Source organism: Rosa chinensis, chromosome 4 (assembly GCF_002994745.2).
Source record: "Rosa chinensis cultivar Old Blush chromosome 4, RchiOBHm-V2, whole genome shotgun sequence".
Taxonomy (NCBI): Eukaryota; Viridiplantae; Streptophyta; class Magnoliopsida; order Rosales; family Rosaceae; genus Rosa; species Rosa chinensis.
Window position 1 is genome coordinate 16,020,118 of NC_037091.1, and position 72,089 is coordinate 16,092,206.

Sequence of the window (72,089 nt, forward strand, 5' to 3'; positions counted from 1 at the left end):
CTCGTATCGATGCTCTCTACAACTTTCGTGAAGAAAGTTTTCCTAGAATCCGGATGTATAAAAAGTCAAACTTCGCACGACCCCCTAAACTGTGAAATTCAAATAATTATACGTACGAAAACCATTCCACTTCACATACAACTTACGAATAAAGCACAATAACAATTATTCATACAACTGGTCCATTATTAATTACCAAAATTAAATAACGAAAATCCAGGTCATCACAGTCTACCCTCCTTAAAGGAATTTTGTCCCGAAATTCACGCTTGCTGATCAACAAACAACTGTGGGTACTTCGCTCTCATATCCGACTCCAACTCCCGAGAGGCCTCACCCTCATCATGGTGACTCCACAATAACTTGACTAAGTCAACTTCCTTCCTTCGAAGTTACTTTGTTGACCTATCCAAAATACGAACAGGTTCAACAACAAAGGTCGTATCTGCATGTACCTCAATCGTGCCATAATCGATCACATGTGACTCATCCTGGACATAGTTCATCAAGATAGACACATGGAACACATTATGCACACCAGACATACTAGGAGGTAAGGCAAGCCTATAAGCCAAATCTCCTACCTTTCCCAGAATTTCAAAAGGTCTGACAAACTTTGGTGATAACTTCCCTTTTCATTCTACTCCACCAGAATTGCCTTTTCAAATCCCGATACATCATAGAACTTCCAAGATGCACAGTATACGGCGATCGATGTCCCTCACGAAGAATCTGTCCCTTGAGGTCAACACGATCCGGAACATAGAACCTATGGTTCATCTGCAAACCACCATCCGTTCCCACCGTCCACTCCAATGGAACATCAATGGACAAATCTGCAGCTAAGTCTGCCAACTTCGCACGTGAGAACTCATCCTCTGTTTGGACCCAGAATGATCTTGGAAATCAGGGTAGGCTGTACCGTGATAGTTCCAAGGAAACTCCCATTCTCAACTCTTGCTTGTACAAGGTCAAACTCAGATGCAGTCTCCAACATAAGCCACTCCTGAACCATAACAGAAGCAACTATACCTCAGGGCTTCCTACACAAAGCATCCTCCACAACATTAGCCTTTCCGGGATGATACTCCAAGGTGAAATCATAGTCCTTTATGAGCTCCATCCACCTTCTCTGTCTCATGTTCAACTCCTTCTGAGAGAACAGATACTTCAAACTCTTATGATCCGAAAAGAGTTCAAACTTCTCCCCATACAAGTAATGCCTCTAAATTTTCAAGGCAAAAACAATCGCAGCCAACTCCAAATCATGAGTGGGGTAATTACGCTCATGCACCTTCGATTGTCTAGAGCCATAAGCGACAGCACCACCGTGCTTTCTCAACACACATCCCAGTCCCTGATGAGACGCATCACTATAGATGACTAAACCACCACTACTCGTGGGAATAGTCAACACTAGGGCTGTGGTCAATCTTCTCTTCAACTCATTGAATGCACGCTCACATTCCTCAGTCCACATAAACTGGACCTCCTTCCTAGTCAACTTGTTCAAAGCTGAAGCTATACAAGCAAACCCTTCGATGAATCTTCGATAGTAGCCCGCCAAACCCAGAAAACTTCGTACCTCAGTAACTGTAGTGGGTTGACCCCAGTTCATCATTGCTTCCACCTTAGAAGGATCCACAGAGACTCGATCCTTCGAAACTACATGACCAAGCAATTTGACCTCCTTTTGCCAAAATTCACACTTCTCGAATTTTGCAAACAACTTCTTTTCTCTCCAAATCTGCAGCACAATCTGCAGATACTTTTCATGATCCTCCAACGACTTGGAATAAATCAAAATATCATCTACGAACACTACCACAAACTTATCTAAGTACGGACTGAACATACGGTTCATCAAGTCCATAAAGACAACAGGTGCATTGGTTAGACCAAAAGGCATGACAACAAACTCAAAGTGTCCATACCTGGTCCTAAAAGCAGTTTTAGGAACATCCTGTTCCTTCACCTTCAACTAGTGATATCCATATCTCAAATCGATCTTCGAGAATACGGTAGCTTCCTTAAGCTGGTCAAACAAGTCATCAATCCTAGGTAAAGAGTACCTATTCATGATCATCACCTTGTTCAACTGCCGATAATCCACACACAACTGTAGTGAACCATCCTTCTTCCTCGCAAACACTACAGGTGTACCCTAAGGAGAAGTGCTAGGTCTAATGAACCCTTCTTCAAGTAAACCATCAATTTGATCCTTCAACTCTTTAAGATCAGCTGGTGCCATCTGAAAAGGTGCCATGGATACAGGTGCAGTACCTGGTATCACATCGATAGCAAAATCCACTACCCTCCTTGGAGGTAACCCCGGTATCACCTGAAACACATCATTATACTCGAAAACCACATCAATCTCTGCCATAACTGCAGCACAACTCACCGATTCCACATGAGCTAAAAATCCTGCCCTTAAAGCAGTATCTGACCTAAGACACCGATAACGAAACACCGGCTGTCCAGGTATATGAAATGACACTACCATTTCAAAGCAATCAATCATATCGTGATTTGGCCTCAGCCAATCAATACCCAAAATAACATCATATGTATGATCTGGTAACACAATCAAAGTGGCGGTAAACTCCCTACCACCAATCACAATCGGGCATGCATCACAAAACATACACAACTCAAGGGAAACACCAAGTGGGGAAGTAACACAAAAGGGTCTAGCAAGAGGCCTAGGAGTCAAACCTAACATATCAACCACAGAACTAGATATGAAAGAGTGGGACGCTCCCGTATCAAACAACACTCTAGCAAAGAAATCAAATAAGGATAAGGTACCTTCCACTCCAGTATTCTGCTGACCAATAGCAAACACCCTAGCCTACCCCTGAGGCAGTTACCTATGTTGGTTCCCTTATCCCCTACCTTGATGCTGGGTACAATCCCTGGAGAAATGCCCCGTCTGGCCACAAGTAAAGCAAGCCAAGTTCTTCGGTTTTCTGTAAGCCTTAGTAGTATGGCCAATCTTCTTGCAGTTGTAGCATCTTAGGGGTGCTCCTTGCCCAACATGTGCAGCTCTAGAAATCCTAGCAGGTGCAGCCCTAGCTGGCACCTGCTGATTAGTCCTCTGCCTCTTCCAGAATCCACCTCGATTCCCAGATGCCTTACTGTTCCCCGCAGTTGCCTTTCCCTTCCTTTGGAAATCCCTCTTGGTCGATTCCTGTTCCTGGAAAGTCAGGTTCTCCTGCTCAATGGCCATAGCCTTAGCAAAAATGAGCTCCACCGTCTTTAGTTCCAGAACAGCGACATTGCGCAGGATCGAATCATTCAGTCCCCACTGAAACTTCATAGCCAGACTCTACCTATCTATCTGTCTCACCAACCTATAAAGCCTTGAGAACTCCGCCTCATAATCCCTCACACTCATAGTCCCCTAGACTAATGAGATGAATTCTCTATCCAACTGCTCCCTCACTGAAGGTAGAAAGTACTTCTTCCTGAATAGTTCCACAAAACCATCCTAGGTCATGGTGGACACATCCATCACTCTTTGTGTGCCATTCCACCACACCCGTTCATTGCCCTGGAGCATAAATGTGGCAATCTTTCTCTTCTCAATCAGACGATCATCTCGAAATAGGTCTTCATGTTCTCAATCCATTGACCTGCCAACATATGATCCGTACCTCCCTGGAATAGGACTCCTCCCAGCCTCGAAATCTCCTTCAACAAACGAATGGGCTCTACAACATTTGCAACCTCCACAACAGGTGGAACAGGCAGCTCAACATTCCATGCCTCGACCTCATTCTCAAATATCTCTTCAATAGGAGGAGGAATCCTACCCCTACCTCGGGCTCTACCCCTGCCTCTGGGTCTACCTCGACCCCTAGCTCGGCCTCCTTGTGAATCCATCACCTAAGGAGCATAACAACCCGTGATTAATACTTGTACTACTCTCAACCACAAGTATAAGTCAACGTTATGACTAAATCAACCACAACACTACGTCAGAAGATACAATTCTGTCCCCTACATAAACAAGAGTTAAATCTAAAGGTCCTCATTCCTCAAAAGATTATAACTCCTAGAAGCCACTTTAAACTCCTATACATTGTTCACTGAGCCAACACTACCCTGAAGACTTACATTCCAATACTCATTGCATACCCAATGACTATATCAATACTGAAGAGTATACGATGGGGATCCACTGCAGATGGGTCATCACTCAAGGAGTACTGATTGTCACCAAATATGCACCTTACGCTCTGATACAAATCTGTCACGCCCCTGATTTTTAACACAAATAAAAATCGATATACAATCCCATAATTATACATGCGTGATCGTTCAGTCATCAATATCAAATACTTGGAAACTTTTTCCCTTTAAACTACATACATATTGATGCCCCGAAGCCACTATGTCAATATTGACCCGCTCCACAGAGTCATATATTACATAAGCTTACGAATTAAATTGTCAACAACAAAATAAAATTTAAATGCTCCTCAGAGCTTACTATAACTGAAGTCCAAATAACGGTAAAGTCACAAAATTGGCTTCCTACCGTTAAGCTGCAAAGGCGCTATCTCAGCTTCAACCCCGATTATCCTACCCTGCAAGATTAACCCCTACACCATTTGAATGGTGCACCGGGTTGCCACACTACAAACCCGGTAAGCTTTTGCAAACCCGTATGAGTAACTCAAAACAATTAACATAACTCACACAAGAATTAAGGAAAACAACTCACACTTTGATTCCTATAAAAACACGCAACTTACAAAACAACGTACTCACTCCTTGGTTTCTATCAAAGCGTAACATAGAAAGCAACTCACACCTTGAATTTTATCAATCGTACCATAGAAAGTAACTCACACCTTGATTTCTATCAAATTGTACCATAGAAAACAACTCACACCTTAGTTTCTATCAAATCGTTAACTCACACTTTATTCCCTAAAAACATGTAATCTCATGAGTTAGATATAACCTTGCCCCATTACCCCATGAATCACAAATGGCAGACAGACTAGAGCTCTAACTGAATTCGTAACTACTTGTCCGGCCAAGACGTGATTACCTGATATTCTGCCCAAAGTCATAGACCTTCATTCCTCAAACTTTTCAGTCCCTTGGAATAAAACATTAAAGAAGTCGCACATGACTCAAAATGTTACACAAATCTCAATGCTTTTCAAAACAATCAAAATCAACATTTCCATAATCATTGTATTCTGAAAAGCCATAACACAAAATAATAAATGAGCTTAATCATGCATATTGTTTTCATACACAAATCTCAATGCTTTTCAAAACAAATCAAATCAACAATTTCACAATCATTTGTTTTCCGAAAAGCCGTAACACAAAACAAATGAGCAACATTCATGCATATTGTTTTCATACACAAATCCACTAAAACACATATATTTCACGTAAATATATATATATATATATATGTAGTCATCCGCTTAGGAATGCCTACTAATACCAGCTATAGTTTGCAGTTAATAAGTAACTCTCAAAATAATAAGGGTATTCCGTTCGTAAATGAACCTTGTGAGATTACTCACCTTAAAACTCCCGCTGCATCTTCAATATAGAACAAAGCAGCCAATCCACAAAATAACCATCCAAAAATACTTCGTCAAGTACCTAAGGAAGTACAGCCTTGATTCAGTCAACGAATCACAATTTATTAAAGCTCGAATCCCCAAATCGAATTAAAATCTCAAAGTAACGCCAATTGAGGCGAAACCACTTCCGAGACCTCCCAAAGCCTCCGGAATACTTCCATGATTGATATGTCCAAACACAAGTCGATCGGATGCTCGGATCCTCACGGATAGAATAAATCAACCGGTATGAAACCGTAAAAATCATAACAAATTCATACGAACTCCAAAATTTTTGTATTATATATCGAAATGCTCGTATTGACGAGTAGAAGATATATAATTCCAGAAGCAGTCCCTTACATGGCCGGAACCCGCTGCTCAAAACTCAATATTTCACAAAACTTCCAACATCAAAGATGTTCATCTCAGCATGCTTAACAATTTTCATAACTAGCACAAAGTCAGAAACTAAGCGTAAATGGTCGAAAACTACATCTCAAGCCGTGGATTACTGTTCAATCCGAGTCGAACCAAGTTTCACGTGAATCGATCCAAACAACCACCACAGATTGATCCAGGAGACTACTGCGAGCTTCCTAAGCCTGGTTTGAAGCTTCACCGACATCGGAGATCGGAGAACCGATCGGGTCCGAATACACGAATCTTCGCCACCTTCTAGCGCCACTGTGGGTGAGAATCGCTGCTAGAGAATGCCAGAAAGACGACCAAAGTAAGGAGGCGAACTGATCTGGAGAGTTTCATCGCCGGAGACCGCTGGAGCTCACAGAAAAAGTTGGGTCGGGTCGGTCGAGTCAGACGGATATCTTCGATATTGAAGGTGCGGCCGAGAGAGAAGACAGAGAGAAAGCAACTTTCCGGAAATGGTAAATGGAAATTATGAAACAATTTTCGGATTTTCTCTATTTATACTATAATCGAAACTTCTTCCGAAAGCCATAACTTCCTCATACGAACTCCGAATGATGCGTTTCGCATGTCCACGAACTTGTATTGACGCGCTTTGCAACTTTCATGAAGAAAGTTTTCTGAGAATCCGGACGTATAAAAAGTCAAACTTCACACGACCCCCTAAACTGTGAAATTCGAATAATTATACATATGAAAACCATTCCACTTCACATACAATTTATGAATAAAGCACAATAACAATTATTCGTACAACTGGTCCATTATTAATTACCAAAATTAAATAACGAAAATCCAAGTTATCACACACACACACACACAGATATATATATATATATATATATATAAAATTCTTATTGGGTGGATATAGGGAAGGGGATAAAAATACTATACCCAATTTAGAATTAAAATATTGGGAATCCCCATCCCCGTTACCCGATTTTTCCAAAATTTATCCCCGTTAGGTTTGAATACCTGAAAAGTACCGTATCCGATAGGGATTTTTGCCATTCCTACTCCTCTCACCTGAAAAGACTTTCTCGCCACCCGACTTTTGAAAGAACTATGAAAAGGAAAAGTAACCCTAAATCCTTTGATGATGAAGAGGAAAAGGAAGATAGCCTAGCCCATCCTTAAACTTTCAATGGCTAAATGATGCACAACAAAAGGAATGAAAAACACTAAAACAAAAGGCCATGTAACAAATAAACAAAATGATTTGAAAGGTCACGCTCAATAAGAGTTCTTATTGCTGGGAAAAGAAAAAAGGAAGTTGTTTTGGATGTCTACTGTGGCATGTTGGTAAGTTATAATTAAAGCATTGTAAAGGTCATGGGTTCGATTCTCACCAGCATATGTAAGGGTGGGGTGGGCTAAGGTTAATAAAAAAAAAATTTTAAAAAAGGATGTCTGTGTGGTTGGAGTGAATAATAGTTGATTTAGGTCCTGACATAATTTTGGGCTGCAGTGTCCATCTTTTGAAACCATACATTGTTGATTAATAAGGATTGAGGAGATCTCAAACAACTCGATCGGTTCCACAACTCATTCTGTCAAATAAACTTGTTTATAAAACTCAGTTTGGCATTTGAGTTTTGTAGTAAAAATTTGATACTATTATAATTTAACAGTCATGCTCTCCTAAGGGATGGTTTTAAGGGACTTTAAGAGACAAATGCATTTCAACCACATATATTAAATTTAAAAACTGAAATTATAACAAATGATAAAGAAAATAGAGAACATCCAAGTAATAAACCAAGAAATCGACAATTTTCTCACAAATTGTTCGTGTTATGCACATTGACGATGGTCAAACCTTTTTTTTTTTTGGTTACATTGAAGGGGGATTGGCCCTCTCAAGACTAATCCTAACTTAATTTTCCATCCTCCTTTACCACTTAGACTAACTCTAAGACTATGGTCACACATCTTACTCCATAGCTTTCATGTTACTATATTTGGCCTCCTATTGATTATTATTAATAAATCAGAGCATATATAATCCATAAAAGGGTAAAATTTTAGGCTCTCAAAATGATAGTAGTAGTTTTTAGGTATCTTACACACCTTAATAAGTCATCCAAGCGAATAAAATGTGACTCTCTCGTGGAACGCGCCCCATGCACTGTAACCCTAGAACTTGGTGTTCTCCTTCTTTCATGTCCGACTGTGTCTCGGAGTTTATGCTGGCCTCTGGCCTCAATGACATATGATGAGCGTGGCTGGACGAGATGTTGTTTTCATGGGCGTGTCTAAGGCTCGGAGATTGGGATTGGGAGGTGTTGTTCATTGTTTCCCTTTATTGAAGAGGGTGGCTGCATTTGGAGCTGAGGTGTGGCTATAGGTGGGATCATAGGCAGATTGAGGTGTAGCTGGGTAGGAGCATGGGCTTGTTGCTGTCAATGGAAGGTGAGAAGAGATCGATGGCTAGACGGGTTGGATGCCGACAATGTTTGGGCATATGATCCGAAGCCCGATCTAGATCCATAGTGGCTTTGACGGAGATTTTATGCCAGTGCGCTGAGATCTTTGGCAGAGCTACTACTGGATCTAGGTCGTACGGTGGGGGCGTGATGATGGTGGGAGTCAGACACTAGTGGTGGTGGGGTGGGTTTGGCGGTAGGGTGGATGGACTGAGTGATCCTCTTGCGGCTTGGGCCTTCTGGGCCTGGATATTGCTTGTGGGCCCTGTTTGGGCTATTGTTGGTTTTATTATTAAGTTGCTTGTTTCCTTTGTGTTAATTTATTTGGTGTACTTAATAAGTTCTCATCCAAGTATGATAGGCGAATGTGGGTTTTGTCCTAGTCTACACACAGTGTGCCTTATCTAACCTAGCGAGATGGCTATCTGTTTTAAAATGGAAGCAACCTCTTAATGGCAGGATGAAATGAAGTTTCGCCGGATATGATTCCGTGCATCAACATTAGTAAGAAAGCCGTGCTATTTGTTATAATGCTTCTCCGCAGTAGAGCTATCTTTCAGTTATGTCATCGCTATGTTAAAGCAAATATAGTAGCCAGTGGAGCATTCTTTGCTAATCAGTACAATGATAGGAGCATAAAATGCGACAATTATAATGTGCAATCCTTTACATTTTTCATAGCTATTTCCTTTAAAAGTCTGCTTTAACTATGTTATCTTTTTAGGTACTTTGTGAAGCAATTCAAGAGAAATAGGAGCTTAAATGGAGCAATGAAGACATTAACCATGAAGTACTGAAATTAAGGACGAAGTTTGATCAATAGCCGGAAATTACAAAGGAAGCTCATCGAAATTGTAGTGCAAAACAGTTGCTGGAAAGCTAAAAACTGCAGTTCAGAAACAGCTTCTCGGATTGAGTTTTGGAGAGCTTTTCTTGCATTCTTCCAAGAGGACTCCGGAAGAAAGGGCTGGCATTCTAAATAGATGCTGTTTTATTGCAACATGAGCCCAAGAGCTGGCCAGAAGTATCAAGAAGGCAGCAAAAATTCAAGCTTGAAGAAGGCTTCCCGAGAAAGCAGGAATTGACGACTTTTCACGAAGTATTTTGGGAGATCTTTTCCAACGACTTACTAGGAGTTTTTCTCGAAGCTTATTGATGATTCCAATAGTAAATTCATATGTGCTTATGTTATTGACTGGACATGCTTTTTGTACTATGATGAACTTAATCAATAATCAAACTTCCATTGTTCTTAATGATCTATACACCATTGAATAAACATGTTATGTGCTTTCACTATATGTTTTGAGATCGCATGCTTATAATATTTTTAACTAGAGCGCATTCACTAACTTAGAAAATTTAAGGGGATAAGAACTTTTACATGTGTTCATTGTTTGTTCTTGATTGTTGTCTTTCACAAGCATTGTAAAGAAATTAGGAGTTAATAATCGGATTTGCAAATGATTGGTGGTGGATTTACGCGCCCTTGACTTTCCCATTCCATCGATTTTCTTCTATTTTATCTACTGTGTTTTCAACCCTAAAAACCTCCCTTTTATTGTACTTTGTTTTGGGTCTACAATTCTCTACCATCCCTAGTCCTCCCACCACCTTTCTCATCATTTTCTTTCTTTGTTTCACTTTGTTTTGCGTGAATTGTTTGGAATACCTCAATCCCCGGCCTTTAACGATACCTTACTTACTCTATTCTACAATCTTTTGCATGGTTTTAAGTTGACTACCATTTTTGGCCTATCATGCATATTAGAATACATAGCTTTAGTGGAGAGTTCTAATATTATTTCAAGATATTCTATTGATATTTATTGTAATTTGCGGTTCAGGCTCTTTGTACACCGCTTGTATTGTATGGTTTCATTAATCAAAACTTGAGGACAGTCATACCTGCCTTTTTTAAAAATTAAAATAAAATGATAGCGGCAGTAATAACGAGGTGTAATAGGTGACGATCAGTGTCTCACTATACTTTTCTGTAAATCATGTTTTGTCTACTTGAGTGCCTTAACTAAACACACAAGCATATAGGAATGAGTGAAAATAGGATACTCGAAATTTGAAAGTCGATCAATTATCTTTTTCAATAGTTTGATAGATTTTCAACCAGCATATAATTGTCTACAGTTGCATGACAATGCACTACAAGTGCACATATAGATGGTTTCTCATGGAATGTTTTCAAATAATTTTGAAGGGAAGATTCTTCTATGCATCGACATTGCAAGTGAACCAATAGATCCAGCAGATCCAGTAGATCTCAGCCGTTGATATATATAGGAAACTTTTTTTTTTATAACAAAAAAAGTATGTCATGTTATCTAACCGTCCATTAATATTGGTGCAAGTGCACGTCTGACGTGCATTGAACACCCACTCATTTCGGAGTTCGTTTTTATACTTCTTAAATTTTATTTACCAAATGATGTAATAATATTTCATTTGTTCAAATTTATAATCGATATAGTATATTAACCAACATATCAATTAGTAAACACTAGTAATGGTACCCGCAACCATTGCAAGTGGCCTAGTGGTTCTTGCCTAGTTGGGTGTGCTCCCCAACCTAGGTTCGAACCCTGAAGCTGTCAAAGTGGCCAGGCACTTGCTGCAATGCACAGTTGGAGCATTTCACATGCACCGAAGGGGCTTCTCTTGGGCCTAGGAAGCCTTTGGATTCCCCTTGACAAAGTAAAAAAAAAAAAAAAAGCAATGGTACCCGCACTTTGCTGCGGTGTTTGTGGTTAATTAATTTAGTTATAGTAGACTAAGAGAAAATGTTGTAGGTAACAAAAACAAATTGACATAGTTAACAATTTAGATTGGGTCCTATTGCCACCCTACCATTTTCTTTATTCACCCCATTTGCTCATTACACCCTACATTTTAATTTCAATTATTAAATTTACTTTTGTAACCCATTTCTATTTCAAGAATATCCTTGTATGATATATCCAATTAAAAGAGATTTTTTTTAATGAAAATCTCGCATTTAATTTATACCAATAAAAAAACTATAATATATAAGTTTCCTAACAAAATCATAATCTAATTTACTTCCTTTTTTTTTAATTTTTTCTTTCTGCTTCAATGTTCATCTATTTCAATCTATGTCAAAAGATATTGATATTTTTCTTTCGTGTTTTAAATTTTTACTTTCGGTGTTCACAAAAGAAATTGCAAAGATTTTGATGTAGTTAATACTAATGCTTTTGTGAATTAAATAACGTATTCATGATGAAGAGGTAACAAAAAGACAAAAAAATAGTAATAAATGCAAATTTGGGTGGAGAATATGAAGATTAATGCTTATCCAATGAGAAATTAAGTAATCTTTCTATTTAATTCATTGGTTATTTATTTATTTTTCCTTACAAATTTGGATTTTAGAAAATTAATGTACTTAGTAGTCATTTTACACTTTGGTAATATAGTCTTTCAATAATTCAAATATTTGTAGGGTGAACTAAGAAAATAGTATGGTGGCAATAGACGCACCCTTTAGATTTGTATTAAGCTCTCAATCAGATCTACTACAATCTCAAATCCAATAATAGATTAACCAAACTTGCAGGGTTCGCTATTAAAAAAATCAGAACCATGCTTATGGAAAACCTAATAATAATGATATATTTACAACACCAAGCAGAAAAATTGATATGACAAAACTGGAGCTGCTTTACTCTCACATGCCTAGGAGGCTAAACTGGAATCTTCAAGCCTTCAGCAAGGCACTTTCTTCTTCTTTGAGTTCTATGTCATGGTTATTGATCATATTGCTCTAAACACCAGCCAAATCTACATTTTTCATGACCAAGTCCTCATCCATTTTCTTTGGTTGATGGTGAAGAATACCTTGCTTATATTTCACCTATTTCAGCCAGTGTAATATGTCAGACTCATAAAATCCCTTTGCCGGGCCAACATAACTAAATTTGAAGTTTAGAGAACCTAAAATATTTCTTAGCATCTGGTAAAATTTTATTTCAGAAAGGCTTACAGAAGAGAACGAGAGCTTTGAACTATCACTCTAAAACCTTTTTATGAAAAAGCCAAAACAAAACAAATGACTTTGCTTCAAAGAATGTGAACCTCGGAAAAATGTATCGAGCTTAGCGGAGATCATATATGAAATGATTCAACGATCTCGATAAATGTCAAGATGCTCAAGGAAATTTTCAGAAATTTTCATAAAGTGAAATCTTCAATCTAGGAGTTGGTGAAATCCTTGATTTAGGAGTTGAATAATAAAGTACACGATACGACGAGTTCGTGGAAATTTTCGGGGAATTTTCTGGATACCCGAGCTATTTATAGCGATTTTCCGAAGTTGTGGGATTTTAGAAAATAATTTAAAGAAATAGAATTTTCTACAGTGCGATCTGGACCATTGATCAAGCACCGCTTCATCTTGGCCCTTGAATAGAATGGAAATTAGGGTCTTTATATTCCTTGATCAGATCAAGGATGAAGATCAATTCCAGAAAACACGAGAGAGAGAGAGAGCGAGCTGGGAGTTCTCTGCGTCTGACCCGAAACCCGCAAGGAGGACCCGGCCGGCGCTCTACAGTCCGGCCACCCCACGACGGCGTACATGCACCATTTCCTTTGCCTCTGCGTCGCCTACCTCCCTGTATCCTCAAATTGTCCATGCATCAACGGTGAACGGAGAAGCAACGACTGGAAGCTCTGAGACTTCTCCGGCAACCTCTGCAATTACCGGCGCCTCCGGCCACCATCTGAGCTGTCTGGGGTATGAAACCTCCTCTCCTCGTCATGTTCTTCAAGTCTGTTCAATTATTTTTTGAATTGGGTTCAGTTTTGACGATTTGAGTTTCTGGGTTCCTCTCGGTCTCCATGCCGTCACCGACGCAGGCAGCTGTCCTACCCGTCGTGGTTCGTCTTCAACAGAAATTCTGGCTCTAGAACTCAAAGGAGTAATTGTTCCATCCCAATTTGCTAGTTGGGTTGAGTTGATTAGACTGGGTAAGCTTCGATCACGATGTCACCGTTCATGGTGGCAGCTTCGATTTTCTTTAGAAATCTCTCGGTTTTGATTTGTGCAGTGAGTTGCTGTTGAAGCGTTGTTATGCTCTTGAACACAGAACTTACAGGGTTTGTAAGATAGTGAGAGAAGTGGGAGAATCATGGTTGCCGTGTTCTTCGTCAGTAGCATTGCTCCTGCGAATTATACCATTGAAGGTAAAAACTTGAAGTTCTGTTCCTAGGCACTTTTGGACAGGTTGGATGGGTTGTGGTGTTTCGATTCGAATGGATTGTGATTTCCAAGCTTGTACTATGGCAGTGTGTCAAATGGTGATTTTGTTAATTTTGTGTTCCAGATTAGTACTTGGTATTAGTTTTGAATTGAAATTAGGTGGTGGATTGAGGTTGTTTATGGTTGCCTTGCTAAGGTGGCTAGGGCAGGTTGTTCGAGATGGTTGTAAAAAGTTTAAGAATTGGTTGAGTTGATCTTGGGTGTCCTTGGTGGTTTTGGGCACACCTTGAGTGAAAATTGGAATGAACTGGGTGTCCATAGTAAAGTCCGTCGAATTACTATGCGACGAAATTTTTAAGTACTTTGAGATCTTTCGTTAGTGAAGTCGTTATTAGTTTGCTTGTGTATTTTGCGGTTTGATAATGAATTAATGAGTAAAGAAAAGAAATTATGTATATATTGGGTGGACTTAGTGAATCGGGTACACCTAATATATGGTCGATATCGTAAATTTCAAATAAATGCTCGGTAATTGGGATAATTATTGAGCCTGCCTCGATTGGTCAAACATGGGTCAAACAATGGTCAAAGTTGGTCAACTCTTGGTCAAACTAGGAAAACTTGATTGTACGATTTGTAATCGTCGAGATTTCAATTATTAGTTCAATGAGATATTAACTATCGAAATGTCAGAACTTAGGACTCTAGTTACCCGAGCAATGAAAGGTTCGCGACTCTCGAAGTACGTGAGGAACAGCATCGGAATCCAGGTAGGGATTCAGGACTCTCCTCAGTTAGTGCTTTTCTTATATATATTGTTATTAAAATGATGCATGTTAAATGGTATGATTTGGTTAAGTTAAAATGCAACGCATACTAACCAAATCGTGAGAAATGTGATGGCTTGAGGGTGAAAGGGGCACTGACTTCCTTGGGTTCGATTCCCTAAACCTCTAGAGGATTAGCTATGCCGGTCGTTTGAGTATCCGCAATCACGGACTCGGTATGTGTGTGTAACTAGGTTGTGGACGCTCTCGCTACGCTTACCTAGTGATAAATTAATTTGAGGTAAGGTCGTGTAGTGGGTCTATGGGACTGGCCGTCAGATAATACTTGGATTTGGCGCCGTATTTATTAAAGCATCATGCATCAGTTTTTAAGTTATAAAATCTTATAAAGTTTGTCGTTCTTTGAAGTCTTTGGTTTAAGAATGTTTTCATACAGGGATCCCAAATATATACTTACTGGTTTCAAACCTAGTTGTGGTAGAGTTCCTGTAGAGCAGCGAGGACGAACTTATGAGGCAGCAAAGTTCAATTCTCTGTGATTGATAACATGACCCTAATTAACACATTATATTACCATCCGACTTTCATGTCATAATCTTGAATGTCTGCATTATTATTTCTGCAAATAGAAGATAAACTAATTTAACAAAAACTCATCCAATGTTTCACTTTTTTTTTCAGCGTTCACTTATTCATCCTACCTACCCTTCTAAAATATAAAGTAAAAGTTGATCATCATTTTGGACAACAGAAGATATCCCAATATTAAATCGTCAAAAAAGTTTATGTAACCGAGAAGTTTTTGAATCAAGTAAGGTATAACACCAATCATCAACAATTATCTTCTCAATCACAATTGAATTTAAAAGTGATGAGCGCTAGTTCAGGTGTCATGCTTGAAATGTCACTTACTTTGAGAACTCGCAGTTGGTTGCTTTCGAGTCCAAAAGTAATTTTGGCAAGATCATTTAGTGGATTTAGCACAGCGGGCCGATACCTGCGGCCCAAAAATAAGCCTACTTGGGTTTGGGTTACAGCTTCGCCCATTCCGTGATCCATAAGGAAAACGAAACCTTATTAGAGTCAAGTAGCAGAGATTGAATAGCAAACTTCAATCAATAATCCTTCTATAGCAAGGAACAGTCGAAACCCTAGGTATAAATACCAGGTTTCAAGGACAATAAAAGGACCTCTCTCAAATCAATCAATCCCAGCGATTACAAAGCCTCCCCGGAGCAAACCTTCAACCTCGTTGAAACCCGGTGATCGCACGCCAGTCCTAGTCTCTCCAAGAGCCGATTGCCAGTACCACTGCCACCGAGACTCTCTTAACCAGGGAAGCAAGGGTAACGCCCTCGCAACCCGGCGAAGCTAAAGTCACGCTTTAGTAAAACCCGTGCTTTCTCCAAACTTCCCAGTGATTGCTCTGCTCAGCCTACAACGTTGAGTATCGATTCGGTGATGCGAAGAGATCACATCCAAAGTCCTTATCCGTAAGGTAAGAAGTCCTTTCTCGGAAGGCTAGAGAAGAACCTTGTGGCGAGGTTGGTGCTCTCCTCGTCCACAACGCTTGAAGAAGAAGAAGTCAGGTCAAGGGACTCCCTCGACGACTGCACCCCATGGTGCTGGCACGCCCGCGCACATGCTCAAAAGAGACAGTTTGCACGCCAACTGGTTTTGGAGCCAAACATTTTGGCGCGCCCAGTGGGACGCCAATAGTGTCTCTTCGTGAACGTAGCCATTGGGAAGTCAAGCAAAAACCCTTACCAAAAGGTTTACGCTAACTGCTCAAAGCATAAGACCTCCAGTTACAAACCGCATTCTCACGCGGACTGTCGTGGTCTTTCTGAAGAACAAGTGACTCGAAGATTTTCTCGTCATTCCCAATCACCCGATATGTCAACTGAACGGGGAGAGAATCACCCGACCACTACTGAGGGTCAGAGTGTCACTACTAATCAGGCCAGTGAGCCTGTTATCACTACTGCTGTCTCCAATACAGTGGAAAGTGGAGAAAGAGAGGCTTTCGTTGCGAAGCCTATTCCAAAGGGAGCGACCTCCGAGGTAAGGTTCGCGATCATCATGGAGAATATTGAAAATCATCGTAAGAAGACAACCGATGATTTTGAAAGGGAAACCGTAAAAAAGACCATCTCATACGCGAACTAGACCAGCGCATTACCTGACATGCGGAGGATACTAAGCAACAAATTGCACAATCAGAGAATGCAGTAAGGGCCCATGCCACAGGTATCACTAGTGAGCAGAATCAGTGCCAGAAAGAAATCATGGAGGCTATCACAAACCAAACCAAGTAGACTGCGTCAGATATGGCAGGTCTTCACAAGGATGGCGCTAACCTCGCAACCGAGGTGGCCATGCAAAGAGCCGAATTGAACCAGACAAGAGAAGTGTTGAACAAAGCTTTAGGGGATCCTAACGCTATCCTTGGCTCCCTTGGCCAGCCGTCTGGTTCGGGCAAGTACGTGCCGCCGAATCAGCGAGAGAAGGTTAGCAGCAATACCGCTACACCTTCCGCAACCGTTGCTGCTACACCACTGAAAAATAAAGAGCAAGCTCTGGTTATTGGCGGCAGCAAAGAAAATGTCACCTCGTCATCCTGACAAACCACCAGACAGAAGCATCAGACATCAAAAGTTGGTGGAACTTCGTCCGACTCTACCACATTCATTCAATACGACAGCGACGGGGCAGAAAACATATACCAAGAACTGCCAGGAAGCTATTATGGGCTTGACCAGGCTGGTAACCCGATTAAGATAACAGCCTTGGCAAAAGAGACGCCTATGCCAGCAGTGACTCTTCAGCAACCAGCTACAACTCGCGTTGTACATGTAGGAGAAGGGACAGCGATTGTAAACCAAGCAATACCTTTGCAGGCTGCTCGCCATACTGTGGCGACACCCCCTCCTCCTCCTCCGGGCCCAGAATATGTACGACGTGAAGAGGTAGAGGAGATGATCTGGCTGGCTAATCCTAGGGCCCAAATGGATGGGGTCTATGAGGGACCTTTCCCGCCGCATATAATGCTCGCGCCCTTTCCCAGGGGTTATAAAAATATCATATTTTCTACTTTTTCAGGGGAAGACACCGAGAATGCGGCAACTCATCAGGCCAGGTTTAGGGTGCAATGCGGCCAGTACCAGAATGATGATATCCTCAAATGCAAGATCTTTGACACTTCTCTTTCGGGAACTGCCTTTAGATGGTTTTCCAAACTTTGACCAGGAACAGTGGCAGATTGGCCTGCAATGGAAAAGCTTTTCCGAGAAACCTTCGGAGCCATTGAGCCTGAGGTTGACTCGGCTTCTCTCACTCAGATGGCCTAACAGCCTACAGAGTCCGCCGTGGCCTATCTTCAACGCTTCCAAATTCAGAAAGCCAAGCTGAACGACATCCTGCCTGAGAAAGAGTTAGTCAAGCTGGCGGTCAAGGGTTTGGAACCTCGTCAGCGAAAGAAGCAACATGGAAGCATGATCCAGTCAATGGGAGAACTCATCACAGAGGTAGGCAGCTTTGAACATCTCCTCAGAGAAACTGACGCAAGGAAGAATGCGTCCAAAGGGACATATGTACCAGGAAAACATCGTACCATAGCGGCCCTGAGCTACCAGCCGGCTACTTATGACCCTTACTACCATCATCACAGTGAAGAGGTGGTTCAGGCTGACGATGAGGAAGAGGAGAATGATATCGCTCCTTATGAACTAACCGGGAGGAAGAATCCAGCCCTGAAGCAACTGAAAATTTCCAAGGAACTTGTCAAGCTCAAATCGATGGCCTTCACCAAACCTGAATTCGTGACATATACATATGATGCCAATAAGGCATATGAGATTCTGGATGAGATGATCGCCGCGAAGATGGTGAAGACCGACTTTGGACCATTTCCTCGACTAGACCAGCTGAAAGGGAAGAAGTACTGCAAATTCCACAACTTGTGGAATCACAATACCGCGGACTGTGTGAAGCTCAAAGACCAAATTCAGGTATGGCTTAATAATGGCAGTTTGCAGGTGGAAGCTCCAGTAACAGCGGCAACGCTTGTAGACCTGAACCCTTTTCTTGACACTGGAATCAATATGGTCGATGTGAACTGGGCCAAGCAGAACCAGAGGAAACCAACCTTGGATTTGAGTACAAAGGGGCGAGAAGGAAAGTTTGCCGAGGATGAGACCCCTGCAAAGAAGAAAGCTGAACCAGTTGGTCAAGCCTCACCCATGGTCCTATGCTCGCGATGCAAAGAAGAGAGTGGCATCCAAGAATCACATGAAGAGGTCGAGCAGACATTTCGTTTTGGCTCTCTCCCGCCCATCAAGTGGGCCTCGCCATCGCGAAACTATCAACCTTCTAGCCCAAGAGAAAAAGAGAAAATGGAGTCACCACCATCCCCAAAGGACTCCAATTTGTTCAAGAAGCTGAGAGCGGTCGCGGTTGATCAGAAACAAGAGGAGAAGGCTACGAACAAGCACAAAGACATTCTAACCAAGCCCTATATCCCGCCTGCTCCAGCCGCCACCATCAAGGAAGGAAAGTGGTATACCAGGGAAAAGGGGAAGGCAGTGGAAATAAGCCCTTCCAAGAAGAGGAAACTGCAGCGCAGGTTTGGGGAGCCAAGAGCACGCTAGAGGCTCTGGACCAGGGCCTGATCAAGCCTTCGCAATTGGTCAAATCACCTGAGCAGTATCAGAAGGAGATGGAGGCACTAGCTGCTAAGCCATTAATGGCTCCCCGCAGCCTTCAAAAACAAGCGAGCTCAGCAACAGGGGCATCTAAGCCCAGTGTTTTTTGCAGGATCACTGAAGAGAGAACACTTCCGCTAGCTAGAAAGGAGAGTTCGCCGACTTGGCGACCACATGTCAAGCGCAGGTTGTTTCGCGAAGAACCAGAAGCTAAATCTTCAGTTTTTGAGATACTGGGGGGCAAGGACAAGACTACCGATACTTTACAGTGGAGACCAAAAAAGGTCCAGAGTGTAGTAGTCGCTCCCCTAAAGGTAAGCATAGCAAGGGAACCGAAGTCAGACTCCCCTAAGCAGGCCCTCGTGATATAGGAGCACAAGCATTGTGAGGTAAAAGGCCTTACAGAGGAGCGTTGGTAAACCGGTTGGTTAAGCAATTCAACACTGACACCCCTGTCAACGAACCTAAGCTTAACCTGGATGATGACATGGAGGAGACAGATATGACTGACACATCTTGCAACATGGTTTACATGCTCCCCGCGAGGTATGCACTACCGGTCGCCGCTCAGGACTGCGTAGAAGCTGAGGAAAGTAGTGCACAGCCCTTGCAGATCACATCGGCAGTCACGACGCCTGTGGAAGAGGCTGTCTTTCTTGAAACGGAGGATGTTCACAGCAAAGAATTCTTCATGAGCTTCACCAGGCCAACACCTGCTATGGTCCAACACATGAGACCTCTATATATCACAGCAGAAGTTGGCGGCACCAAAGTTAGCAAGATCATGGTTGATACCGGAGCTACCGTTAATGTCATCACTACCAGGACCATGCACTTGCTCGGAATCAAGAAAGAGAAAATCCAGTCTATGTCCCTCACGCTCAAGAACTTCGCGGGGACTGTAACAAAGACCTTGGGATTACTTTTCTTACGCATCAAGGTTGGCCTTGTAGAGGGAGTTTATGCTTTCTTTGTGACAGATTGTTATGCGGCCTACAGTGCTATTCTGGGTAGAGACTGGATCCACCGGAGTTACTATGTTCCGTCAACTCTCCATTAGGAACTAATTATGTGGAACAGGGAGACAGATAAAGCTGAGGTGATTAAAGCAGATCCTCATCCATTCCCAGTTTCCTCGAATTATGTATATGTCAGGTACTATTTGGAGCCTATCACTCCATTCCAGGTCAATGGCATCGATGACAAAAGCAGCCCCACAGAGTTGACGGCCTCTGAATTAGCACAATGGGGGCTTACGCTCGTAAAGGAAGGCTTGGAAAGGCCTGGCCACGCTGTGCCCAAACCCTTAAATGATTAATGGATTACAACCTCCCAGAGGAAGGGATAGAGGCCTTCCACTCACTGTACGAAAGACTATCATCGTACTTAGTGGAAAAAGAGGCCTATGATTGAGTCGCGACCTTAGAAGCCGTCAACGAAGAACTCTCTGATCAGGAACAAGATGAGGTAGATGTTCAGCTCGCTCCGGTAGCGCTGGACGATACACCTCCTAAGGTCAAAGACCCTACCAAGAAGGTCAATCTTGGAACAGCAAATGAGCCTATGCAAGTGGCTATCAGCGCTTACTTAGAGCCTAGCGAGAAACAGAGGCTCATTGACTTATTACTAGAATTCAAAGACTGCTTTGCGGAGAAGTATGAAGACATGCCCGGCCTATCACCGGACTTGGTTTGCCATCAACTGCCAACACTCCCTGACAAGAGGCCTGTGAAACAAGAGCCACGAAGAATGAATTCAGAAACCCAAGTCCTCGTCAAGGAGGAAGTCGAAAAAATGCATAAATCAGGCATTATCGAGGTGGCCAAATACAATCAGTGGCTATCTAATATAGTGCATGTTCGCAAGAAGAATGGCAAGATGAGGGTCTGCGTAGACTACAGAGACCTTAATATCACTACACCTAAAGATGTCTACCCCATGCCGGTCGCGGATATGTTAGTAGACGCCGTAGCAGGACATGAATTGTTGTCCTTCATGGACGGCACCGCAAGGTATTACCAGATTCCGGTGGCAGAAGAAGACAGACATAAAACCACGTTCCTGTGTCCTGGATTCGCGAGCGTTTTTGAATATGTGGTTATGCCTTTTGGACTGAAGAATGCTGGAGCAACGTATCAGAGAGCCATGAACCTGGTCTTCCATGACATCCTGGGGAAGATTTTAGAGGTTTACATCGATAACGTAGTTGTGAAGTCTTAGAAGAGAGGAGACCACATCACAGATCTCAGAAAGGTATTCGAGAGCATGTGGCAACACAAGCTCAAGATGAATCCCGCTAAATGCATTTTTGGAGTTCAAGCAGGAGATTTTCTGGGATTCATTGTCCATCAGAGAGGAATTGAGGTCCCTGAAGACAAGGCAAGCATAGTCATCAATGCATCCCCTCCGCAAACGAAAAAGGAATTGCAGCGTTTGCTGGGTAAGATCAACTTTCTGAGATGTTTCTTCTCTAACTCTGTAGGTAAAATCCAGCCCTTCTCTCCATTGCTGAAGCTGCAGGGTCAGAACGAGTTTGTATGGGAGCCTAAACATCAAGAGGCTTTCGACAGAATCAAGGCCTACCTAGCGAGCCCACCAGTGCTTGTTCCCCCGAGAGCTGGATTTCCATTGAAGCTATATATTTCAGCAGCTAAGGCTTCCATTGGCAGCCTACTCGCCTAGGATGATGAGGAAGGGTCGAGCATGCCATTTTCTACCTCAGTAGGACACTTACAGATTGCGAAACAAGGTATACTCCTATGGAAAACCTGTGTCTTACATTGTACTTCTCAGCATGCAAGTTGCGACACTACATGTTATCCTTTACTACTTGCATCACCGCTCAAACCGACCTGGTCAAGTACATGCTGTCGCGACCTATTCTGAGAGGCTGCATTGGCAAGTGGGTACTGGCCCTGTCCAAATTCTCGCTACAATACGTTCCCCAGAAAGTAGTAAAGGGACTAGCCATCGCAGACTTTCTGGCACATTACCCTATGTTGGATATCCCCACAGTGAAGGAGTTAGAGATAGCGACCGCAACCACAACTCGACCAGATTTGGCGCGCATTCTAGAGTACGCCATATGGTATCAAGCCACAGTCTCCTTGCAACCCTGGGTATTATTTTTTGATGGCTCAAGAACTGAAACATTAGCAGGGGCATGGATTGTTGTGGAGAACCCAACGGGCGATCGTTTCTCTTACTCTTTCCAATTGGAGTTTAAGTGTACAAACAACCAAGCAGAGTATGAAGCCCTTATTATTGGCCTAGAAGTCTTACTGGAATTGGGAGTACGAGACGTTCAGGTACGCGGCGACTCTTTGCTCGTGATAAATCAGCTTCAAGAGAAATACAGGTGTGCAAGCTGTTTGCTCGTACCATATTTGAATCGCGCCATTGAGCTTCTGGATCAATTTGATGACGCGGATTTGGAGTACATCCCTCGCGAGTGCAATTTCGCGGCCAATGAACTCGCTCAACTGGCTACAGGCATTACATTGAAGTATGGGGTTCGCGAGCGCATTTTGAAAGTCGAGTGCCACATGTTGCCTTCTTGGCTCGCGCGGCCTGACCAGCCTGATGATCCGGTCGTCGCAGTCCTAGAACCTATTGACGTCGATTGACGTACTCCGTTGATCGATTACCTCAAACAACCAGATCCAACAGCAAACAGGAAGATTCGCTTTCTTGCCTTAAATTACTTCCTCAGGGGTGATGAGCTGCGATGACATGGGGAAGATGGCATAGACTTCCGGTGTGTCTATGGCCGCGAAGCAAAGCGATTAATGCGCGAAGCACACGCAAGAGTATGTGGAGCCCATCAAGCGGGACCTAAGATGCATTGGCTCATCAGGAGACATGGGTATTATTGGCCCAGCATTTTGAAGGACTGTATCACATTCGCCAAAGGATGCTAAGACTGTCAGGCACATGGTCCAGTCCAGCACATCCCCAATATTCCCATGCAACCTATTATTAAACCTTGGCCTGCATGAGGTTGGGCATTGGACTTGATTGGGATGATTCACCCCCACTCCTCTCTCCAACATAAGTTCATCATTGTGGTTACTGATTTCTTCACCAAGTGGGTCGAAGCTGAGCCTTTGAAAGAGGCTTCAGGTGCCACCATTCGCCAATTCATTTTTCATAACATCATCTGTAGGTTTGGTATCCCTGAAGTGTTTGTTTCAGACAGGGGGGCAGCATTCATGGGAAGTGCGGTAGAGAAACTTGTCAATGAGTTGGGCATCCAGTTCATCCACAGCACTCCATATTATGCTCAGTCCAACGGTCAAGCCGAGGCCAGTAACAAGATTATTATTACCCTGCAAAAGAAGATGCTGGTTGAAAACCCTCGCCAATGGCACGACACGTTGTATGAGACACTATGGGCTTATCGCACCTCCAAGAGGAATCCCACTGCTACAACGCCCTATGCACTAATGTTTGGCCATGATGCAGTTTTACCCTTGGAACTCAACGTTCAATCCTTACGTGTACAAGATCAGCATCACTTGATCGGTGAAGATTATGTACAAGCGATGTGGCAAGAACACGAAGATCTGAACGAGCAGCGCTTAGCGGCTTTGGATAATTTAGTTATGGAAAAACAGCGTATCGCCCGCGCCTATGATAAGAGGACGCGTGGCCGTAGTTACAAAGAGGGGGACCTTGTTTGGAAAGTTGTTTTGCCCTTTGGCGAGAAATTGACCGATCGCGGTAAATGGACTCCACGATGGGAAGGTCCCTTTGTTGTTCACCGTATTATGGAGTGCGGGGTTTTTCACCTCAAAGATTTGGATGGCGGCATCCATCGCAATCCCATCAACGGGTGGTTCCTGAAGAAGTATTACCCTAGTGTTTGGGAGTTCGAGGATCCACCGGATCAACCTTCTTCCCAGGCAGGGGGGCAACCATAGTCTTCATCGGCTTGCATCATCTATCTATATTCAGGCCTTTTCTTGTGGCCTTAGTCTCATGTATTTGCTTCACCTACGAACACTAGGGGGGCAACACTCTATACATCCAGGCCTTAGTTGAGGCCTTATTTTATAACAATTTTATAACAATTTCAACTTTTGTTTTTGTTGTAACTTTCTTTTTTTTCCTTGACAATGTGTGTTAAGAATATACATGATGGTCTATACATAAGGCCTTATTTTATAACAATTTTTCGGAATACTCAGAAACATTCATTCATAAAGTGGCTTTGCGGCCAAAAGCAGTACAAATCGAAACGGTTACATTTGCAAATATAAGGCCAAAAGTGGCTTAAAAAATCATAAGGATTGTAGATCTTCTAAGAGTTTCTGGATCTTGTGGCGACAATGGGGCTGTGCTCTGATCACTCATGCTCTTCCTCTCTTCACCCATATCCCTTCTCTGATCTGAGTCGCAGCTGCTATCATCTGTACCGGAGGAAGACGGAAGGAAATAATCCATCGCAACCCTTCCAGTTGGTTATCCTCCGGGATGGAAATGGTCTTTAGAGAGAGCGCGACTCACAGCCACATCTACCTCCAGGGGAAAAACAGAAGTTTGATAGTCAGCCCCTGGAGGTAGGCTGCGAAAGAAGAACGATAGGCCTCGAATGGCCTTCCGCCCTTCTCCCTCCTGCTCCACGCGAGAGATCTGAGGAGAGGGATCCCTCAGAATCTGGTTCCGCTGCGTTAGGAGCACCGCGTGTTCTTCAGTCTAACTGAAACTGGTGAATCCCATCTAGATTTCTAGAGACCAAAGACATGCGGCTGGACCTGAGATTAGGCCATAAGGCCTACCCAGGTTTTGAGATTAAGCCATAAGGCCTAGGAATTTGAGGCTAAGGGTGAGATCGTGAGGTGAAGATTTCAGAAACTGAAGGAAGAGAAGTAAGGCTTGCGAAACTATCTCTGGGAAAGCCATATTTGCTTGTGTTTATCACTTCTCCAAAGTACAGGTATTTATAGGGCCAATCTTAGTAGCCTCAACCGTGCGATGGGCAGTTGAAGTATTTTCAACGCCATCAATAGGAGTATTAATGGAATTGAATGCTAGGATCTCGGAAATGAAGGTAATTGAAAACGCGTGGGAAGCGGAGCAGTCTTCAAGAAGGTAACCGCTCCATTTAGAGATTATCTTTTCAAACAGTTTCAATAGCAATAAAGGCAAATTAAACGCTGAACTGCTTAAAAATTTGAGCATATATTTGGGCCAAGCAAAGTGGGCTAAATATTTAAATTATTAATAATAATATTGTTCATACAAAATGGGCCTAACACTAGAGGCCTAAAGTTTTCGGCCTGCATGAGTTAAACGAAGTAAATGGTCGTCCAAGTGAAAATTGACATCGGCAGCGGCTCGCTCCGCCTGTCGGACCGCCTCGCGAGCTTGAGCTAGGTTCTGAGATAGTATTTCAGAGGCCGCTAGGGGTTGCTCCAGCAAGGGCTCCTCATGCTCAAGCCGGACCGTCACAGCAGTCAATTGGGCTTAAAGATCTTGGACTTGGGACCGGAGATGATTTTGCATGAGCCTCAAGTCTTTAACAAGGGTAGCCCTATCTCCTAGAAAGTCACGAGAGGAGTCCATTTGTTGAGCGACTCTCTGATAGTGAACCTAGGCTTGTCTAGCTTGCGCAGTCGCAGCCGCTCTTTCATTAAGCCACCGGGGGAGATTCTGTAGTAGTTCATCTATCTCAATGAACTCGTTCTCAGTGATGGCGTGCTCGCGATGAAGAACCCTCAAATACTCCAAAGCCCTGACAGATGCGCCAGGCAGCAGGATATGGGGACTCAAATGACTGTGAAGTCCGTCCCAGGCTTCATCTATAACTCCGGGAGGAGTCACCTTAAGTACGCGAGCTAGCCTTTCCAGTCTGGAAGGAGGCACAAGCAGTGGATTTGGGGCAGCAGCAGCAGGAGCCTCAAGAGGCTCCATAACAGGAACCGCTTCCAGCACCGGCTCGACGTTCACCCCTTCTCCTGCTTCAGGAGCATGGGGGGCAGGCTCTTGGTTAACTACATCTTCACCAGCTGGTTCAGCGGGATTGGCGCCAAGTACTACCACAGCGACAGCTACTTCCTCGACAGGACCAGGATTCTAGTTTTAAGGAGGAATCATTAGAATGCCCAAAGAATAAGACAAGAATCAGGACATCATGCTTGTTAAAGAGGAACGTACCTCTGCAGCCGGAGGCTCGCGAAGGGTTGTTATCGGCACAGGTTCTTGAACAGCCTCACCAGGAATTGGGTCACGCGCTATGTGATGACCTGGTTTTCCGTTATTTAATTTTGGTAATTAATAATGGACCAGTTGTACGAATATTTGTTATTGTACTTTATTCGTAGGTTGTATGTGAAGTGGAATAGTTTTTGTACATATAATTATTCGAATTTCACAGTTTCGGGGGTCGTGTGAAGTTTGACTTTTTATATGTTGAGATTCTCGGAAAACTTCCTTCACGAAAGTTGTAGAGCGCGTCGATACGAGTTCGTGGACATGCGGAACGCGTAAATTGGAGTTCATATGAAGAAGTTATGGCTATGGGAAGAAGTTTCCATTTTAGTATAAATAGAGAAAAATCAGAAATTATTTCATTATTCCACTTTCCTTTTCCGGAAGTTCTTTTTTTTCTCTCTCTTTTCTCTCTCGGTCGATACCTTCGGTATCAAAGATTTTCGACTGACCCGACCCAAACCTGATGACCTGACCCGACTTTTCCGGGGAACTGTGGCTGTCTCTGGCCGTGAAACTTGGTCAGCTAGTTCGCCTCCTCCGTCTGGTCATCCCTGTGGTGTTCTCTAGAGACGAGATCCACCGTGTGCAGCGCTGCAAGGCTGTGCAGTTAGAGTTTTCGGACCCGGCCGGAAAACACAACTCCGGCGACTTCGTGGCTTCATGCTTCTATGGTTGAGTTCAAAATAGGCTTCCTGATCGATCTATGGTGTTTGTTTTGATCGATTTATGTGGAAATCGGTTCAACTCGGTTTGAGCAATAATCCAAAGCTTGTGAGGTAGTTTTCGACCCTTTATGCTTGTTTTCTGACTTCGAGCTAGTTATGAGAATTCACAAGCATGCTTAGATGAAGCTTTTTGATGTTGGGAGTTTTGTGAAATATTGAGTTTTGGCCAGCGGTGGTGCGCCACCGCCTGTGGCGGAGTTCCGGCAGTGTTCCGGCCATTTAAGGGACTGTTTGTGGTATTATATATGTTCTAGTCATTGATATGAGCGTTTCGATATATAATATGCAAATTTTGGAGTTCGTATGAAATTGTTATGATTTTTACAGTTTCATACCGATCGATTTATTCGATCCGTATGGATTCGAGCGTCCGATCGACTTGTGGTTTGGTCACATCGATCGTGGACGTGTTCCGAAGACTTTGGGAGGTCTCGGATGTGGTCTTGCCTCGATTGGCGCCACTTTGGGGGTTTTAGTTCAAAACAGAGGGTTTCGAACTTAAATCAAATGTGAATCGTCACTAAATTGGAAACGTATGTGAATAGGTACTTGACGAAGTACAGTGGACGATTATTTGTGAATTGGCGGTTTTGTGCTTTATTGAAGACGTAGCAGGAGTTCGAGGTGAGTAATCTCACAAGGTTCTTTATGAACAGAATTACCATTATTGTTTCGGCGTTAATCATTTAACTGCAAACTATAGTTGGTATTAATAGGCATTCCTGAGCGAATGTCTACATATATATATATTTACGTGAAATATATATATCATTGTGGATGATTGTGATGAATAATAATATGCATGATGATGTTCATATTATTATTGAATGTGACTTTTCAGGAAACAATATTGTGGAAAAAGATGTTTTCTATTGTTTGAAAAGTATTGAGCTTGATGTTACATTTTTGAGTCAAGCGTGACTCATTTTAAATGTATTGGTCCTTGTACCAAGAGTCACGGATGGTGAGCAGGGGTTAGGAAAGCCGAAGCTAGATGTTGTAACGTTTTTAGGTCGGTTGCGACTTACTTAACGTTTAGCTTTAAGACCAGATGGGGTCTAAGAAGATTACATATCACAGATGGTGACAGAGCACATATGGTGACAGGATGCAGATGGTGACCTTGACGTTTGATTTCATGACCAGACAGGGTCTGAAGATCATGTGTCACAGATGGTGACAGAGCACAGATGGTGATAGAGCACAGATGGTGACCTAAATGTTGATTTTGAGACCAGACGGGGTCTGAAACCACATATCACAAATGGTGACAGGTCGCAGATGGTGACCAAGGCAGGAAATAGGTAATCACATCCGTAGTTGGATGAGTGGTTACGATTTCAATAGAGCGATAGTCTATCTGCCATTATAGATTATGGGAGTGACGGTCGAGGTTGCTGGAGACTCATAAGTATGTAGTTAAAGGAGAATTCCTTGAGTATTCTTCTTTATTGTCTAAATGAGACTTGATTTGCTGCTTGATGGTTAAGTTAGCAAATAGAGCATTGTCACAAAGGTGATTTATGTCGTCCTTTAGATGGAAGGGTTATGGAGTGTTGGAAGGAATCATGGCTGCATGGTTTCCTTTAGCTGATGTGTGTGGGTCGTTGATTGATGTTCATGAGTTACTCATACGAGCTTTCATAAGCTTACCGGGTATTGTTGTGTGGAAACCCGGTGCACCATTCTTTTGGTGTAGGGGTTAATCCTGCAGGTCAGGAAAATCGTGGCTGAAGCTGAGGTAGCTACAGGCAGCTGAACGGGTAGGATACAACTTTTGTTGGCTTTGCCATTGTTATGACTTCCGCTGTGTAGTAAGCTCTGAGGAGCATTTACGCTTTATTTTGTGATGGCAATTTAATTCGTAAATTTGTGTAATATATAACTCTATGGAGCGAGTGTATATTAACTCGGATGATTTCAGGGCATCGGTATGTACTTGTTTTAAAGGAAAGATGTTCCAGGTATTTGTATTGATGACTGGACATTCACGCATGTATAATTATGAGATTATATATATCGATTTTCATGTGTGTAAAATCAGGGGTGTGACACGCTATCTGTGCCAGGACAGGTGTGGCGATTGGTTCCTCACGAGGTGCATCTGAAAGAGGCATTCTCTCTTCAACTTCAGGCGAGCTATCATCTATGACCTGCACTGGGATCGGGGCCAATTGCATATTGTTCGCAACGCCGGCAGGAGTTGGAGGATTATTGGAACTAGTGGGCGCTTGGGCCTGTGAAGCAGATGTGCCTTCACCAGCAGCTGAGGGGCCTTCCCCAGTTCGTCTTGAGGACCTATGACGAACCTGCAAATGAGGATTGTTATATGGTCGCACGGAATGAAAAAAAGATTCCAATATGCACTTTTAGTTTCTTACCAGTCGATCAGCGATTGGTTCATCTTCCACCCACGGATCAGTTCGAGGGTCAGAAGGATTAGACTTGACTTGGAAAGAAAGCATTGTTTTTTTTTAAAACAAGAAAGTTCTTACCGTTTGCGGGTCATCATCGTCGGAAGAGGAATCTTTGACTTCAGGCTCCGTTATTACTGTTTTTTGCTTCCCGGACTGGCCAGTGGCTGGGGAAGCATTAACTGCGCGACTGCCAGAAGGTGGCACATTTCCCTGGTGCAGCAAAGGTTGAGTTAAAAAGGAAGAGTGAAAGAAGGAATAAAATATAAACCAAGATACTTACCTCTCGAGGGGGCTCGCGAATTACGATACCAGCCTAGGCCTGGCGCAGGGCTCGCGCCAGTAGTGGAGCCGGCTCAGGAGGAGGCGGAGATTGTGTAGCGTCTTCAGGAAAGCGAGCAAGTAGCTCAATGTCAGCAGCATAGGGATATCTCAGTTCCTCAAAGATAGTCGCGAAGAGTTCGTCATACCATTGTCTCCAGCAATTGACAGAAACTTCTGCCCACCATTCCTCATATCCTTCTTCAGTCCCATCCACGGCATCGATGTCCTTAGCCCAATCAGGAAGATCAACCAGTGCAAGCATGCTTTGTATTGGCGAAGGCCCAGAAAGGGACCCAAATCTACGCCAAGAGGTGTTGTAGTTCCAGACATCATACAACGGGAACGGCACTAATTGGACGAGGCTGAATTGGCAAGCGAAATGGTTAGGAGCGTAAAGCTCATAACTAAGTTCTTCGGCAGCAATCCTAATATCTGAACAGGAGATCGCGCAGCAAAAAGCCAAGCGCGCGCGATCGCTGTAGTGAGGAACGCCAGGGAGGAATTCGTTTGCAAGCGGAGCTGGGAATCTTCTACCCAGAACTAAGTCGCAGTAGGGCATCTCATGCAGAAGGTACAGATATGTGAAGCACTCGAAGTAAGGAGGAGATGAGTACCTTTCATCGTGGCTGAGCCATTGACCCAAGAGTTGGTCAGCCGGTGGAAGCAACGGGATGTCATCGCGACGAAAATATGGAAAATAAGTTTGAATCCAGAAGTCAAGGATCCAAAAAGAGCCAAAGATGCTAGTATGGAAAGGATGCATAGTGGCCTGGTACAGAGTGCGATAGAGGGCGCCCAACACAGGTTGTCCGAGCCCAACACGGCGGCTGTTGTAGAGGGCCGTTGCCAGAAGAGTCCAAGCACCAGTGGGCTTATAGGAGGAAGTACAGAAGATGAACTTACAGAGCCAGTACTTTAAGAAAGCAATTCCGCCAGTCGCATTGTGCTCCCGGCGGTAATAAGACAGCCACCGTGGATAGGAGCTGCTGTGAGCGCTGCGACAGTTTTGGGCCATGGTTGAAGTGAAAGTGACAGAGTCGAATTGGCCATGCAGATAAGGCTCGCCATCAATGGGTAGGCCAGTGATGGTGAGAATATGCAGTAAAGTGATACTCATTTGGCCAAATTGAAAATCAAAGGTGTTTGTCGTGGTGTTCCAAAAACAGAGAAAGGCAGCGAGCGGTGATCGATTGCCACCGCGCGAAAGACGAAAACAGAGATCAATAGTGTGAGCGACACCTGCCGCGTTCCAGCGAGCCAGATCTCATGTTCATGCTTCGCGATACCAGGAAAGCTCCGCCACGCTGATAGAGGATGGCCAGTGCCCTATTTTTGCTCGATGATTCTGGGCACCCCAACTGTTGAAATCCCCAGGAGTCCTTCAGAGGACTGGGATGGGCCGACGAAAGGGCAGGCCATAGAAGGCGATGGCGTCGGCTGGAATAGAGTCTCGCAGCGCTAGGCCCAGTCCGACATGGTGGTTTGGGAACTGGAGGAGTAGGGGTCTCTGGATAGTGGTGTTGAGGCGAATGCGGGCACCGATGCTGGTTCCCCAAGAGTGGGCAGCCTGTTCATTCAGTTCTTCTTCTTGATCGATGACTATCTTCTTTGGGGGAGTCATTTCTGGGTTTCTGTGAGGAAGATGTTGGTAGTAAGAGGGTTTCTGGGTTTAGGAGACTAAAAGAGTTTCTGATGTGACATGTCTGAAGTGGCTGCGGGTTTAAATAAGAAATTTTGTGAGAGAAACGATACGACAGAAAGGCGTTTTCGCAAGCTAAAGGACGCAACCCTCATTAATGATATCGTTTCAAGCAATTGGCATGTCGTTTTAGTCCCCTTCAATCAGTTACATCTTCGCTGGCCTGATTTGGGGGCCTGGGGGAAAACGTTTGAGCCCGAAAGTAATTTTGGCAAGATCCTTTAGTGAATTTAGCACAGCGGGCCGATACCTGCGGCCCAAAAATAAGCCTACTTGGGTTTGGTTACAGCTTCGCCCATTCCGTGATCCATAAGGAAAACGAAACCTTATTGGAGTCAAGTAGCAGAGATTGAATAGGAAACTTCAATCAATAATCCTTCTATAGCAAGGAACAGTCGAAACCCTAGGTATAAATACCAGGTTTCAAGGACAAAGAAAGGACCTCTCTCAAATCAATCAATCCCAGCGATTACAAAGCCTCTTCAGAGCAAACCTTCAACCTCATTGAAACCCGGTGACCGCGCGCTAGTCCTAGTCTCTCCAAGAGCCGATTGTCAGCATCACCAGATCAACCCGGCGACCGTACTTCCAGTCCTAGTCTCTCCAAGAGCCAACTGCCAGTACCACTGCCACCGAGACTCTCTCAACCAGCGAAGCAAGGGTAACACCCTCGCAACCCAGCGAAGCTAAAGTCACGCTTTAGCAAAACCCGTGCTTTCTCCAAACTTCCCAGTGATTGCTCTGCTCAGCCTACAACGTTGAGTATCGATTCGGTGACGCGAAGAGATCACATCCAAAGTCCTTATCCGTAAGGCAAGAAGTTTTTTCTCCGAAGGCTAGAGAAGAATCTTGTGGCGAGGTTGGTGCTCTCCTCGTCCACAACGCTTGAAGAAGAAGAAGAAGTCAGGTCAAGGGACTCCCTCGACGACTGCACCCCATGGTGCTGGCACGCCCGCGCACACGCTCAAAAGAGACAGTTTGCACGCCAACTAGTTTTGGAGCAAAACAGGTTGAATGCACAATTGTTGCTATCATCTAACCAACAGGTTGCTTCTCTTCAAATAGGTCCATCTTGTCATTGATTCTACACAAAGGTGACCTTAAGAAGAAGGTCAGAAACATGATTAATAAAAAAGCTGTAAACCAAAAATATGAACAAAAACAAAGGTACTTTTTTTATGCATAAGCTGATTCATATATTAAAAAGACAAACAAAAAAGGCACATAATGGTTCAACAATAAACCCGGATTAAATAAAAGAATGAGTTAATAGCCACCAATAGCAAAATAGAGATATACCCAAAGGAAAAGTTAAAAACAACAATACAGAGAGCAAAAATCACTTCAAGCTTACGCATAAATCTAATGATCTAAATGTTGTTGTTATTCACACGAAGTCAATAGACAAAAGCAACTACAAACTAATGCAAAATGCAATTCCAATTTTATACTAAATTAACCACATCCTTGCTTGTATCTTAAATCTTTTATAGACTGAATCATACCAAACTTGAAATTCAGCAACGCAATAAACAGAGGTAAATAAACATGAGTGTAGATAGTATTTGAAATAAGCAAAAGATAGGAACTTGTTGTGAAAGGGGGAAAAACATACACCATCAATCCAAAACCAGACAATAACTGGAATAAGCACCTTTGAAAAAAATGGAAGTGATCGACAACTCACCTGTCAGCTTTCTTATGGAGTTCCTTTGTAATCATGGAAGAATGCAGAGATAATCAAAATACATGAACTTAAATTTTTTGTACAGGAGGTTGAGTTTACCTTGGTGAAATAAAGTTCAGTCTTGTCAAGGAGTGGACCTAGGGGAGTTATATCAGATTTGCTGCATCAAAATGACCCCCGAATCAGAACCCAAAATAAAACTTTAAAGAAACAGGAACCCAAATTTTGTACATAAATTGGGATAAAAAAACCGAACTGGGTTTAAATTTGTCATTAAAAGCCACAGTCACAATAAATTCTGATGACTAATAAAAAGAACAGGGAGTCCTATATATTGTCAATAGAATCTTTTTTAATGTGTATGCAGGTCGATGTACAGTACAGCTAATTGTACTAATCCAATAAGGAAAAGTGTTATGACTCCTACTTTCCGGTTTCCATTGATAGAGGTTGCTAATGGTAGGATTCATAAAGGAGCATGATATATGTTGAAATCAAATATAAATTAACAAATAGCCAAAAACTCCTCAGCTCTATATCTCCTTCAGCTTACTATGCATAATTAAACAACAAATCTCACAAAAAGACATAAAAGATTAAACCTGGAGATTAACAATTAAAACAGAAACACTTGCTTGTTTCTTGTCGTACACATCCATGTTCTCGTTGTATTCAACCTTCCTCTTCTCTGCCTTCGCCTAGTAGGGTTCTTTCTCCTACATAATTTTTACCTAAAAGCAACAATCAGAGAACTACTGGAGAATATTCCAGCAATAAACAAATTATTTACAAAAAGAAAGCTTGAAAACTCACAACATCAGACAACGATTGTCATTTCTCACCACCAGTTTTGCCAACCTGGTCAATAATGTCAAAGAAATTATAATAGACTAATTAAAATCATTCAAAATTTGATCAAAAAAATTTCATATTTAGGAGAATTTAGCATGTAGATCTGGGAAATGAGATTGACTTACAGCAGCGTCCAATTTTTTGTTGGAATGTTCCTACCTGTACCTCTCTAAACACCTGCCTATTCAAAACCAAAACGAAAAGTCAGCGAAATAGATTCACACCTTAAAAAAAAAAGGGGGAAATTTTCACAGATCTAAAAAATTCATGAACATGCTCAAAGAGTCAAAGGTCACTTCTTTCTCTAAATAAAATGAATCCCACAACCCTAGAGAGATCATCACTCGATATATATTATATACTAACCATAGCCACAGTTTTGAACTTATAAAAACATGTCAATTCATCCAATTAAGTAACCAAATCTATTACACTCAATTCACCTCAAAAATTGATAATAAAGCAAGAAGAATGACATTATACACAGAAATTTCACTTTCATACCTCATATCCATAAGTAGGCAATGATGGTAACTTAACAGTCTAGCTGATTACGATATGCATAGAAATTGAACACCCTTAAATAACATTAAAAATATATATCAAAATTTCAGCAGCAAAACAGACTGACCTTGCCCTAGAACTTGCCGACCTTATTCACCTCACAGTATGCAATTCCTCTACATTAAGTATATCCTAAACCCTAAACCCTAAAGTGAACGCAGGAAAAAAAATGAAACCTTGGATGAGTTTTTGTTGAATTAGTTTATCTTCAATTTGCAGAAACAATAATGCAGACATTCAAGATTATGACATGAAAGTCGGATGGTAATATACTGTGTTAATTAGGGTCATGTTATCAGTCACAGAGAATTGAACTTTGCTTCCTCTCTTTTTCTCTCCGTCCGCAGAACCCAAATGGTTTTGCCCTCTGAAAACCCAAAAGCCACTATTATGCAAACTATAATAGGAAATCAATGATACAAAATCGCTCACCCGATCAAATATGCCTAAAATTTTCATGCTATACCCAATTGAATAAAATTAGCAGAAATCAAAGAGCAAAAAGATCCCAATTGAAATCAAGACTGAAACTTTAGTGTAAAATCCAATCCAACTTATGAACCCATAAACTAACTGAGAAGAATCAAGGAAATCTACTTACAGGAGACTTGGTCTTTGGACCTCAACCGCGATCGCAAGCCTGCACACTCTTCTCTGCAAATTGGCGTAACACCAATGTTTGCAGGACATCAAGTAAATCCCTCCTCTTCCATATTCGCTGATTCTTAGTTCATGTTCATTTTGATAACATGATGCTATGGCGAATTGGATGAGTCCCTTAACCCTCAATCGGCCTAGATGCGGAAGCAGAACCCATTCCCTTTCTCCACCCCTCTCTCTCTCTCTCTCTCTCTCTCTCTCTCTCTCTCTCTCTCTCTCTCTCTCTCTCTCTCTCTCTCTCTCTCTCTCGTAGAACAAAGAAGCAGATGTCCATTTTCCAGAGCAAACACGTAGATGTAATCAAAACATGCAACAGTTGCAGGCTGCGACACCTATCGGGGGCAACAATGCAGAAGTCCAGAAAACAGAGGGGTAAAAACGGTAGTGCTTGTCTCAATTGGTAGTCCCGTTGTACATTGCAGAAAGAGCAGGTATCAAAGAGAATTACCTTGCTTCTGGAGTAGATTGCTAGTGGCTCCTCACTGTATATAGGAGTACAAATAAGAAAGGTGCTGAAAATATCAAAAATATGAAAAAAGGACATGCTCAATTCATGGGAATTTTTGCAGCATAGCTAGTTTCAACATTGGATGTTTTGGAACGACCTGGAGAACCTAGCCCTTTCCGATCACTTTCATTCCGACTCCCAGCACCATCTGCATTACAATTTCCATTATTTCTAAAAAAAGAAAAACAAAATGAGTATATCAGAATTTAAGAAAGGCAAAACATGCAGGTACTAAATCCATTACACCCTTCCTCATACCTGTTTGATGGCGTATCCTCCAGAAGCCCAAATCTTAAAACATCAACTGCACAAAAAACAACCCAATTCAACCTATCAACAACTCATCCAACTAAGTTTGAAGTCTGATTCAACCGAGAGTGAAGAAAAAAAAAAACACTAACACAAAAAATTACAGCTGCATAAAGGCTCAAACCTGAGAAATCAATCAAAATACCTGAAGACATGAAAAAAAATATCACCGATTAAACCATAAAAACTGAACCAAAAAAAAATTGAAAATCGAATACCCAAGATTCGTGTTCTTCTTCCTTAACTGGGAAACCCATCACCAGCCTTTCAAGATCATTAATAATCTTAGCCCAAAACCCAAATCAGTGACATGAAAAGATTTAGTGTGATTTTGAAGAATTTTTTTGAAAAAAAAAACCCATTAAATACCTCTTAAATCGAAGTGAGTTGTACTGTGTCTCTCCTCAACGAAGTAGACCCAATTCTCTCCCCCTCTTTTTGCGAGGCAAATAAGCTCTCTCTTTTGCGTAGAGAAAGAAGGGCATGCAACAACTCTACTGTCTGTCAGCTTAGCACATCAACAGGTGGCAGGGGAATAGAGTAAAATTCAGGTCAAGCAGAGGGGCAAAAGCGGAATCAAACTGTTCATAAGGGGTTGCTTAGGAACAGTGCCTATGAACAGTAACCCACCTTTAGTATATAGTAAATTAAATCATTAAATGAGCAAGTCTAACATCTTTCTTTAATGAATTGAAGTGTGTGCAGAGAGTGAGTAATGGGAGGGTGCAAACATGCATGAGGTTTCTTAGCTTGGTGGAGTAGCAAAGAATTGAAAGAAGACATTCATTCGGGAGAGGATAGAAGAATTTCCTCATTCATACATTGTTCATGATGTGTGTGATTATAGTGGGTAGCGGCAACTTCTGTTTCTTTCACTGGGATAAGCGCATGCCAAATTCAAAATAAATGCAACCTTCTCTTCCCCACTCCACTGTGAGAATCATGACACTCTTCAAAGCTTTTAAAAAAAAATTATTTATTTATATATAAAATCATATTTGAAAGGAGAAGTTTTTTTTTTTGAAGGGGCCGTGACCACTTACCCGATTTTAGGCTAAAAATTGCCCACTTGCTCCACTAAGAGTTTTTAAACCCCATTTACCCAATTTAAAATCTACTGACAGTTTTGCCCCTATTAATTAACTCTCAGACTCTCTCTCTCTCTCTCTCTCTCTCTCTCTCTCTCTCTCTCTCTCTCTCTCTCTCTCTCTCTCTCTCTCTCTCTCTCTCTCTCTCTCTCTCTCTCTCTCTCTCTCTCCATGTCTGCAAATCCGACGCCGGGTTCGGGTTTGAAAATGGGTTTGGTTTGCCGGAATCGAGGGAGAGGGCATTTACTCGATTCCTTGTATATTTACTTGATTCGATTCCGTCACGAAGAGCTCGCACTTCGATCTGACCGGAAATCGATTAGCATAGACGACGACGCTCTGGTCTTGATCTCCGTTCGCTGCAATGGGTCTCACGCGCCTCAAGCTTCGCGGCTGCCGGGAAATCACCGACCTCGGAATGGCGGCGTTCGCTCAGAATTCTACTGGATTGAAGAAGCTCTCCGTCGGGTCGTGCTTGTTCGGCGCCAAGGCCATGAACGCCGTGCTTGAGTACTGCACGGCGCTCGAGGAGCTATCGGTGAAGCGGCTCCGGGGGATCCACGACGCGTCTGCAATGGGTCTCGGGCCTCACCCATTGAAGTCGGAGAAGGGAGATCCCCAACCGTCGAAGTCAATGATGGGAGGAGAAGAAGAAGTGGGTGCCCAGAGCATTTTCTGGGTGCCCGGACTTCTTTTTTTTCCGGCATCCTGAGTTTTTTTTTTTTTTAATTTTTTTCGGCAGTAGACACATTATTGGGCCCCAGTAGACTTTGATACGATGGACATGGATCACTATAGTGTGGTGTTTTGATAAGTTACCTGTTGTTTTCTGTGTATTAAAGTCAAATTATCTGTGAATCCTACAAAATGGTGCATTTTTGGTGGTCTATTGGGAGGCAGTAGAGACACTGGACTTTGTATTGGGGGGCAATAATATGATTACTGGGGGGCAGTAATATGATTATAAATTGATCAATTGTGCCTGTAGTGTATTCATTTTGGTTTTGGGAGTTCATACAATTCACTGGACGGCAATAATATGATTTTTGGAAGGCAATAATATGATTACTGGGGGGCAGTAATATGATTACTGGGGGGCAATAATAGCCGGATTCCGGTCATCTGTCGCCGGATTTCGGTTACCGGTTTCCGGAATCCGGTCATCGTTCGCCGGAATCTGGTTACCGTTAGCCGGAGTCCGGTCACCTGTCGCTGGAGACCGCGCCGGCCACTGGTCACCGGAGCACAGCAAGGTGGAAGGTGACTTCTCTCTCTAAGTGAGAAAGAAGGAGAGGGCAAAAAAGTCTCAAAAAAAAGAAAAAAGAATTAATTGGGTAAAGGGGAAATAATCCCTTAGAGTGTTTTGGGTAAATGGGGTTAAAAAACAGTTGGTGGAGCAAGTGGGCAATTTTTAGCCTAAAATCAGGTAAATGATCATTTCCCCTTTTTTTTAATAGAAATGAGAATCAATTAAGCTGCTCCAAATCTAACGCAATAAATTTGATGGTCAAGCCCTAACAGACACTAAAGCAAAGGAAAATTAATTTCCAACTGGGCTCAGAAGATAAGAAAATTAACCCTTGTAAAACAACTAAAGCTTAGGCCCAAAGAACAAGCCCAATCCAATACAGAAAACCTAGTTTTTGCAGACCACCTCGAGCCGCCGACCAAGCAGAGTTGCCAATGTGTCGCTGGAAGCAGAACATGTCACGCCCCTGATTTTTACACAAATAAAAATCGATATATATAACCCCATAATTATATATGCGTGAACGTTCAGTCATCAATACAAATACCTGGAACATCTTTCCCTTAAAACAAGTACATACTGATGCACTGAACCAATCCAAATTAATATACACTCGCTCAACAGAGTTATATATTACATAAGTTTACGAATTAAATTGCCATCACAAAATAAAACGTAAATACCCTCAGAGTTCACTACAAAGCGGAAGTCATAACAATGGCAAAGCCAGATCAAATTTGCTTTCTACCAGTTCTGCTGCCAACTAGATACCTCAGCTTCAGCCACGATTTCCCTGACCTGCAAGATTAACCCCTACACCGTTTGAATAGTGCACCGGGTTGTCACACAACAAACCCGGTAAGCTTTTGCAAGCCCGTATGAGTAACTCAAAATAACTCACACCAATTTACGGGATAAAAGCCCGCACAACTCACGCCAACACGAGGAAAACCTTTCGAGTCGAGAATAAGGAAGACATACCATGCTTCCCAAAACAATACTCTTTCCCAAAAAGGAAAACACAAAAGCCACACCGTGACAAAATCATATAAATCGTTAACATCACAAATCAAATATGATTAATTGATCCAACCTGGATAAAACACACATGCACATCAATCATACCTATCGTTAACCTAACAAATAGCATATGATTCTTAGTCCAACCTGGACAAAATACGTACCCAGGAGTCATAAGTAACCTACTTAGATCCATGAGGTACCATGGCAGACATACTAGCGCTCTAGCTTATCGTAACCACTCGCCCGGCTAACTGCGTGATTCCTTATTTCTTGCCTTGGTCACTATCAGCGACCTGTCACCATCTGTGACATATGATCTTCAGACCCCATTCAATCTCGAAATCAACCATTGGTCACCATCTGCGACCTATCACCATCTGTGACATATGATCTTCAGACCCCATCTGGTCTCAGATCAACCATTAGTCACCATCTGTGACATATATAATATGATTCACAAGTCCTCCCAGGACATTTAAAAGAAAGAATCCCCGAAACTCTCTTTTAAAGAAACACGTACTCATGAGCATCAGATAGCTCCCCACTAACCCCATGATGTACCAACAACAAATCAGTCCAACCTAGACACACAACACATCAACACAGATTCACCACGAAGCCACTAATACATCTATAGTAACTAGACTCATAACACAGATAAATCATTGGTTACCATCTGCAACCTATCACCGTCTGTGACTCTTGGTTTTCATACCCCGTCTGATCTTAGAACCAACCGTTGGTCACCATCTGCGACCCATGCTTTTCAGACCCCATTTGGTCTCAAGTCAACGTTAAGTAAGTCACACCTGACCTAAAAACGTTACGACTATCTAATTCCGGCTTTCCCTATCCCTGCTCACCATCTGTGACCCTTGGCACAAAGACCAATACATTTAAAATGAGTCACGCTTGACTCCAAAATGTAACATCAAACTCAATGCTTTTCAAACAATAGAAAACATCTTTTTCCACAATATTGTTTCCTGAAAAGTCGCATTTAACAATAATATGAACACCATCATGCATATTCTTATTCATCACAATCATTCACAAGGATATATATATTTCATCTAAATATATATATGTAGTCATTCGCTCAGGAATGCCTACTAATACCAACTATAGTTTGCAGTTAAATAATTAACGCCAAAACAATAATGGTACTTCTGTTCATAATGAACCTTGTGAGATTACTCACCTCGAAACTCCCGCTGCGTCTTCACACCACTAGACTGCTTACAGAACGTCCTCTGTCAAGCACCTAAGGAAGTACAGCCTTGATTCAGTCAATGAAACACAAGGAATAACATTCGAAAACCCTAATTCGAACCAAAATTCCCAAAGTAACGCCAATCGAGGCGAAACCACATCCGAGACCATCCAATGTCTCCGAAATACTTCCACGATCGATATACCAAATTCACAAGTCGATCGGACGCTCGAATCCTCACGGATCGAAACATTAAACGGTCCGAAACCGTAAAAATCACAACATGCTCATACGATCTCCAAAAATTACAAACAATATATCGAAATGCTCGTATCGACGAGTAGATCGAACTCAGGAACAGAAACTATCCCTGAGGTGGCCGGAAACCGCCAGAAAACACCACCACAGTGGCGGCACCGCCGCCGGACCAAAGTCGGAATTTGACAAAACTCCCGACACCAAAGTTCTTCATCTCAACTCCAATTTAAACTTTCATAACTAACACAAAGTCTAAATCATAGCCGTTTGGCCGGAATTTACCTCGCAACATCTGAAATTCGATGAACCCTAGAATTTCAAAGCTTCGATTCGTCCTCCACAAGTGAAATCGTCCCAAGCCGCTTTGGGAGAAGCATCAACGTCTTATGGGCTTCAAAAGCCCTCAAGAAACACCGGCAAAGGTAGCCGGAATCGCAAGTTCCGATCTGGGTTAGAAGCATCGCCGCCGCCAAACTTTCCGGCCTTGCACCGTCCTCCACAGCTCGCTTCATGCTCCAATTCTTCCACAGACCTCAAGAGGGGATTGAGGCGAAGAGAACCCACTTTGAATCGCATCCTATGGTGGCCGGAGGAGGGAGAACGAAGCCGGCGAAAATGGAGAGGCGATTCGGGCTCGGGGAGAGAGAAAACCGAGCTGGGTTTCCCAAAATGGAAACCTGGCCTTTTTTGCAATTTCCGGAATTTTTTGTCCTTTTATACCAAAATGGAAAGTTTTTCTAAAGCCCATAACTTCTTCATACGAACTCCGATTCTCGCGTTCCGCATGTCCACGAACTCGTATCGACGCGCTCTACAACTTTCGTGAAGGAAGTTTTTGGAGAATCTCAACGTATCAAAAGTCAACCTTGAAACCCCCCCTAATTCCACACTTTACGAATAAAAATTCGTCCAAAACACTTCCGCTCCGTCCACGAGCCACGAAAACGTCCGATACCCACAATTTAAATTCCGGAAAATCCTCGGAAAGTAAATACGAATTTCTGGGGCATCACAGAACACCAAGTAGTTCCGTACTGAATAACCGATGCCAATCAAATCCCATAACACAAACCATATGAAATCCAACAACCCAGGGGAGAAGATCCCTCAAAACAACTTCCTACTGTCCACCATCATCGACCCAAACCAAGAAACAGTCGTGGCTACCAAAAGAGGACCGAGAACCAAAACGATGAAGAATGGGGGGTGATGAACCCATGCGTCATGAGCACCCATACTCAACTAGATAAGCGCCTTGCACTTCATCATCCCAGCCACAATAGCTCTCATGGAGGTTGAGAGTGAAAAGAGAAGAACTATTTTGGGGTTGGGTAAACATTGATCTGGAAAGATGTGGGATTGATAGTGAGAAAGAAAGAAAATAAAAGGTGAGGAACAAGCTCTCATGGAGGTTGAGAGTAAAAAGAGAAGAACTATTTTGGGGTTGGGTAAACATTGATCTGGAAAGATGTGGGATTGATAGTGAGAAAGAAAGAAAATAAAAGGTGAGGAACAAGATCCTCCCGATCTGGACATAGCCAAGAATAAACTGGACATAGCCAGAAATAACCACAAAGGGAGCAAAAAACACCACAAAGGTGAGACAAGAAAAGTAAATTTTTGAGGATACTAAAAGGGATGAAGGAGGGACCTCTCCCAACTCTTCTAAATCCTGACGGATTAAGATTTGTGTTGGGGGGTGGTGGGTGGGTTTGTTTCAGATCTACTTTCTCTCTCTACAGTTTAGAGAGAGAGGATCTACTTCAAGTTCTTCAGCTAGCTAGTTCATAGTTAATTAATTGCAAGGAGAAGGAATTTCGGGGTTTTAACCCATTCGAATACAAACTTCACTTTTATTTTGCTTACAATAAGACTTAAATCTAGGTTCTAACTCGTTTCTCATCCGAGAACGATGCCATATGAAATGCTAGCTAGAGCTTACAAGCACACTCTAACTACTACACTTTGATAAAACGCAAAAACTCTTAATTCTGCTAACGTGCCATATGACTTCAGCATGCTTAGTTCTGGTAATATCAGGGGCTCCCATCTCTTGATGTTTACTAGCAGCTTATGAAGGCATCTTCCACCTTCTGCAATGTGCAAAGCCAGTGCCTGATACTCTAAGCAATCTACTCTTTACAACTGGTGTGAAATCATCACCGTCGCGAACAAAATGGCGTGAACATATAGCACAGTAGCTGATTCTTCACAGGAGAGATGGCACCTTTGTTTAACTTGTCATCTGCAAACAGAATTGGAAGATGAAAACAAGGCATTTCTGTTGCCTAAGAAGGAGAAAGAGGAGTAAGGTGAGTAAAAGAGTAGACCCAACACTTTGGAGTGGAAATAATCGCTCTCAACCTGTTGAGCATTATATAGATGGGTGAAAGAAAAGGTTTAGCGCAAGTAAAAAGACCACAATACAAAGGCACAAAGCTCTACTGGTTAAGTTGCTTTCTCTTTTTCTCTTCTTTTGATGGTTCTTTTCATTTTTTCAATATTTCAATCTCTTGCTTTTCAACTCTTCTCGGGGACCATGTCACCATTGTTGAAAAACTTGTACAACAGCTAATGATCATGTCACCATCGTTGAAAAACTTGTACAACAGCTAATGATCACGACGCAACTCCACTGATAGCTGTTGCTTGTGCAACAATAATGGTAGTATTTGCGACAATCATGTTAGCAGATTTGAAGGATTTTAGAGAAAGTTTGTTTGCTTTTTAAACAGCACAACGAGAGGATATCCATTTTAGCATGGTTATTCCTAGCCTTGTATAAAAGAAACTGAGGTAATTACATCAAATTTGGTGCTCTCTGCAGTAGTTAGTTTCTAAATTATAGTGGGGTCCCTTACAGTGAGGGCATTGGAGTCTACCATACTTCATTGTTCCAACTTCCAAGTGTAGAAAACCATAAGCTCCATGACAATAGGTAGTTGTGATTTATCAGATCATAAAAAAAATTATAAAGCCATTCATGAGAACATAACACGAGTCAATTTCACTAATTTTACGCAAAAACGATTGATCATGAACAGCTCAAAAACATAATCAATTGGGTAAAACTGGTGAACATCAAACTTGGCCTCAATCTTTGAACGTCTATCACACCGAATGAGATAGGAAGTCCATGGGGAATTATATCCTTGTTGACGTTACAATTTTGATAATTACAACAAGGACCTTTTGGTCAATCTGGGAGGGAGCCAAAGACAAAATAGAGGGCGGAAAATAGCTCTTAAATTTGCGTAAAAGTTCGTCTAGTTAACTCAAAATTCATTCGAGTGTTCAGCGATTAAGGATAAATGTTTCTGGATTTCCAGTCAATCTTCATCAGAATAATTGAACTTGACTGAGTGCGATTGCAGATCAATCTGCCCTCCTCTGTATGTCCCACGCTTCTTCTTGGTCTTTTCATGCCGAAAGTCCCTGCATATGAGAGAGAGAGAGAGAGATTAGGCTCCACTAATTGTAAAAAGTAAAAAAACATTAACATGTGGGTAAATAGTGGCATAGCATTCTAGTGTCTGCCAACTTCAGTTGATCTCCTAGATTTGTAAGGGTGATGTTGATTCTAATTTCTCAGTCCTAATAAATAGGTGTACAATCAGGGACTATGATGTTTATTTGGTAACGTTTGTTACTTCTGCTTCATTCTCAGCAGAAGAGCCCAAAAGCTCCTTCAAACCTACCCCTTTATAATGCTCTTCCCTTAATGCTCAGTGCATATCCTTCCGGTATGTCTGCATGCCCATGCTAGTGTTGTGTGAAAAAGAACATATTGATTGCAGCAAGTAATATAAGTTAGGTCCCTTTTCCACTTTATTTACATGATTCTCTGGAACTCTTAATTATTAAAGAAAAAAATGTGAACGTACAGAATCCTATTCACAACTTATCATAGAACCCTTGATTAACAATATAGGGTTCAGATAGTGACTTTAAGCGGCATTATAATTTATGTCCAGTTTTCCTCTATCATTGTTTCAACGAATAAACAATCAATTGATTCAAACAATATCTAATAAAGAGAGATGCCAGCTCAGACAGGTTTCGCCACATCACTAAGCTGCAAACTGAATGCCTTGACGATGAACATCGTACAATTATATCTTTAAGAAACATTAACAAATAGATGGCAAACAGCACACATACCTTCCTCTGACTTGACCGAGAATTTCCTGTGCTTTTGCACCATAGCCAATCTCTGCACCATCCTGCAGAGAATGGGATCAAGAATTAGTAAAAGCAAAGTCAAGACAGAATGAAAGAAGAAATTCATAAGCTAGTCAGTCTCACACCTTTGCCCAGTAAGAATTATCTTTAAGCTTCTCATCTGTGAATACCACCTCATCCAGTTTTACCCTTTGAAATGCATTAATAGTCTTTGGCTGCAATAACAACATCAACATGGTTTCAGCCAGAAAGCTATGGTGTCATCATGTATGAGAGAGATAAAAAAAAAAAACAAACAAACATCGAGCCCCAACAGCATCATCATCATGAAAAAACAAACACAGGGAGGCGTAGAGTTCAGTTTGACAAAGTTTTCCATGACTGATGAACTAACGAATATGAACATGAAGGAAAATGCATTTAACATTAAGTGTAGCAGCTAACACTCAAAAGAGGATCATTTACTCACAAATAAACTATAGTCATTTACCCTAAGCAAAAATAAACAAAAGGTTAAAGTTTGTGTCCCTAATCATATTACCTTAAACTTCAATGACACCATCAAGTCAAAAGAACCCCAGGTTTTTCAAAGCTACAACATCATTAGATTGTCTCAGCAATATACCAAAATCTCCATTTCTCCAAAATTATGTTATACACATGAACGTGCAACAGTGAGACAACTTTGATGAAAGCAAGAAAGAGTGTTTTGGTCGAGGAAACCAAACAAATTGGACCTGAAATCATATTGTAAACTGTAAACTTTACACATATTTCATCATTTAAACTTTTGACAGTATGAGTCCATTCATCACACTGATGTTTGACAGGTAATTCATTTAGTAAGTTAGCGATTAGATAACAGTTCAGAAGGGATATGGCATCTACTTTTGAAATATTTCACTAGCATCCATTCCTTCCACACGAAGATTAAAAAGTTACCTCAGTTGAACCATTGCACTGCTTCTTTATGCTCTTCTGCATGGAAGACTTCTCAGCACTTTCATCTTCTTTGCTCTTCCCAGGCTCTGAATCATTTCCTTCAGAATCCAATCTTTTCCTTTTTTTGGAGCTTTTGTTCTCATTATTTGTAGCCTCAACATCAGATAATTTGATATCTTCCTTTTTCAAAACACTGTCACTTGCATCTCCCATGGCAACTACCTTCTTATCCTCACCACCTGAACTTTCCTTCTTATTCTTCTTAACTTTAGGCTTAATATCCACTAGATTTTTATCTGCAATTGTTTCACTAGTTCCATTTGCATCCTGTTTTGCTTCCACGCCACCCTGTTCAACATTAGGACTAACAGAATCATCATTTGACTTGTTTTTCTTTTTCTTCTTGTCCTTAGATTTCTTCTCTGTCTCAGAATCGCCAACACCTTTTCCCTTGACAGATGTATGATCTTTTAAACTTTCTTCAGTTGCCACAGACAATGGCTCTAGTTTACATTGTTCTACACCATCAGGAGTATCAGAAACAATCTTGCCCTTCCTTTTCTTTTTCTCCTTGCCATTCTTATCAGCCTCTTCCACTTGTTCAGGCTTCTTTAATTCTTCTGTGCAGACTTGTTCATCACCTTGATTGAGTAATTCAAAAGTCTTTCTGTTTTTCTTTTTGTCCTTAGATTTTGCAATTTTTTCCAGGGCTGGATCATTTCCTATACAGAGAGAAACATTACTTAAATCCTGGTCTCCCAAACAACAAGAGAGAGAGAGAGAGAGAGAGAGGGAGGGAGGGAGGGAAGGAAATTTATAGCATTCAACTGTTCAAGCATACCATTCTCCTTCTGACTGTTAACACTTGTATTGTCCTTATTACTGCAAAACAAAGAAGTACATGTATATGAGAATACAATATGAAACCGAACATTTAACTCCAGAGAGTTAAAATTGAAATACGAACAAATCAAGCAAATGGATTGTCAGCCAGACAGCACTTGGTTATGTCCATTCAATTTCATCCCAGAGATTGACATCAAAAGAAACTGTGATTTTGAACCTAAAAACTAGATCAATCCTCGCGCATCATGAGTCCTTCAAGGCTATGGTTTTAGGATTAATGCTGTATTTCAGAAATAATTACCATATCACAAAAAAGACACTATTACACATGACGTGATTCTAGAGACTTTTTCATTTAATCAACAGATCTGAAAGATGGACAAAAGGTAAGATTAGCCACATAGTATTGTAGTTGCGCCTCCAAATGTTGAGCTTACAAAAATCATAAAACAAAACAATTACGCGCCACACAAAAAATGGATGTGCATTGAACTAAATCATGGTGCTTTACACAAAATCTAGAACAACCATATGAAGTCAAAATATTCAAAGTCTTGTGCTTTAAGAAAAAGAGTCATCCACAACCAAAAGCAGTGAAAGTAAAAGGACCGTGCAGTAGTTAAAAGAACTACTTCCAATGCATTGGCAAAGATTTTACAATCGGTGACCTTATTGGCACATACTATAATGCAAGGTAAAGAATTGATAAACCTACCACATCTCAGAATATTTGCAGTACATCTCTTCCAAATCCAGTGAAGAGTCCTTCAGCACATTTTTCTGCACAAGACAAATTCAGGTCATACTACAGAAACTAGCCATAATGTAAAACTCTGCGAAATCATAAGCCAACATTGTGATACAGAGTGCAGGGAAACAAAAAAAAAAAAAGGCACACTTATCTTATACCAGTATAGAACTATTTCCCAACTTCATCTTTAGGGATAAGTCACAATCTCCTTACATAATATATATGAAAACTAAACCTAGCAGCAACGTTACACTAGAGTTCAACTAAACATTCACCATGGAAATTGAACTTTTATCTGGTGAATTTGAAACAAGAAAAAAAGCAATCTTTCAAGGTGAAATGCGCCAAATGTATGAGAGAAGAAATTACCCACCTCGATTGGAGCTTCAGACAGAAACTTTTTGAGGGTTTTAGAGAACCCATTGCCCTGCAGGAACCTAGCGACAGCGTAAAGGAGAGGACCCTTCTGGTGAGGACTTAAGGTTGGGGCAGAGTTATTGGGGTTGCTCTGCTTCATCTCTAGGTTTAGGTTTGCAAGTAGAAGTTGGCGAGGCTTGAATGCTAAAAGGGAAGGGCTGAGAGTGTCCTGCGTCCTTGTTCGGGACTTGGGCATGCGAGGCTTCTCAGCTTTATTTGGAGAATTGGAGGGAGGGAGAAAGATGAAGCAGCGGCTCCAAGTTCGAGTTGGGGGGAGGTTTAGGAGGAATTAGGGTTTTTGTGGTTTGGTGAAATTACTATTCCGACACGAGATTTTATATATATATATATATATATATATATATATATATATATATTTTCCCCTTCTTTGAAAAATGATCAAAAGGTTTCACTTCTGTGATCAGTCCCCATCTGTGACTCAATATCGATCACCATCTGTGATCCGTCACCATCTGTGATCAGTCACCATTTATGACTCAATATTGATCACCATCTGTAATCCGTACTTCTCTTGAAAAAGACTACTCCCAACCTCGAAATCTTCCTTACCAACTTTGACAAACGAGTAGCATCTGCAACATTGACAACCTCCACAATAGGTGGAACGGGCAGCTCAACATTCGACGTCTCAACCACATTCTCGAATATCTCTTCAACAATAAGGGGAATCCTGCCCCTACCTCGATCTCTACCAAGGTTTTAAGTTTCTCTGAAACTGCCGAAATTTCCGTCGAAATTTCCGTAAATTTGAAGTACCGAAACGAAATTCATATGCTATATCATTTCCGTCAGGAGTTTCCCGAAATTTTCCGTACATTTCCGCGAAATTCTAAATTTCCGAAATATCTACACACAGAAAATATATTTAAAAATTCAAACCGAAATTTTGTCCGAAATTTCTCTGAAATTTCTGTTAAATTCTTATTTCACAGTTTTCGACTTTTAGCTGACAAAATATGAAATTTTGATTTTTTTTTTTTTTTCAATCCTCCTTCATAACACAGAAGCTCTCTTTCTATCATCCACCATATAATTATTAATTAACAAGGTATGTTGAAGGCTTTACTGTTCTTTTTACTAGTATTTTCTTAGTGCGTGGGAGGATGGAGGAAGTATCTTGGTTTCTATGGCTTTTTGACCACCATGACCATAATGATGTCTTTTAACTTTTTCGTAGGCTTGGAGTTCAGTTTTCTCACAACAAAGTTTGAATGAGGCCATAGTACCTCTTTGCTTTTATTTGCTACCAAAGCACTCATGCTCCAAGTCTCCAACCACATCATGATTCTATTTGCAATCATGGCTGGATACACCCAAAAACTCATCAAGTCATGTTTGTTCACACTTCACACAGTACTTCACAATAATTCTAAATCTACCGATATGGCTATATCTATCACTCTCTCGTCTCTCCTATAACTTCTGATCACTAAATTCACAAAGCAAGCCGTAAACAAAATAGAGAAAGCAAAGACTGTGAAGAATTGGAAGAGATGCGAGCTGGAGCAGAGAAAAAGAGTTGAAAACTCAATACAATAACAAGCTTGGTTGATTTTAAGCTCTACAAGGTATGTTGAAATTTATATATATTGTTGGTTGCATGATTTATATATACGAAAAGGTAATTATATTTTAAATTGTTCCCTTGTTATGAGATTTATTATTTATGAAAATGTCTAGTAATCATGTTTTTGTAATTTATGAAACTATTTAGTATCACTCAGTAGATAAAATATTGTAGTCAGCACTCAGTAGATAATTTAATGGATGTAGGAAGTTAGAAACAATCAAAGATATTAATCTTATTTAGTGCCTACCTATATTCCATACATAAATTGTCAAGATGTGTTCTTCAATTAGTTTCAATAGGTAACTACAATATGAATACAAATTAAGATAATAATTTTAAACGTAATGAGAACACTTTAGTAGAAATAATTTGTTCATAAATTTTAGTTTGTTTTTTGTAATTGTCTAGTTTTTTACATAATGGCAAGTTCTGACCCTGTGGGGAGCAAAAAAGACCCAACTTGGAATTATGCTTTTCCATATCAAGGCCAAACTAAAGGTACAGTATGCAAGTTTTGTAATACGGTCATAAAGAGTGGTGGTATCACTCGATTTAAGTTCCACTTGACTGGATTAGATCCTGCCAAGAACACACGAGTTTGTGATAAGGTGCCACCAGAAGTTCAAAAATTAGTAAAAGAATGGATGAGGAGAAAATGTACTGCAAAATATCAAAAGGATTCAATAATCCGTGATACTCGAGAAGAATTGCGATCAGGGTTATCACAACAATTGAACACTGAAGATGAAGATGAAAGTTTTGTAGGTCAGCATGATGTAGATCCCCGTGATTATAAAGCTGCTATGAGAGCATCAAGACAATCAGAATGGGAAAGGGAGCAAGGTATAAGTAGAAGTGTTTCAGGGCCTGGAGGGACAAGTCGAAGCCAACCAAAATTTGATAGATCAAAAAGTGTACGACAAGAGCATGGAGACCAACCTCAAGCTTCATTCCCACAGTCACTCTATAAATCCAATGCTGCAAAACAAAAGAGCATCATTGACTCCATGTCAATGGGAAGCCTCAAGGAGAAGCTTGGTCGAGTAAGTGGGAAGTTTTTCATATATATCAATGTCCCTGCGTACAAAGCGGAATCTCATGAGTACAAAAACATGATAATTGGAGCACAAGAGTGTCCAAATGTTCCTCCGCCAAGTTCGTTTCAGATAATGAACAAATATTTGGCCATGGAACATAAGGAAATAACTGAATATATAAATAGCCAAAGAAAAATGTGGAAAACATATGGCTGCACCATAATGGCTGATGGGTGGTCCGGTCCAACAAGAATGCAAGTTATCAACTTCATGGTTTACTGTAAGGGTAAGACTGTGTTTTTGAAGTCTGTCAATGCATCAAGTGATATAAGGGAGCACAAATACCTTGCCAAGCTATTTAAAGATGTCATTGATGAAGTGGGGAAGGAGAATGTGGTTCAAATATGTATCGATAATGGCTTAGCATTTGTGAAGGCTGGTAAAACATTATCGGAACGTTATAACTTCTATTGGACTCCATGTGCTGCACACTGCATCGACTTAATGTTTGAAGATATTGGTAAAAAGAAAAAGGTAAGTGATGTGATTACTATTGCTAGACTCGTGACTGTATATATCTACAATCACGGATGGGTGCTTGCTCTTATGAGAAAAATATGTAATGGTGATTTGATTCGACCAGGACCAACACGGTTTGCCACTAATTACATTTCTCTTCAAAGCCTTTTCCAAAAGAAGGCTGGACTTAAACAATTGTTTACTTGTGATGACTGGGTTACTAGCAAATATAGTCGAAGCAAGGAGGGAAGACATATAGAGGAACTCGTTCTTGAAAACATGTTTTGGGACAATGTGCAAGCAGTGATTTCTATTTACAAGCCATTATACAGTGTTCTTCGAATAATTGACACAGAGGTTAACCCGACAATGCCAATGCTGTATGATTTATTTAAGAAGGTGAGAACAAAGCTGGAAGAAGTCAGGAATACAGTTTGGGTCAGAAAAATCATCAACGATAGATGGTTTAAGCAATTGTGTCATCCATTACATGCAGCAGCTTATTATTTGAATCCAATGTTCCAGTATAGTGAAGGAATTGGTGATGATCCAGAGCTACTAGACGCCCTTCACTCAGTTTTTGCAAAGTTAGACCTAAACTCCATAGGCATCGCACAATTCGGAAATGAGGTAAATTTTCTATATTTGATTAATTGTTATTTTCATTTACGAACATTCATAATTCTTTCTCATGCATATTATAAGCTTTAGAGACTCATCATACGGATTTGGAAGACCAGCTGCCATTGCTGCAAGGAAAGCAATGACTTCATATGAATGGTGGAACATGTATGGGGGTGATGCACCTACACTTCGTAAATTGGCAATGAAGATCCTATCTCAAACCACATCATCTTCTGCTTGCGAGAGAAATTGGAGCACATTTGCTCTTATCCATACGAAGCAAAGAAATCGTCTGGCACATAACAAACTCGAGCAAATTGTGTATTGTTATTACAATATGAAGCTACAATTGCGAGATGCAAAAGCCGCTGCAGATAGAGTTGCGGAGACCAGTTATTTAGACCTATTCAATATAGCTGCAGATATAGGTGCGGAGGAAACTGCTTATCCAATATACCATTGGGTTCGACCTTTACATTTAGATGATGCAGCAGGAAATCCAGATCCAAATATAGCAACTCATGCTCGTGGAATGGGAATTGATATGGATAAGGTAATGAAGAAAGAAGTAACAGATCATTCTGATGAAAGTGATGGAAGTGGTTATAAATTATCAAGAGGCACTAGTGAAAAATCAATTGATGATCTTGATGATGATGATGGTGATGGTGGTAATACTGGTGGTGGTAGCAGATATCATGCCTATGGTGGTAGTACACGTGATAACTCGTGTGACAATAGTAGTTATGACGACACTAATCGTGAGGCGAATTATGGAAATGACAGGGGGAATGGCAAATCATGGCACTATAACCAATATGGTAGTGATAATCATACTACTTATCCTGATGCAAATCGTGAATACAATTCTAGAGCTAGGGATACACAAGGAAGACGCGATAGCCATTTGTCTCTAAATGAGTTTGAATCACTTTCTTCAAGTCTTGGCTCAATGGACATAGGAACTCAATATAGTGATAACCCTAACCCATTCCATTCTCATTATCCTCATCATGAAATGAGTTCTACCTTAGAAAGTACTTACGGAATTGGATCAAGCTCACCAGGTGGAAGCACATATGGCCTTTTTGATCATTCTTCGTCCCAAATGTCGCATGCTTCATACAATGAAACACCATATTGGGTAATTCCACAATTTCCGATATATGGATTGCATGTGGGAAGAGATCAACACACATACATTACCCATGTGATGAAGTACCAAAATCATTTCCAAAATTCATGTACTTGGGAGCAGTATTGTATGATACTAAATGGGAGCAGTTCAACCACATGGATCGAACCACATCGTAGTAGCTCTTATTACTAATACTTTATATTGCTTTTGTTGTACTCTTGTTTATTTTGATTCATGGGGTTTTGGTATTACGTCCCCCCGTTGTATTTTTCTAATATTTATTAGTGAAAAAGGCATGATGGCCAAGCCTCCCACTGGGTTCCAGCCATAAAAAAAAAAGTAAATCACATTCATATTATCAATATACATAACATTTATAATTACATATAGAATTATAGATAGTGTTTAGCAACTTACTACAGTTTTAGTTAATTACTCGTCGTCTCGTCCATATTAAATATCACAATTCTATTATTTATGTATAATTTTAGAGAGTTTACATTGTAAATAGGTTTATTATAGGTTAGTTAGTCTATGTAAAAGTTTCAATCAAAAATATCATTTTATACATGCAATTAATGTGATTTCTTTATTTTTAACCGAAATTTCCTTAAATTTGAAGTACCGAAATCGAAACCAAACCGAAATTTGAAACCCTGATCTCTACTCCTGCCTCTGGGTCTACCTCGACCCCTAGCTCTACCTTCTTGTGAATCCATCACCTAAGGAGCATAGCACCCTATCCTTAATACTTGTACAACTCCCAACAACAAGTATAAGTCATAGTTATGACTAAATCAACCACACACTACGTCAGAAGATACAATTCTATCCCTTACATAAACAAGAGTTAAATCTAAAGGTCCTCATTCCTCAAAAGACTATAACTCCTACTGAAGACTCACATTCCAACACTCATTACATACCCAATGACTATATCAATACCGAAGAGTATCAGATGGGGATCCGCTGTAGACGGGCCATCACTCGAGGAGTATTGATTGTCACTAAATATGCACCTTACACTATGATACCAAACTGTTACGCCCCTGATTTTTAATACAAATAAAAATCGATATATAATCTCATAATTATACATGCATGATCGTTCAGCCATCAATACAAAATACCTAAAAACTTTTTTCCTTTTAACCCAAGTACATATTGATGCCCTGAACCCACTATGTCAATATACACTCGCTCCAAAGAGTTATATATTACACAAGTTTACGAATTAAATTGTCAACAACAAAATAAAATGTAAATGCTGATCAGAGTTAACTATACAACGGAAGTCCTTATCACCTGTAAAGTCACAAAAATGGCTTCCTACCGTGAAGCTGCAAAGGCACTACCTCCGCTCCAACCCTGATTATCCTAACTTGCAGGATTAACTCCTACACCGTTTGAATAGTGTACCGAGTTGTCACACAAAAAACCCGGTAAGATTTTGCAAGCCCGTATGAGTAACTCAAAACAAAACACTGCACAACGCACGCCAAAAACGAGGAAAACCTTTCAACTCGAAAATAAGGAAAACATACCATGTTTCCCAAAACAATACCTTTTTTTCCAAAGGAAAACAACGAAAAGTCACACAGTAACAAAATCATATAAATCGTTAACCTAACAATTCAGTTATGATAAATCGATCCAACCTGGATAAAACAACAATTCGGTCCAACCTGGACAAAACAACATCAAATCAGTCCAACCTGGATAAAACAATATTGCCATGAGGATGCAACCTGCAACCCCGGATCCTTAGGCCAACCTGACCCTTAAATCAAAACATTAAACGAGTCGCATTGGATCCCAAATTTTAAATCAAATCAAACGGAGAAATCACAACCTGTGAATCTCAAATCCTCAGACCACCGGTCGTCAAATCAAAACGTTAAATCAAACCAAAAGGAGAAATCACAACCTGTGACTCTCAAATCCTCAGACCACCGGTCGTTAGATGAAAACGTTAAATCAAACCAAAAGGAGAAATCACAACCTATGACTCTCATATCCTCAAATACTTTTCAAAACAATAGAATACCATTTCCCACCATTTGTTTTCCGAAAAGTCACATTACAAACAATAAAACGCATCATTCATGCATATTGTTCTCATAAATTCACAAACCCACCAAAACATATATATTTCACGTAAATATATATATATATATATATATATATATATATATACATATACATAGTCATCCGCTCAGGAATGCCTATTAATACCAACTATAGTTTGCAGTTACTAAATAACTCTCAAAGTAATAAAGGTAATCCGTTCATTAATGAACATTGTGAGATTACTCACCTCGAAACTTCCGCTGCGTCTTCACACTACTAGACTACTTACAGAATGCCCTCTGTCAAACACCTAAGGAAGTATAGCCTTGATTCAGTCACTGAAACACAATGAATAACGTTCGAAACCCTAAATCGAATCAAAATTCCTAAAGTGATGCCAATTGAGGCAAAACCACTTTCGAGACCTCCCAAAGTCTTCGGAACTCTTCCATGATCGTTGTGTCCAAACCACAAGTCGATCGAACTCTCAGATCCTCACGGATAGAATAAATTCACGGATATGAAACGGTAAAAATCATAACAAATCCATTCGAACTCCAAAATCTACATATTATATATCGAAACGCTCGTATCAACGAGTAGAACATATATAATATCAGAAACAGTCTCCTAAATGGCCAAACCACCACCGGAATGCCGCCACAGGTGGTGGCGCACCGCCGCCGGCCAAAACTCATTATTTCTCAAAACTCCCAACATAAAAAATGTTCTTCTAAGCATGCTTGTGAATTTTTATAACTAGCTCGAAGTCAGAAAACAAGCATAAATGGTCAAAAACTACCTCGCAAGCCATTGATTACTATTCAATCCGAGTTGAACCAAGTTTCACGTGAATCGATCCAAACAACCACCACAGATCGATCTAGAAAGCTGCTGCGAGCTCAACTAAGAAGACTTGAAGCCTCGCCGATGTCGGAGATCAGAGAACCAATCAGGTCTGAATACACGAATCTTCGCAACCTTCAAGGGCCGCCGAGGGTGAGAATCGATGCTAGAGGATGCCAAAGGGATGACCAAAGCAAGGAGACGAACTGATCTGGAGAGTTTCGTCGCTGGAGACAGCCGGAGTTCACCGAAAAAGCCGGGTCCGAGTCGGGCCAGACAAAAAACTTCGGTACTGAAGGTGCAGTCGAGAGAGAAGAGAGAGAATGGAAAATGACTTTCCGGAAATGGAAAGTGGAAATTATGATTTCATTTTCTGATTTTTCATATTTATACTAAAACGGAAACTTCTTCCGATAGCCATAACTTTGTCATACAAACTTCGATTGACACGAACCACAAGTCCACGAACTCGTATCGACGCGCTCTACAACTTTCTTGAAGGAAGGTTTTAGAGAATCTAAATGTATCAAAAGTCAACCTTGAAACCCCCCCCCCCCCCCCTAAATCCACTCTTTTCAAACAAAAATTCGTTCGAACCACTTCCGCTCCGTCCACGTGCCACGAAACCGTCCAATAACCATAAAATTAATTCCCGAAAATCCTCGGAAAATAATTACAAATTTCCGGGGTATCACATTGTTAGAGAATAGAGTCGTACTTTCATTGATAATAGAGGTCTCTTTATATAGAGGATTACAAGACATAGAATCAGAGTTGTACAAGAAAAAATTAATCGGATATCTCCGAGAATATCTCTAATTCTAAACCCTATTACAATTAGGTCAAGTAACCTAGAGATTGGGCTAGACCCATATTCTGGATTTACTTGAACACTCCCCTTGTGTCGCCCAAACGTGATGCTCCTCTCATTGCCTCATTAAAAATCTTGCAGAGTAACAAAAACCCAGTGGGACAAAAATAACCTCGGTCAAAGGGGGACAACAGTACAATACACCATTCACGTTTCGAGACTATACATGTAGACATCTCTCCCTGATGTCTGCATCTTCCCTTGATGACTACTGTTATGGGAGTTTGGATAACTTCCGCAAACGATGCTACCAACATGTTTCTCGAAAGTGGAATTTAGGCAATTATTTAGTGAGTAAGTCTGTCATACTGTCCTCAGATCGAACCTAATTCGCTTTGATCTTGAGGAGAGTCTGTTGTTGCTGATTATTCTTGGCGTTGTCACTTTTGATGTAGTCTTGTTTTATTTGTTCAAAACAAGCAGCATTATCCTAAATGCTTGTAGGCTTATATGTGGTAGACTTCAAACCACAATTGTTCAAACATGCGTAATTATGGATCCAATTCATATACATTCACGAAGCACTTCGTGAAGAGCAATAATCTTTGCATGGTTCGAAGATATAGCGACTAGGTCTGTTCTGTAGACCTCCAAAATATCATGGTCTTTACCCATGGAGAATACTTAACCAGTTTGGGAATGACCATTGTGTGGGTCAGAGAGATACCCAACATCAGCAAAACCTTCCAAAACATTTATGACGTTTTGGGGTGGGGATAGGAAATGCAGGTCAGCGTTAGCCGCGTTTCTGGTGTGTGATGAGCCTGAATCCATCATATCTCGATAGGGATAGAACAAGCTTATATCAATCGTATATCTTAAGTGTTGAAAGATATCTTTTTCCATCAATCCAATGGCGTCGCGTTGCCGCAGAGCTATATCTTAGCTAACAAGTTTACTGCAAATGGGATGTCCAATCTTGTGCATTGAGCTAAGTACAATAATGCGCCTACTGTACTTAAGTAGGGCACTTTTTTCTCTAACACATCTTCGTCATCATCCATCGAACGAAGAGAATCATTTTCAGGATCAAGACTACTGACGATCATGGGGGTGCTTGAAGGATTGACCTTGTCAAAATGCCTAAGCATCTATCCACACGATGCTCAAGTTCCAAACTGAGATATAATCGTGTCCTCCTAAAATCCTTTATCTCAAACTCGGATTTCAAGTGCTCAACGGTTTCCCTTAACTCTTTAAGGGCTTCCAATGAAGATCATGTTCAACATGAACAATGATAGAATCCGAAACTTGTTATGGAAATGCGCGAGCATATCCCTTCCCAATCAAGTAGTCATCTTAGTGAGGGTTTCAACCTTATTGTAAACGCGCTCCGTAGTCTAGAGCCACTTGACTTGGGTAAATGAAGTTCACCATGAACCTTCATGTATATTCTGTGTCTAGATCCCTATAGAGATACGCAGTGACCATATTTGTAAGCTGCATGTTCAGTTATTTGGAAACTACCAAACTGACAAGGTATTGGAGTGCAATGACATCCATTACTAGAGAATATGCCTCATCGTAGTCGATTCCAGTGCGTTTTGTGAGAAGCCTTGCGCCATAAGGCGAGATTACCATCTCTTTTTCTCATCACGCTTTCTAACGAAGACCTATTAGTCAATAGGTTTTATGTTAGGAGGTGTTGGCATCACTGGCTCAAAAACCTTCCTCTTTGTTAGAGAATCCATCATAACTTGGATCGCATCTTTCCATTTAGGCCAAATTTCTCTACGTTGGCATTCATTCATCAACGGAGCGTGGTTCGATATCATCTGACTCAACAAACTCATGTGCAACGAAATGCGTTACTACATCATCAATTATGATGGAGTTTATATCCCACGTCTCATGTACACTAGTGCAATTTTCATAGAACTCTATATTCTCAGGAATAGGTTCTGACGTTGAGGTGTCTCCCAACGACAACGATAACCATAACCTGGAAGATTCTTATGAGACGGATTTTGAGTCTTGATGATCAAAGGATTGGAATGTGCCAAAGTATCCTTTGAACCCATGGGCCTCCTATGCATCCTAGCTGGGGCCGTGGCCTATAACGCAAGAGTGCCACTTTCTTTGTCTTTGGCGCCTCGCCTATCTCCGTGTAGGGTGGCGCTATGACCTCTCATAGGGACGTCTTTCCTTGCAGGCATATTTGCAGAAAATGTGTGTGATCTCATCACTTTAACAGGGATCGAGATGAGACATAGTGGGGATAGACCACGACAATTCTTGTCGTTCTTGCTGAACATCTGTGTTCTTATCTCCCCCTAACAACGGGAAGACTGTCTCATCAAAGTGACATCCACAAATCTAGCGGTAAGGAGATCGCCTTGCAAGGGCATTAAGTGGTGGACAATTGTTGGAGTCTCAAATCCAATTGAGTTGCCTATTCGTCTGTAAAAACCTATCATAGTGCACTGTAAAGGTGCAATTGGCACATAAATGGCTCACTCAAATATGCGTAAGTACAATAATTGTACCCAGTCACTAGCTGTAACGCAGAGGTAGATTGAGTGGCGGTGGGTCGTAGACGAATTAGCATAGCTGCATGCGATATTGCATCACCCCAAGCGGATATAAGGAGATTAATCCGGACTACCATCGTAGTCGTTTCCGCGAGACCATTTGGGTGTGTACATGGGAATGTGATGTCCAACATCAGTCCCAATGCAATAACCATCGAAAGTCTTCGATGTAAACTCTCTAGCAATGTCAAATCTAAGTGACTGAATAGGATGGTCTAGGGAGTGAGCCCGTTGTCATATGATATGTGCTAGGAGTGTAGCATAAGCAGCATTACAAGTGGACAATGGCACAATACATGATCAGCGTGTTTGCGTGTCAAATAACATCATGAGATATTTAAACGTCCACAAGTTGGTTGAACTAGTCCACAGAATCCCCACAGATTCTATGAATGAACAGAATGAGTATTGTCATATCCTTTGCATAAGACTGTCTCAGTCCTAATTTCCCTAAGGAACGAGCTTTGTAAAACGAACGAAAGGCCTTAGGATCAACCAATGAAGATTTTGGTTGGGCCTATTTGAAGAAAAGTTGGTGATTGCAACATCACCTGGCGCGTCATCACCATGATGTACGCTATCCATGGCGTCATGGATAAGGACTGTGCCGGCCCTAAGCTAGTGGTGGACGGTGGCAGCGGCGACGGTCATAATTAGTCCAGATCAACTTTTGATTCATGCTTTGTTTCGCTCGAAAGAAATGATGTCCATGTGAAGTTTTTAGTAGACAGATCATCATATCATGACTAGGATGACCTAAGAGAGGCATATAAATTTCTCTAAGATGCACCTTTGTTTGCAATCATTAGAGGTAGTGCAAAGGAACTCTTTTTTGTTCTCTATATGAGTTTTCGCATAGAATCTGTTGGCTCGAATGGCTCAATAGGATTCAATTCACCCTAGGAGCGTAGAGAGTTTCTGTGAGGGTAATCAAGGTACCATTTGGCAACCGAAATTTGGGTCATTCCATGTCCTTGAACTAATCCTGATAGCCCAGCCATCTTAGTCACAAAGTACTATGCTCAAAGTTGCAAATGGAGTCATAATGAAAAGAACTCGAAATTTTATTCATAAGCCAAATGTATCATTGTTTCTTTGACCAAAAGAAAATCTAATCCGAAATTAGCAAATGCAAAACAAAGGTAGTCGTTTAACTTCTTTTGGTAACTCCAAAATTAATATGACCGGGTGAGTAGAGAGATGTCGGTGGAGCAAAGCTGGCTTGTTGATTTGGTATCACTAGGTTCGACTAGTATAGGTCAATTAGACGTGATTAGTTGGAGGTCATTCAGGCTGGGATGGGGTAGTGCTCGATGGCATATGAGTTTGACTAGTACTGATGCATTTGTGGTGACACGGCATGCATCCTTGTTAAGTTTGGCAGGTCCTTACTGGTGCCAGAGGAAACCTTGGTGGAATAGATTGATAGGGTTGTGTTGGCTTTTCACTAAGCTTGTTGAAATGGTGGCGGGGGATGCACGTATGGTGGCAATGAGAGATTATCTGATCAGGTCGTGTTGTCAAACCCTCTCTGGCATTGATGATGGGGAGGCGAGGGCTTCTAATCATAATGGTGATCAGGTCGATCATAGGTCTGCTCATTTGGCCTGAAGATGGTGGTGGGGAGGCTGTGTTACGGCAGTGGGTGGAGGGTCTGGATTGCACTATATCTACTGCCTTTTAGGCTTGTTGATTGGGTCTTTGCCTCGATTACGTGGCATCTTGTTTGGTTGGTTTTGTTTATTTTTGTTACTTAGTTATGTTTAGTTTTGGATATGTTTTCAGATCTCAAATAAGTTCATGCTCTTTCAAGTTAGGGTTGTTGTCATGGATTTGCGTATGTGTCAGCATTTGCATATTTGGTTCATTGTCCATAAGACCCAGTTTCTTGCCGATTTAAGGTCGTGCATTTTAGTATTAGTCTATGTTGATGTGATTGAGAGATCTTGCGATGGCCCACCCAATAGTTAGCTATTGTTGCCACCTGCCCCAATTATTGTTGTTTTATTTGGTCAATTTGACTAAGTCAATTGCTTAATCTCTGCCATGTGTTTAGATTCATTAACAGGTCAGTCTCCCCTCTTTCGAGTGAGAATATCTAGATTTAGTTTGAAGTGTCTTTGCAGTTGTAATCCCTCTATGATTTCAGTTAGTTTGTAATTGCAGTTTATTGAATGAAATTTTATTTGATAATATATATATAAGTATATATAAATATATATATATATATAAATATATATATATATATAAATATATATATAAATATATATATATATATATTTATATATAAACTCATTTATAGATCGGCAAAATTACATATAATGACACACCCTTATGTGGCTGACAAAAGAGCCATCACCTAAGTAATTCAACTTTTTAAAAAGAAAATGAAGCACTTCCAAAACTATACAACCCCTACGAGGATCAAAATAGCATAGATATATGCTGCAGCTACTCTTGGCGATATATCTCAATTCTAAGAAACTATAAACTTCTCCTCTATAAAAGAAGAAATTCTGAAATCATAAGAATTAAAATAAAAAAAAACTAAACAAGTTACCTAGGCCCAATCAACTGGCCCTAAAAATCTCCAGCCCATTAGCCTAAAGAAACCCTAGCCCACTCCAATAAGCATCTAACATCTCCGCCAATGGCTGCAGTCTCAGCCCTGCCAACAAACTCCATCTGCTCGTCGACAAGACTGGAAAATCACCCCTGCAGCTGCCGCACAACACCACCAGTAGCCATAGCAACAAACCCGTGCTGCCGCTGTTGGAAATCAATGTCTTCCGGTCACCACATTCATCTAAGTCCCTCTGCCTCAACCCCAATCCGGCAACCCAGAGGCAACTCCACCACTGCTATTAGAAAACATGGCCATTAAATCCAATCCACACCACCGACATAACCCATGTTGTACACTTGGTGTGCTGAATAGCTACTAAGACCAAAGCTAAACTCTTTCCAACACAGATCTGACCTAGCCACCTGCCTTCAACCTAGAATCCAGTGCCTACATCTCGACCCTAGCCTAGACCTGACCTGAAATCCTCCTTTGCACTCTCCGAGTCCAATCTCTACTTGATCCAGGCCCTCCAAATCTCACCGTCACTGTGAAAATGCCAAGACGAAATGCAGCTGCCGCAGACGAGTATGGGCTAAAAAAGAAATAGGAACCAAGTTCCTACTGAAGCAGACCAACGACGCCAAAGGAGTCATCCACCGCCATCAACTTTAGGATGACCAAAGAGTTCCAAAAACCCAATCTCTCCGCCCAAAAATGGCAAAACACCGCTAGGAAAACCTAACAACGCTCTCCTCCTCTTGAGAGAGTCTTTCATTTCTCGATGTATAATTCCAAAGTGTTCATATACTTATTTAATTATAGCTCTTTTTTTTGTTCATAGGACATTGAGTTTTAGCCATTTTCAAAGAAAAGACTAAATTCAATTTAGTCCCTCGAATTTTAGGGCTAAACTCATTTTGGTCCCTGACTTTTTTTTTAATCACGATGGTCCTTAATCTTCCAAATTGCATCAATCGCGTCCAAAATTTGAAATTGGCTTGAAAGATGACATCACTTGCTGAGTTGGAACCAACATCAGGCCCCATTTTTCAGCCTTTGACCCGTCGAGAAGGGTAAAATGGACATTTCCCTTTCCATTCCCAATTCTGATCACACTCCCACCCTTCCATCTCAACAAGCTCCAATTCCACCCAAATGTCGAGCACCGCCGCTGCCCCACTCCAAACCCCTCCCCCTCTCTCTCTCTCTCTCTCTCTCTCTCTCTCTCTCTCTCCCTCTCTCTCCCCCCCCCCCCCCAGCACCTTCTCCGGTGCAAAATGACCACAACGTCTCCCTTCAATCTGGACTAGAGCTTCACTAGCAGCAAGCTCATACTGAAATCGTCAGCCCCAAATCTTCTCTCTACACCTAGAACCTCTTTGACTTCGCAATCAACCAAGAAGCCTGGAAAAGCCGCTGAGGACTGCGATTCCGATGGTACCCATAAACACCCAAAACACAATCCGTCAAAACTAGATCGAATTCAAAAACCAGTGATACCATCATGTAGAACTTGGAGAGGAGATCGATTTTCATACCTTACACAACCCCAAAGATTGCTGGAAATTGCAGATACACCTCCGCAATCAAAATTCCAGAACCTTAGTCGCGGTGGTAGACTCCTCCGGCATGGCAGAATCCGACGGCTAAGATTAATTGCTGGAAGTACTTTCTAGCAACCTTCTCTTTGAGCTGGGCCTTGGTGACCTTATTGAAGAGCTCGCTGCCGCGGACATACTCCATGACGAAGTAGATCTTGGCATTGGTGGCGATTACTTCAAAGAGCTGGATGATATTGGGGTGGCGGATGCGGTGGAAGATGGAGATCTCGCGTTTGATGTGGGCGATCAAACCGCACTTGAGGAGTTTCTCTTTGTTGATGATCTTAATGGCGCAGGTCGGAAGCTCTGATGCTTCTGGGTTTCTGTATGAAAGATAGAGTTCGAGGAGAGAGAGAGAGAGAGAGAGAGAGAGAGAGAGAGAGAGAGAGATTTTTTTATGAATTTAACTTCAAAGGTTATTTTAGGAATTTACCCTTCTCAGGGGGTCAATGGCTGAAAAATGGGCCCCAATGTCGGCTCCAACTCAACAAGTGACGTCATCTTTCGAGCCAAATTTAAATTTTGGACGAGATTGATGTAATCTAGAAGATCAAGGACCATCGTGATTAAAAAAAAAAGTCATGACCAAAGTGATTTTAGTCCTAAAGTTTGAGGGACTAAACTGAATTTAGTCCATATAAATATTTTCATAATAATATGAAAATTATTACTTATCAATTGATCTAGTAAAAGATCATTAAATAACTAGTTTTCTTTGAGGACTAAATTCAGTTTGCCCCCTCCAACTTTGGGTCAAACATCAGTTTGGTCCCTAACCCTTTTTTAATCATGATGGTCCCTGCACTTTCAGTTTCTATCAGCGAAGTCCAAATTTCAAATTTGATGCCAAAGATGACGTCACAAGCAGATTTGGCACGGACATGGTGGCCCACTTTTCAGATTTTGATCCCCTAAGAAGGGCAAAATGGATATATTCTATTTAATCTAATTTCCTTTTTCTTTTGTTAGAATTTAATCTAATTTTTAATTTTCTTTCTTTTTTCTCTCTTTTGGTTCACTTTACCTCTGTCTCTCATATCTCCAAAGCCTAAAAGCCAAATCAATCCAACAGCTTCTCAGTCCTCCTCCGTCCTCCGTCAAGCCCGAGATTCCGGCCACCGCCTCCTCCACCAAATCTGAACTTCAACGCCTTCGATTTCCGCTCCACAAAGCTCAAATCGAATAGACCTCGATTCCCTCAACCCAAAAAGCCGTTCAATCCTCTCAAAAATGAAGACGGCTTTCAAGCTTAATTGCTTTGCTTTTGAAGCTTGCCTTCTTCATCTTCTTATTCTCTCTCTAATTTCCACAATCCGACGAAAATTTACAGAGAAAACCCACAACTTTTTCTTTTTTCCCTAAATTTTATGACAACTTCATCATCATCTTCTTATGGTTTTCGTCCTCGGTTTTCATCATGATCAGGTAACACTCTCAGCTTCTTTGATTATTTGTTTGCTTTTTGTGTGAATTCGAGTTAGGATTTTGTAAAGAATTGAAATTGGAACCTAAAGCAAAACCCAGAAACAGTTTCGATGAGAGACACGAAGAAGCCATAATGGAGGTTAAGGTCAAGCTAAGGCTCTTGTCCTTTCTGTTGCTGGGATTGCCAGAGTCGGTGTTTTGGCTTTGGATTGTGACAATCTTGTGGATGATTATGGGGTTTGGTTCGGTAGCAGAAGATTTGGGAATCTGTGTCATGGCGGCAATCCGGTTGAATGGTTGCTGAGATTTGGTGGCTGGAGTTGGATCGATAGGGCAGAAGTCGGAGCTGGATCGATTTCTATTCCAAGCTTGCAAATTTCAATTTCCGATTTAGACACCACTGAAATGGAAGTGATGGCTCGATTTGCTTTGCAATTTTGATTATTTTCCCTTTGTTTTGCGATTCGATTCTTTTCCATGTAATATGGGGTTTTGAATGTCGGGGTTAGATTTTTGGTGGTGTTCGTCTAGATTTGATTCGGAGCTTGTTTGGTTTGCTGAGAGATTTGGGAATGGTGCTTGATAATTTTTTTTGTCGGACCTTTTGTTCTTCTGGGTTCTGATGGAGAAGAGAGAAGGAGGTCGAGGGCGAGAGGGTTGTTGGGTTTCTTAGTCTTTCATGGCGGAAGAGGAGGAGGAGGAGGAATAGAGAGAGAGCGAGTCAGCCATTGTTTTCTAGTTTTAGGGGTAACAAGGGTAGTTTGGACATTTCATCCAAATTGAGGGTCAATGTTTGAAAAGTGGGCCCCCATGTCGGTGCCAAATCAGCTTGTGATGTCATCTTTGGCGTCAAATTTGAAATTTGGACTTTACTGATGGAAATTAAAAATGCAAAGACCATCATGATTAAAAAAAAAAAAAGATCAGGGACCAAACTGATGTTTGCCCCAAAGTTGGAGGGGGCAAACTGAATTTAGTCCATATTTATATTTATAGTTCTTGATATACATGTAGATGTATTGAAACCTAAAATCTACGTAGGTAACCAATAAATTTGATATTTACTAAAACCAAACTATAAAGAGGCCTAGTTTGTGTATCTGGTCCAAACTCTAGTTACTTGTCTAAGTTATAATAGGGTTAGTCTTACATATATATCCGGAGATATCTTCATAGATATCTAATCATTGTACGATTATGTTTTCTTGTAAAATTTTGATTCTATGCTTATAATCCTCTATAAAAAGAGAACCCTATTATCAATGAAAGACACAATTTATTCTCTCTCAATTCAGTTTTACTAAAACACGTTATCAGCACGAAGCCCTTACCCCTGAAACCCTAAAATTGTAACCTTCAAACCATAACTTCTACCGCCGCACACCTTGAAGCCATCGATCCCAGGAGTCTAGAACCAGCTGCGAAACCACTGGAACTGATCGAAAAACAGCCGAACCGGCCACCAGAATTACGGAACCGGCTAGATTAGCCCGCTTCAGATTGGTTAGCCACACTCCATCCCCTCACCTGCACCCACGGTCAGCGTGCCCCTGCGCCAGCGTTATCCTCGCCGAGTGCCTCACCTGCAAGCCTCGGTTAGCCTCGCATTCACTCCTGACAAGTCTCCTGCCGGCACTTGCGTGTGCCCTTGAGCAAGCGTTAGCCTCGCTCAGCCTCCCTTGCAGGCCTCGCTAGCTTCGCCTCACTTCGATAGTCGTTAGCCTTGCACTGCCCTAGCCTCGCACGACCTCACTGATAGCCCCCGCACTTGTTAGGCCTTCTCCAACCCAATTGTTTAAAGTGCCAAAGGGCAAAAAAAAAAGCCCTTTCTTCTCCAACCCATGAGGCTAAGGGATAAAGTGTCATTTTTTAGGGTCAAAGGTGAGGTTAAAGGGGCATTTTTAGCCCTTGGAGGAGCCCTTTGGCCCTTCAAAAAACTGGATCAGATTAAAGCTGGCCCACTCGGGTAGTGGAGGGTGACAGCAGCATGACGTCAGCAACAGCTAGTTGCTGACGTTAACTAGCTGTTGGTTAAATTTTTTTTATTTTTTTTTATCTTATAGCCGTTAGTAATGTGATTTTAATTTTTTTTTAATTTTTTTTTATAGCCGTTGGTTGGTTCAATAAGTGACAAGAAAGGTTACGTGCAGAAGAGGAAGAGGATGAAGAAGACGATGAAGAAGATGAAGAGATGGAAATGCATACAACACAAGTTATGACGACTGCAGCTACTTGGTTGGCAAATAACTAACTCCGTCCACAACCGCAATGTGATTGAGTTTTCAAATCTTTCAATTTCTGATTTTAATAATTGTCAGGGTTGTCACTGACAAGTGTTTGCATTTTCTTACTTTGTTGTGTAACTTTTAAATGCTTATGTCATGAATAAAATAAATATTAAAAATATGATTCTAAAGAAAAATTCCATTTCAAAATTAGTTAAAGATATTTTTAATTATCTTTAAAAAAAAAATACAACCGAAAAAATATTTTTTATCATAAAAATTATTTCAATTACTATAAGTCAATTGACTTTAAAAAATAAGCACACACACATATATATAACCAATCCAAAATGTTAAAATATAATTTAGGGATATAATTTAGCATTGACGGGTTGGAGACGGTTGATGTCAAATCAATGAATAGTACATAATTTAGGGCTAAAATTTAGCTCCAGGGCTATTTTTAACCCTTTGGGTTGGAGATGACCTTAGCCTCCCTAGCGCTGAGGGTTAGCCTCACCACCGCAGCAAGCCATACATGCCTTGCACACCTTTGCTTGCAAACCTTTACACAGCCAAGTTTCAGCCAACACCAGCCACTATCGGCGACCTCCGACAACTTTTTTCGGCTAGATTCCTACGACTTTTCAAGCGACCCAATTTTGTGGAATTTTTTTACTAAAAGTTCCCATTTTTGAGTTTTTTCAATTTCTCTTATTTTTCTCGAGGACTTGCAACTTCCCATCTTCTACCCTCCTTTCTTCTTTCATGGGGAGACCTAAGCCGAACTTTGGGGGTTTGTGCTATCTCCAAGTTTGGAGCTTGTTGAGATCTCCAAACTTAGAGTTTGTAGAGAATTTATGATCGACCACTTGTATCATTGTTTCGATCTAATCCAATACCTCTTGGAATCAAATTTCTTGGGAGCGATTACGCTCAGAAATTCCTAATTTCTTAGGAAGGATTACTCTAAGAAATTCTTAATTTCTTGAGAGTGACTATGCTCAGAAATTTCTATTGTTTTTGTGGTAGCTTTTTCCGCTCTGAAACTAACCCTTTTTCTTGTTCTCTTTCAGGATGAATAACCTGAACAAACTAGACTTTGCTCCATTGGGAACAGCTGGCTCTAGATATCACAAGTGTGATGTCTGCCAACATCTCAAGACCCAAGGAATCCTGGATACGATTCTTGAGCCTAACCAGGACGTGCTAACTGTTGAGCAAGCTCAAGCTTTGGAAGCAAATAGAGCAGCCTTAGAGGCAAATAAGGAGGAAGTCATCATCTTAATGACTCGTCAAATAGATGATTCGCTCCAGTATGAGTAGATAAATGAAAATGACCCCAGAAGGCTGTGGCTCTCACTCGAAGAAAGATTTGGCAATGTCCGTGACTCCCTGCTTCCTGGCCTAGAAGTGAGATGGCATAACTTCCGCTTCTGTGATTTCAAGACTATTCTTGACTACAACTCGGAAGCACTTAGCATTAAATCCTTGATGGAATTCTGTGGAAAAGATATCACAGATGCGATATTGATTAAGAGGACTCTCTCTACCTTTCCCGTATCTTCTTTGATGGTTGCTAAAAACTATTGAATCGATGTTACTGCAGGACAGATCACAAGGTTTCATGCGCTCATTAGAGGTATGAATGTTGCTGAAAAATATGACAAAGTCCGTGACCCCTTGCTTTGTGACTTAGAAGTGAGATGGCCTAATCTCTGCTTTTATGATTTCAAGATAGTTCTTAACTATAACTTAGAAGCACTTCGCATTAAATCCTTAATAGAATTCTGTGGAAAAGAGATGATAGATGCGATGTTGATTGAGAGGACTCTCTCTACCTTCCCCGTCTCTGCTTTGATGGTTGCTAAGAACTATCGGATCAATGTTACTGCAGGACTGATTACAAGGTTTCATGAGCTCATTGGAGCCAATAATGTTGCTGAAAAGCATGACAACATCCTTGTGAAGAACTATAATTCAAGACGCATGGGAATAGAGTCTCTTCAGAAGTCCAATTATAGTCGCTCTCCAAAGGGAGGGCGCCAAGAGCGAAACCCTAACTCTTGGGATACTTCTAGACGTTCTAGTTTATATAATTGCTCTACTTGGGAAGGTACCTCCAAAATAGACAGACACGGAACCGAAGAGGTCAATGTGGAAAGAGAGAGAGAGAGGCAACACATCTGGCCATGTTGGTGCGCCACCACCACTAAGAGTCATCCTAATGACACTTTCAAAGCCCTCAATCAAAGGAGTCTGAGCACAGAGATATATGTTCTCGATGTGAAGCATCATGTCATTGGGCACACATTTGTAGAGCTCGTAAGAGTATTGCCATCGCCTACAAAACATATTGTGAAGCAAGAGAAGCTCATTATGTGGAACAAGAAGATCAAGAAGGTGATCTGGAATTAAAGGTTAAAGACTTCAAATCTGGCCGAGAACAATAGATCGCCAATTTTGTTTAAGCCTTTACTTTTCCAAGAGATGTAATATGGTAATTTTTGTACTAAATGTCATTGGTGTCTTCAAGTAGGCTCATCCAAAATGAGTATGATATATAGGAAGGTTTTGAGATAAGTGGTGCTTAAGCGAGCTTTGCTCCACGGACATCTCTCTACTCACCCAGTCATATTAATTTTGGAGTTACCAAAAGAAGTTAAACGACTACCTTTGTTTTGCATTTGCTAATTTCGGATTAGATTTTCTTTTGGTCAAAGAAATAATGATACCTTTGGCTTATGAATAAAATTTCAAGTTCTTTTCATTATGACTCCATTTGCAACTTTGAGCATAGTACTTTGTGACTAAGATGGCTGGGCCATCAGGATTAATTCAAGGACATGGAATGACTCAAATTCTGGTTGCCAAATGTTACCTTGATTACTCTCACAGAAACTCTCTACGCTTCTAGGGCGAATCGAATCCTATTGAGCCATTCGAGCCACCAGAATCCATGTGAAAATGCATGTAGAGAACAAAAAAGAGTTCCTTTGCACTACCTCTAATGATTGCAAATAAAGGGACATTTTAGAGAAATTTATGTGTCTCTCTAGTGGATTTTATGTCACCATTATTCAAGCTATTAAATCCAATAGAGTTATGAGAGAATATCTCTTGGATTTAGATACATATTGGCTTTGTCACGACATGATAGGTCATCCTAGTCATGATATAATGATCCGTCTACTAAAGACTTCACACAGACATCCATTCTTTCGAGCGAAATGAAGCAAGAATCAAAGGTTGATTCCTAGACTGCGTGGCCATTGTCGCTGCCTCTAGCGCCCGCCGTCGTCCACCATCGGCCTAGGAAAAGTAACATCCCTATCCATGATGCCATGGATGTGTCCATCATGGTGATGACCCCATTCGTGATGTTGTAGCCACCAACTTTGCTTCCAATAGCGTTTCAGACGCTCAGGCCCAACCAAAATTCTTATTAGTTGCTTCTAAGGCCTCTCACTCATTCTACAAAGCCTGTTCCTTATGGAAATTAGGACTGAGACCGTCCTATGCAAAGGATATGAAAATACTCATTCTGTTCTTGTATAAAATCCACGGAGATTCTGTGGACCAATTCAACCAACTTGCAGACGTTTAAACATTTCATGATATTGGTTGACACGCAAACACACTAGTCACGTATTGTTCTATTGTTCACTTGTCTTGATGCTTATACTACACTCTTAGCACATATAATATGGCAATTGACTTACTCTCCAGATCATCCCATTCAATCAATTGGACTTGACAATACTAAAGAGTTTATATCGAAAACTTTCGATGGTTATTGCATATCACTGGGACTGATGTTGGACATCATATTCCCCTGTACACACCCAAATGGTCCCACAGAAATGACTATGATGGTAGTCTAGACATTGGTAATGCGCACCAATCTCCTTATATCCACTTGGGGTGATGCAATATCGTATGCAGCTATGCTAATTCATCTATGACTCAACGCCACTCGATATATATTTGCCTTATAGCTAGTGACTAGGTACAAGTATCTCATACTTACACATATTTGAGTGTGCCATTTACGTGCCTATTGCATCGCCACATCGTACTAAGATGGGTCCTCACAAATGAATGGGCAAATGCGTTAGATATGATACTCCAACAATCGTCTGCCACTTAATACCCTTTCTAGGTGATCTCTTTATCTCTAGATTTGCATATTGTCATTTTGATGAGACAGTCTTCCGGTTGTTAAGGGGAGATAAGAACACGGATGTTTAGCAGGAATGACAGGAATTGTTATGGTATGTCCCCACTATGCCTCATCTCCATCTCCGCTAAAGTGACGAGATCACACATATCTGCTGCAAACGTGCCTGCAAGGATGCTACAAGGATGGACGTCGCTACAGGACATAGTGCCACCCTATAGAGAGGTAGGTATGGCACCAATGCCATAGAGAGTGGAACTCTGGCGTCACAGGCTATGGCCCTAACTAGGATGGGTGGAAGGCCCGTGAGTTTGAAGATTACTTTGGCATAACTCGATCCTTTGATCATCGACACTTAAAATCCATCTCATGAGAATGTTCTGGGATAAGGTTATCGATGGGGGACGCCTTAACGTCAGAACCTACTCCTAAGAATATAGAGCTCTCTAAAAATACACAAGTGTACATGAGACGTGGGATAAAAGCTTCATCATGATTGATGATGTATTTGTGCATTTCATTGCGCATGAGTTTGTTGAGTCTGATGATATCGAACCACGCTCCGTTGATGAATGATGCCAACATAGAGAAATTTTGCTGTAATGGAAAGATGTGATCCAGGTTAAGTTGGATTCTCTAACAAAGATGAAAGTTTTTCGAGCCAGTGATGCCGACACATCCTAACATAAGACCTATTGACTAATGAGTCTTCATTAGAAAGCGTGATGAGAAAAAGAGATGGTAATCTTGCCTTATG

At 41.3% G+C, this 72,089-nt stretch overlaps 3 protein-coding genes and 1 long non-coding RNA gene across 8 annotated transcripts; 2 read left to right on the top strand and 2 right to left on the bottom strand.

Annotated features, from left to right (window-relative positions):
• The first annotated feature begins 12,961 nt into the window (after window positions 1-12,961).
• LOC112195715 lies at window positions 12,962-14,052 on the top strand. Of its 2 annotated transcripts, XR_005810197.1 has the most exons (3): window positions 12,962-13,226; window positions 13,349-13,459; window positions 13,579-14,052. It is a non-coding gene; the product is annotated as an uncharacterized LOC112195715 (long non-coding RNA). The 2 variants fall into 2 exon arrangements; XR_002934735.2 differs by having other exon boundaries at window positions 13,349-14,052.
• Window positions 14,053-23,522: 9,470 nt separating this feature from the next.
• Window positions 23,523-24,104, top strand: LOC112198888. The gene has a single exon (XM_024339983.1). The coding sequence runs from the start codon at window positions 23,523-23,525 to the stop codon at window positions 24,102-24,104; it is 582 nt and encodes a 193-aa protein (XP_024195751.1).
• An 8,463-nt stretch (window positions 24,105-32,567) lies between these two features.
• LOC112200270 lies at window positions 32,568-36,688 on the bottom strand. Of its 4 annotated transcripts, none has more exons than XR_005810262.1 (10): window positions 36,509-36,688; window positions 36,232-36,284; window positions 36,089-36,134; window positions 35,928-35,978; window positions 35,264-35,804; window positions 34,224-34,279; window positions 34,089-34,104; window positions 33,849-33,962; window positions 33,346-33,406; window positions 32,568-32,643 (listed from the first exon to the last, which is right to left on the bottom strand). XR_005810262.1 is itself a non-coding variant. In XM_040519028.1 (6 exons), the coding sequence occupies exons 1-6, from the start codon at window positions 35,350-35,352 to the stop codon at window positions 32,635-32,637; spliced, it is 312 nt and encodes a 103-aa protein (XP_040374962.1). In that variant the 5' UTR covers window positions 35,353-35,550; the 3' UTR covers window positions 32,569-32,634. The 4 variants fall into 4 exon arrangements, 1 of the variants encoding a protein (XP_040374962.1); XR_002936229.2 differs by having other exon boundaries at window positions 34,060-34,104; XR_002936228.2 differs by having other exon boundaries at window positions 33,849-33,977; window positions 34,060-34,104.
• Window positions 36,689-44,000: 7,312 nt separating this feature from the next.
• On the bottom strand, window positions 44,001-48,422 carry LOC112200298 (suppressor protein SRP40). Its single transcript, XM_024341324.2, has 7 exons — window positions 48,065-48,422; window positions 47,656-47,720; window positions 46,936-46,976; window positions 46,095-46,816; window positions 45,278-45,367; window positions 45,132-45,193; window positions 44,001-44,405 (listed from the first exon to the last, which is right to left on the bottom strand). The coding sequence occupies exons 1-7, from the start codon at window positions 48,302-48,304 to the stop codon at window positions 44,300-44,302; spliced, it is 1,326 nt and encodes a 441-aa protein (XP_024197092.1). The 5' UTR covers window positions 48,305-48,422; the 3' UTR covers window positions 44,001-44,299.
• Window positions 48,423-72,089: the final 23,667 nt, after the last annotated feature.

Coding starts and splice junctions, on each gene's coding strand:
- LOC112198888 (XM_024339983.1), top strand. CDS start 23,523: ATGCTGGTTGAAAACCCTCGCCAATGGCACGACACGTTGTATGAGACA.
- LOC112200270 (XM_040519028.1), bottom strand. CDS start 35,352: ATGTCCTGCAAACATTGGTGTTACGCCAATTTGCAGAGAAGAGTGTGC. Junction 34,280..35,263: donor GTCCAAAGACCAAGTCTCCT/GTAAGTAGATTT, acceptor GGTTTTGAATAG/GCAGGTGTTTAGAGAGGTAC. Junction 33,407..33,881: donor ATGTGTACGACAAGAAACAA/GCAAGTGTTTCT, acceptor ATTTTGATGCAG/CAAATCTGATATAACTCCCC.
- LOC112200298 (XM_024341324.2), bottom strand. CDS start 48,304: ATGCCCAAGTCCCGAACAAGGACGCAGGACACTCTCAGCCCTTCCCTT. Junction 46,977..47,655: donor TGCAAATATTCTGAGATGTG/GTAGGTTTATCA, acceptor TTTGTTTTGCAG/TAATAAGGACAATACAAGTG. Junction 45,368..46,094: donor AGTGCAATGGTTCAACTGAG/GTAACTTTTTAA, acceptor TTGTTATTGCAG/CCAAAGACTATTAATGCATT.